This window comes from Medicago sativa, chromosome 1 (assembly GCF_051527215.1).
Source record: "Medicago sativa cultivar Bolivia chromosome 1, Bolivia_mono, whole genome shotgun sequence".
In the NCBI taxonomy this organism is placed as follows: domain Eukaryota; kingdom Viridiplantae; phylum Streptophyta; class Magnoliopsida; order Fabales; family Fabaceae; genus Medicago; species Medicago sativa.
The window spans coordinates 79,515,202-79,587,290 of record NC_140749.1 but is presented as its reverse complement, the minus strand read 5'-3'; the positions used below and the strand labels follow the sequence as shown (position 1 = coordinate 79,587,290).

At 32.8% G+C, this 72,089-nt stretch overlaps 5 protein-coding genes, 2 long non-coding RNA genes, 1 other non-coding gene and 1 pseudogene across 9 annotated transcripts; 4 read left to right on the top strand and 5 right to left on the bottom strand.

The window, feature by feature from the left end:
* The first annotated feature begins 8,227 nt into the window (after window positions 1–8,227).
* Window positions 8,228–13,231, top strand: LOC146957887 (transcriptional regulator ATRX). Its single transcript, XM_085739557.1, has 5 exons — window positions 8,228–8,452; window positions 9,057–9,177; window positions 9,275–9,705; window positions 10,706–11,024; window positions 11,910–13,231. The coding sequence occupies exons 1-5, from the start codon at window positions 8,412–8,414 to the stop codon at window positions 12,975–12,977; spliced, it is 1,980 nt and encodes a 659-aa protein (XP_085595683.1). The 5' UTR covers window positions 8,228–8,411; the 3' UTR covers window positions 12,978–13,231.
* Window positions 13,232–16,369: 3,138 nt separating this feature from the next.
* On the top strand, window positions 16,370–19,216 carry LOC146957886 (RING-H2 finger protein ATL66-like). The gene is made up of 3 exons (XM_085739556.1): window positions 16,370–16,728; window positions 16,845–16,942; window positions 18,417–19,216. The coding sequence occupies exons 1-3, from the start codon at window positions 16,567–16,569 to the stop codon at window positions 18,829–18,831; spliced, it is 675 nt and encodes a 224-aa protein (XP_085595682.1). The 5' UTR covers window positions 16,370–16,566; the 3' UTR covers window positions 18,832–19,216.
* Window positions 19,217–21,613: 2,397 nt separating this feature from the next.
* LOC146957885 (cytochrome P450 77A3-like) lies at window positions 21,614–23,445 on the bottom strand. Its single transcript, XM_085739555.1, has one exon. The coding sequence runs from the start codon at window positions 23,380–23,382 to the stop codon at window positions 21,820–21,822; it is 1,563 nt and encodes a 520-aa protein (XP_085595681.1). The 5' UTR covers window positions 23,383–23,445; the 3' UTR covers window positions 21,614–21,819.
* An 8,842-nt stretch (window positions 23,446–32,287) lies between these two features.
* On the bottom strand, window positions 32,288–32,361 carry TRNAR-UCG (transfer RNA arginine (anticodon UCG)). Its single transcript has one exon. It is a non-coding gene; the product is annotated as a tRNA-Arg (tRNA).
* An 8,322-nt stretch (window positions 32,362–40,683) lies between these two features.
* On the top strand, window positions 40,684–43,608 carry LOC146957883 (trihelix transcription factor PTL-like; annotated as a pseudogene). Its single transcript, XR_015024482.1, has 2 exons — window positions 40,684–41,282; window positions 42,276–43,608. The product of XR_015024482.1 is annotated as a trihelix transcription factor PTL-like (transcript).
* Window positions 43,609–46,169: 2,561 nt separating this feature from the next.
* Window positions 46,170–48,932, bottom strand: LOC146957882 (uncharacterized). The gene is made up of 4 exons (XM_085751274.1): window positions 48,200–48,932; window positions 47,918–48,049; window positions 47,668–47,827; window positions 46,170–46,710 (listed from the first exon to the last, which is right to left on the bottom strand). Exons 1-4 carry the CDS (start codon window positions 48,930–48,932, stop codon window positions 46,170–46,172), a joined length of 1,566 nt encoding a protein of 521 aa, XP_085607400.1.
* A 2,885-nt stretch (window positions 48,933–51,817) lies between these two features.
* Window positions 51,818–60,426, top strand: LOC146957881 (uncharacterized). Its single transcript, XR_015024481.1, has 5 exons — window positions 51,818–52,089; window positions 54,092–54,475; window positions 55,075–57,508; window positions 59,768–59,830; window positions 59,930–60,426. It is a non-coding gene; the product is annotated as an uncharacterized LOC146957881 (long non-coding RNA).
* On the bottom strand, window positions 52,081–64,035 carry LOC146957880 (transcriptional activator DEMETER-like). The gene is made up of 21 exons (XM_085739554.1): window positions 63,571–64,035; window positions 63,251–63,478; window positions 61,384–62,060; window positions 58,781–60,196; window positions 58,347–58,703; window positions 57,400–57,490; window positions 55,829–57,266; window positions 55,659–55,738; window positions 55,422–55,506; window positions 55,240–55,331; window positions 55,099–55,167; window positions 54,966–55,002; window positions 54,764–54,846; window positions 54,043–54,462; window positions 53,481–53,517; window positions 53,336–53,393; window positions 53,028–53,161; window positions 52,876–52,941; window positions 52,645–52,759; window positions 52,498–52,536; window positions 52,081–52,407 (listed from the first exon to the last, which is right to left on the bottom strand). Exons 2-21 carry the CDS (start codon window positions 63,271–63,273, stop codon window positions 52,304–52,306), a joined length of 5,421 nt encoding a protein of 1,806 aa, XP_085595680.1. The 5' UTR covers window positions 63,274–63,478; window positions 63,571–64,035; the 3' UTR covers window positions 52,081–52,303.
* A 4,055-nt stretch (window positions 64,036–68,090) lies between these two features.
* On the bottom strand, window positions 68,091–69,646 carry LOC146957879 (uncharacterized). Its single transcript, XR_015020141.1, has 3 exons — window positions 69,495–69,646; window positions 68,871–68,968; window positions 68,091–68,155 (listed from the first exon to the last, which is right to left on the bottom strand). It is a non-coding gene; the product is annotated as an uncharacterized LOC146957879 (long non-coding RNA).
* Between the last annotated feature and the right edge of the window lie 2,443 nt (window positions 69,647–72,089).

The following is a 72,089-nucleotide window of genomic DNA, read 5'->3' as shown; positions in this document are numbered from 1 at the left end:
TTCCTTCCAAATTTTGATTCCCTTTTATAGGTTTAGCTGTCGGCTCTGTTAATTTTAGGGTTTTCATCCCCATATATATTTACACCTTTTGAAAAAGTTTGCTTCACGTTTTAATGAATTTCATTATTTTTCTATTAATTTGAAGCGACGTAATCGAAAGACGTTTTGAATCAGATTTCTTCATTCCAAAACTATTTTTTTTGCCACTATTAATAATGAGAGATATGTGAAAGGCATGTCAATGTTTTGTTCTTTCAACGTTGAAGTTGTGCATATAAAAGAGAATTCTTCCTTAAAAAAAACAGAGAATTCTCAAGTATTTTTGGGTAACATATTAGTTGATAGTTCTCAAGATATTATATTTTTATCTTACATTTTTGTGGTGCAAACTATTCATGTATGTTGTAGAACAAGACCGACCCCTGCGAACATGTAGAAAATTTATTTTAGTTCTTTTTTTTTCAATGAATTTTATCTAAACCTCACTATTTTCTTTATTATTTTCATTTGCTCCTATTCAAAAGAACTGATTTAATTTATTAAGTTTTTTCGTTTCTATTGTCAATCACTCATTTTCACTAAATATGGCGTTGATATATATTATTTCTCATAAATTATTTTAACATCAAATCTCATCCATTCATTTCATTTCATAAATTAGTTCACATGCATCAAATACTCTTTATCACCTAATCAAGCATTCCATTTTTATCTCCCCATATTTATTTATTTCTGTCATCAACACATACTCAAACTTCTTTGTTAATTTTTTTACAAATTGCATGATAAAACACATACTTATGGTTGTTTGAGTCACTCATCAACATCGATAATATTTATTTGCCTTTATTTCATACCCATATTTTTTTATTTATTTTAAAATTATATTAAAAAAAAAGACAACAATCTCGGCTAAACAATCAATATCTCTATCTGTATCCTTATCTATATCTACAATCTACATCTACATCTACAATATAAACAAGTGAAACCATTTTCATTCAAAAGTACATGTGGCATGTTATAGTCTCATTCTAATTAATGTCAGGCTAATTAATGCTAGAAAAATTCAAATTTCCATTACATGGTATATGCTTAGCACCTGGTATTTCAGTCTCAACACATACTTCCATATACTGCCTCTATTTTAAGAAATCATTCGATTTATTATTATGATCAAAATGATATCTAGAAATTTAATTGCCTGATATCAAATCAAACAAGAAACTGCCCATAAAAAAATCAAACAAGAAACTATCAACTGCCAATTAATGAAATTAAATTCAAATTATTCAACACTTATAACAGTCCTAAAAAAGAATGTTGACAATTGGTCTAATTCAAGGCTATCGTTGAATTGTTTCTCACCTATTAAAATCAAATTAAAACCAAAATAAAATAGTGAAAGGTAATGATTCTTTTTGTCACAAAAAGGAAATAAAATAGCTCAGATCTTTATCTCCCATCCTATTCTCATCACTATTACTATTTTTCAAAAATAGTTTTGAGAACAGTAAGAAGATCAAGAACACCTTTTGTTCCTACAATTTCATCAAATTTCATTGTTGATTGCATCAGACCGTTCCCCTTCATCATGGTTTGTGACCATGGTTTAGGATTTTATTGCTAATAGTTGGATTTTTAGCTGTACATGAGAAAATAAGAGGGAGAATGTTAGTTATCAAATAATTTGTTGAGAAATTGATTTTGAAGCTGAAGAAAGGCATAAACGAAAGGGATCTTGAATCTTCTCTCATGATTTATATTTTGTTCCAAATAATTGTCTACTATATATCATTTTTGAAAATGCTTCATTTGAGACATTATTTTCATCATATAACGATATGATCTTATTCATTAAATTTCTTTTGCTATTAATGTAACATATTTATTTTCCCATATATTTGTTTGCGGATGACCATATTGCTACTCAATGTTCCTCAAATTTACAAAGAACTTATCGGATTTATAACTAAAGTATATCTCAGTTTAATCGACTTTAATTCCTTCCAGTTTGGTTGTGTTTCTTCTAATTGGGAGGAAACTCAACATTATTGAAATTTCTTTTATCGGTTTTGTTTACAATGTGTTCATTATTTTGCAGAGACCTTTATAATATTGAGAACAAAGTAGTTTCCTATCTATATATTCAGTTCAAGGTCGCGCATCCTATATTAACTCTCAGGGCCAAACTTTAGTTTTTTTGGTAATTTGTCATTTACTCATTTTATACCACGAATCATATGTAATAAGTGTGTATTTTAGTCTTTTTAAGGCTTTTGTTTATTTTTCTTCTTTGTGTTGTTTGGATTAGTGTTACATTATAAGAATTTTGAATTAGGGTTTCATTTTTCTTTGTTGCAGCTTCTCTTATGGATTCTTAAGTTTCTTTTTTGACATATTCTAGATTCTTACGTTGCAAAAATTTTTCTGAATTTTATTACTATGATTATTTCTGAATTTTGCTAAAAAAAAATCTAAATTTTTATTGCAACTTTATTTCTAAATTATGTGTTCTCACGGAATTTCATATATTTTATTTTCAGTATTAAATAAATACAAACATTTGAAGAAAAAAAAATTCCTCTTTTATTTTTTTTGAGGGAATTCCTCTTTTATTTAAATGCAGTTTTGGTCGAACCAAACCGTACACCATCGATTCAGTTTGGTTCGTTTTCACTTTTTAAAAATGATAAAACCCAAACCTCATTTGACTTTGAAGAGCATGTAAATGGTAATTTAAAAAAATCATTATAACAATCAATATTTTGAATAAAACACGTTTACTCAATAATATAAGTATTGTATTACCTCTCATACAAACAAAGTTGTAAAGAGTGTATATACACATTAATCAAAATATATCTATTTTAAAAGGGGCACTAGCCAACAAATGTGTATTTTTTTTTTATGTTAATTTTAAACCGAACCTCCACTAGATAGAACTAGAAAATTAGGTGTAGAACATATACAGTGGCTAGACCTATGGGTTTTTAGATGCAATATTGCACATGTTAAAGCAACTGAAAGTAATAACTTCTTATTGAAAACAACTATTATTTATTAAAAAACTACACATTTAATATAAAATGCACAACAATTATTTATTACTAAGACCCATTTAATATTTTTTGAAGTGTTGAGTTTGAGAGATTTTTTATTTTTTTAGTTAAATGGGGTTCAATTATGAACCAGCTGCATCACTTTATAAATGCATAAATAAAAGGAAACAAGAACAAAAGGAGTTGGGGGATGGACCAAAACCTTCTCAATAAAGCTAAGCAAAAAGCTGAGGGGCAAACACCAAACCAAGAAAAAAGTAAATAACAAGAAAATAAAAAGTAAAGAAAACCAAAAGAAAAATAAAAGGAACGAACTAAGAGAAAGTCCTTGAGTTATTCTGGTAACATATATACTCCTAGAGTTTGAAAGATTAAATCTTATTAAGTATTAATTATAAGAGCAAGTAACATGTACATAGAGACTCATTTAAGCAACCAAAAGGAGAGGTCCATTGTGGATACTCTAACAATCGATTAACTTATTGATGAAAATTTTTGGTCGAAAATAATACAAAATAAATGCTTGCTGAAATTATCAATTTTTAAATATTATTATTATATTATTATTAATAATAATAAATATTGATTTTTAATGTTTATTAGATATACTAATTAAATGTATCAATTAAGTTTGGTAACTAATTTTATATTTGATATTTTTTCGAGTTATCATGAAATTGGTATAAAGCTTACATCACCGCTTAGCAGTGACTAATCTTAGTTGGAAAACCTGTGGGATACATAAGACGAGTTTTCTCATCTCAGCCGAATATTTTCCATACACATGAGGCAAAAATTGAACTGCTATCCACATACTTATGAGGCTCTAATCTATTATCAATTTGACCATTTTTTCCTAGGGTCATAGCTAATTACATGTTAATTCCAGGTGTTCGTACAACCAGTTCATACTTCAATATTCCATTGAAAATCAATGAAGCATTGATACATGGATTTGAAAAGAAAATACGAGACCTTAAAATTGATATGAAGGCAGCAGAGAGAATCAAACACGAGACCTTAAAAGTAGTCCTAGGCCAAAACAAGTGGGTTAGATCAAACTTATTCATTGTGTTCCCTTATTGACTTTGTTTATCCAAATAATTTGGAAAATATATAGATCTCCAAAAAAATCAAGAGCGAGGGATACTTGCTCAAACTTTGGACCCATTTGAGCACTTTAACAATATTATTCTATCGTTGTTTCCAGAAAACGAGAAGGAAAATATTAGCTTTGATTTGGTTTGTCAATCTGACCAAAATAAAAAGCTACAAAGCAAATGGTATTCAATTGAGTTCTTGAATGATATTAACAGTTGAATATTTCAAACCACAAATTAAGATTTAAAGTAGAATGTCCAATAATATTGATGAGGAACATATACCAAGGTATTGTGTTTCAAAATGAGAAACCCCACATCTTCGTACAAAACCTTAAGACAATATGTATATTACTCATCTCATTTATATTTTCATAAATATCAAATCTTGCTGGCAATATAGAATTTTTACTCACACATGACAAATTAGCATTTCTCCCTTAAACGTGAGACTCTCTATGTCTATGATATGATGAAATAGTCAAATAAGGTCAGAGGCACAACATGGTAAAAAAGGTGGCTTGGTGGTGGTTTCATAGAGATGTGTTTTTTTTTTCTCATTTATTTTATGAGAAGAGAGAAATTAAATTAGAAAAATTATTCGAACTAGAAAGAAATGACAAGGAAAACAAGTGAGTTGTGGGTAGTTTTATGAGTTTGTTGAAGGAGTTGGATATTACTGAGTAATTATTCTACCAAAAATATTAGACTCATTAAAAATGTCACATCAATTTAAAATGTACAATAAACATGTATTTTTCAACTCAGCATAACACATAAACGTTTTTCCTTTGTCATATCCCACTAAAGACTAAAAGTGAAGGAACTTAAAATAATAGAGGTTAAATAAAAAAAAGTTATCGCATTGACAAATAAAAATTGCATGAAAGCGAACGACTTCCAAAATATAATATTTAACATAAAAAAATTAAACAAATGACATTCAAAAGCTAACAAAACAAATCATCATAATTTCGGGACTGCAAGTGTAACCTACATTGGGTTGTATCTTTGCATTAGGCTAAAAGAAACTAGACAAATGATATCAACACCACAATTTCTCCCAAATTATTTAGGCACACGTTTGTGAGTCATCTCACTTATATCTTATTCAATATCTACTATTCCTTTCATTGTAGAACTTTAACTCTTATTTTACACGATAACATATCTCCCTCAAGTGTGACATTCTCTGTGTCCGTAATTACGTGACATAGCCAAATAAGGTCAAACCGATGTACAACATGATCAAAAAGGTAGATTAATGGTAATTTACTGAAAGTGTGTTTTTGTTCCTTTATTTAATGAGAAGAGATCAAAGAAATTAGAAGATTAAAAATAAATTTGAGATTGAGAGAACTGATACCGGTTAAAAAAAATAAGAATTGTGTATTTTGTCCATGAGCTTATAAAGAACGAAGTAAGTTGCAAGTGATTTTATGAAATTGTTGAAGGAGTTGAAGATTTTTGTGTAATTAATTTACCAAAAAGTTAGATTGCGTTAAAAAAACTAATTTACCAAAAAGTTAGATTCGGGTAAAAAAACGCAACAACATATAAAGAATTTACTAAGCACATATTTTGTTAACTCAGCATAACACTTAAGTGTTTATCTATGGTTAAATTCCACCAAAGATCAAAGGATAAGGAATTTAATATCTTAGAGATTGATTAAAAAATATTGTATGAAAGTGAACAACACCCAAAAATATAAATTTGATATAAAAATTAAATAAGTGGCATCTCAAAACTAACGAAACCATTTATCGTAATGTTGAGTGTTCTAAGGGTGTCTACAGTAGGTTGGACTATCACATTAGGCTAAGTGAAACCACACAATTGTGATTGACATCACATCATTATCCAAAACCTTAAGGCATTAGGTGTATTGGTCATCTTACTTATATGTTTCTCAACGTCTACTTTGGCATCCATTAATGTGGAACTTTAAGTCACAATTTACACATGAACATATATCTCTAAAGTGTGAGACTCAATGCGTCTGTAATTTGTTGATAGTCAAATAAGGTTAGGCGAAGGCACAACATGGTTTAAAAAAATGGATTAATGGTGTTTTTGCGGAGGGAAATTTGTGTTCCCATCTTTCATGAAACGAGAGAAATAAATTTAGCAACAATAAAATTAAATTAGAATATGAAAAGAAATTTGAACATGAAAGAAATGATAAGGGAAAAAAATAGTGTGTGTTTTGTCCATGGAAGTATCGGAAATATAGCGAGTTACTGACAATTTTATGTGTCAGTTAAAAAGTGTTGGAAATTTAAGATTAAATATTTCACCAAAAAATAGACTCGGTTAAAAAAAACGCCACATCTTTATAAAATGTTTAATAATCATGTACTTTTTCAATTCAACATAACACATTTGTATTTTTCCATTCGCATGTTCGTTCACCCAAAGACCAAATATGGAGGTATTTGATATAATATTGATTGGATAAAAAAATTGTATGAAAGCAAATGACATCCAAAAACTTATACTTGATATAAAAAGTTAAACAAATGAAATTCAAAAACTAAAAAAAAAAATAAAAAATTAATGTTTAGAGTTCTGAGGGAGTCTACAATGGGTTGGACCATCACATTTGACTATGAGAAACTCCACAAGTGATATTGACAGCACATCTTCGCGTAAAATCTTACGACATTAGGTATATTGTTCTTCTCACTTATACATTGCTCAATGTATATTATTGCACACAAGTTTAACTCACTATAATGTTTAGAGTTCTGAGGGAGTCTACAATGGGTTGGACCATCACATTTGACTATGAGAAACTCCACAAGTGAGATTGACATCACATCTTTGCGTAAAATCTTAAGACATTAGGTATATTGTTTTTCTTGCTTATATGTTACTCAATGTATATTATTGCACACAAGTTTAGCTCACATATGAAACATAAACATCTCTCCCTTAAGTGTGAGACTATTATGTATGTGATCTGGTGAGATATCACATAAGGTCAGAGACACGACATGGTAAAAAAAAGTGGGTTGGCGGCAGTTTCATAGAGGGGTGTTTGTTTCTTTCTTTCATGAGAAGAGATAAAGTAAATTATAAAAGAAAAGAAGATTAAAAATGAATTTGAACTTGATAGAAATGAAAAGAGAAAAAAAAATAAGGAGTGTGCGTTTTATTCGTGAGAGCATAGGAAACATAATGAATTGCTGGTGATTTTATGGATTTGTTGAAGAAGTTGAATATTACTGGGCAATTATGCTACCAAAATATTAGATTTATTGAAAATATGTACATCTATTTAAAATGTCTAACGAATATGTATTTTGTCAACTCATCATACATATACATTTTTCCATTGCAAGATCCCATGAAATACAATAAGTGAAGGAATTTGAAATGACAAAGGTTATTTTTTTTTTGTGCATGAAAGCTAATCACATTCAAAAACTAAAATTTAAGATGAAAAATTAAACAAATGACACTCAAAAAATAACGAAACAAATCATCACATTAGGCTAGGATCCTACAATGGATTGTATTATCAAATTAAGCTAAGATCAATCACAGAAGTGAGATTCACATCCTATCTTCTTTCAAAGTCTTAAGGCATTATGTATATGAGTCATTTCACTTATATGTTTCTCACATCTACTCTTGCATGCAATACGGAATTTTAACTCACACTTGAGACATTAACATCTCTCCATTAAGTGTTAGGATCTTTGTGTCTGTAGTCCACCACCAAGAACAACTCTCGATCCCCCACAACGTCGAACCCGGATGTGATACCACCGTTGGGCTTTCTGTGGGAGCCTACGTTGATGTAGATCGACAATTTGGATAAAGAGAAACCACACAAGTGATAATGATACAACCAAAACTCCATCTAAAATTTTAAGTAACACCTGATACATCACAATATTCCCTCCATCAAATATAACGACATTCTAGCCCGTGCTTGGCACGGGTGTCCATGCTAGTTAAAATAAAATGACTTAATTGAGAGGAGAAATGAATGAGAATGTAAGAAGGTGGGGTCGGTTGGGTAAATGATGTCAGTCTGAATCGAAAGAAAGAGAGAAGTTTCACTTCACAGATGACCCAACAACAACAACAACCAAACCCGTCTTCTCTCTTTCTTCTTCTTCTTCTTCTTCCCACTCAAATCACACTCATAGTTGAATTCCTTCATATTCACCATCACCAATTTCTCAATTCGGCTTCTGCTGAATTCTTCTAACTAGCTGGACTTGGAAATTCCTTGATGATCATGCAAAACCCCGTGCTCGATCCACCAGATCACAGGTTATTCAATCATTTCACTTCACACTTTCTTTAATTTCTCACTTTTACCTGCTACTTATCATGGTTACTCATACTTTACTTCTGCTCATATAGTTAAAATCTTACAATTTCTTTGAAACGATTCTACGATTATAGTCGTGGTGGTGGATTTACAGAAGGCAACTTTAGTTGCTGTTTGATTTAACGTTTAAATTACCTAAGTATTTCAAGTGTTTATGCTGCTGTTATACGAGTGTTAGTGATTTGATTACATAAGTATTTCCAAGTTATAATTCTATTATGCGAGCTACGCTTATGATTTAAATTTTACACAAGTATTTCAATTGTAATTTAAGGTTTTTTTTTTGTCTCATGCCATTTTTATATGCATGTTTATGAATTTATAGAATTATGAATTTTGTATAATCTTACAATTAGTGTTACGACGACTTAATGTCTCCTTAACGATTTTACCTACCTTGAAATTGATAATTGAATGGTAATTATTTAGGTTTTTTTTCTTTCTTTTTCTGTTAATAGGCTTGTATTGGTATTAGATTTTTTTTTTTCCTTCTGTGATAGATCTTCAATTGAGCTACATTAATTAAACATGTGTGTCCTTTAGGGTTACTTCGGGCATGGAGGACTCCACTGCAATGACTATTGAGTTCCTACGGGCAAGGTTGCTTTCCGAAAGGTCAATCTCAAGAAGTGCTAGACAAAGAACTGATGAACTGGAAAAAAGGGTATGTTAAAGTTTACGTTTTCTAGTTAGTGGAATCAAAATTTTGTGATCTTTCTTAATATTTTTCTTTAACTTCAATTTCCCGACAAATTTATCAGGTTGTGGAATTGGAAGAACAGCTTAGGACGGTGACTCTTCAGAGGAAGATGGCTGAGAAGGCCACAGCAGAAGTTCTAGCCATTTTGGAGGATCAAGGGATAAGTGATCTATCTGAAGAATTGGATTCAGGTTCAGACCTTGACAATCCATGTGAATCTGGTAATAGTAACGAGTCTTCAAAAGAGGGTGACAGGTATATGAGCTCGAACGGGAGACAGCATGGGTCAGATGAACTGTATGATTCTCGTATGGATTCTACACAAGTATCCAATAGAAGTTTGTCTTGGAAAGGACGTCATCATTCTCCCCGTTCTCTTGAAAAATACAAGACTTCTAATATGAAAAGGCAAAACAGTTTTTCATCTGCCAGTTCTTCTCCAAAGCATCACCAAGGAAAGTCATGTCGCAAGATAAGGCATAGACAAAACAGGTAAGAGTATAACATTTTCCCTCTAATTTATTATGCGCATTTGGTGTGTCAGTTCAGTAATGTTAACATGTTCTAACTCTACTTTGAATATTTGCTTAAGTTTATTTACGACGCTTATTAGCTTTGTTTGACTTGCTATGGACAGTAAGTAGTCGATATTTAATTAAATATATACAATCCAATTTTAAAATATGTTTCATTGAAATTCTTTTATTTTATCATGTAAATTATCCTGAAAGTACAAGTTAAACAAAATGATTAAATAACTCTTATTCACGAGTAACACAGGCACGGAGAATACAATCAATCAGGGCATTTTTATTAGAGAGACCACTAATGATGATGTTCTAATAGATTTCAATTTTATCTTTAATTATGTATATAAGAGACCAATGACACTCTTGAGAGTAAACAATATTTTGATTTGTGCAACAAATGAAGCGTACACCGGTATCCTTCAGTAATCAGTGTACCACACACATAAGGGCTATTGATTTTTTTTTCTTTTTCCAGTTGAAATGCTACGATAATTTCTGTTTTTAAGGGGAGTAAGTTTAGGGCCTCTTGAGTGTCAAGGTTATGCCCCTTTTTGTTGCTATACAATAAAATCTGAATGAAAAGAAGGTTTGCTGAAACCTCTCATACACGTAGCAACCTCCATATTGTTTGAACACGTTTATTTTGATATAATATGGTTGACCTTCCTCTTGGTATATATGTTGATGACTCTGTTTCATTTTATACCTTTAAGGAAGTGTCTTTCAGAATATCATTGGTTCAATTAAAAATATGAAGCTGGATCAATATTAATAAAAATTAAGCTTGTAATGAAAAGCATTAAATTTTTATAATCTTGTAAAGGAAAGCGTGAAATTTTTATAATCTGGTAAGATATGCATAACCCCCCAAATGTAATTTACATTTATTTATTGTTCTCTTTGCTCACTTATCTTCCTGATTGCTTATGAACTTAATAAATATATGGTTTGAGTTTTCTCAGGTCAATGGTGGAGGAACCCAAAGGCAAGTCTGTCAAGGATAACTGCCATGAAAATGAATTTGTTTTCTCTTCTGAAGGATATCCGAATAGTTCAGTTGGTGGGTCTAACATTCCGAGAATAGAATCTAAGGTTCCAGAGGAGGATCAATCAGAGCCGAACCTAGGTCACAAAAATCGCCATGTAGATGGATATGGAAGAGAGGGGGACATGGAAAAGGCACTTGAACACCAAGCCCAACTTATTGACCGGTTTGAAGCAATGGAGAAGGCTCAAAGACAATGGGAAGAAAAATTTAGAGAGAATAACAGCACAACACCGGTATGCTTCTCCTGGACTTATCATATTCACAGTGTTTTTTCTTAAAACCCGTTGTTGTTTAATTGTTGCATGTATGGCATTGGTAGGAACGTTCAAATGTGATTTTAGGCTTCATATGATTTGATGTTAAATTTCAAGAAGTTGCTCCTTTCATTAGGAAAAGCAGACAAGAGTTTTCGTATGATCTTAAATTTTACTGTTTTAATTTAGTAGCAGATATGCAACAGTATCTTCATATATGATTTTTGCATCAATTGATTTTAGGCAAAACTGTACCAGGGTCCTTTAACTTACCTAATTTAAAGTTTCAAGCAAGTTTTTTTTTCTTTTTTCCGTGTCAAATTATTCTTTTATCTTTCTAAATGTTTACACCATTGAACCATCTTTTATTCTTAGTCTACTTCTGTTGTAAATTTGTGTACTTGATCATTAATTGATATACTATAAAGAATGTTTCACCACTCAGCACCACAATTAGACCCTCGTCGACAACCATGACGTCACACACTTAGATAAAAACTAAACAATATAGTGTTCATTTTGATCAATTAGATATTGAACAATCATTATGATGTAATTTATATATTATCTCAATGAATTGAAGATGTAATTTACATTGCAAAATTGTCAAGCAAGACTTTTGGTGACATATGCAGATGAAAAACGAAATTTGGTCCAACATTGTTGATGATTTTAAACATACGTGTCTAACTTGACACGGAAAAAGAAGAAGATTAAGGACACGTTTGAAACCTGATATTAAGTTAAAGGACATTTGGTGCAGTTTTGCCTTATTTTATTATTCAAATAGATTCTCTACTGCTCTTCTGTCCCATTTAGAATTACTTGAAGTCTCAACTTTGATTTGTGTCATAAACTATCCAGGATTCATGTGATCCGGGGAATCACTCAGATATGACTGAGGATAAAGAGGAAAGCAAGGATCAGATTCCATACTCTTCTAAGGTGGTCACATCAGAGGCTCAAGAGCATAGATCAGAGCCCGGAGGTGTCTACTCACCTGAAGAAATATTGAAATCTGAGGCCAGTGATGTTATGTCAAAATCATATGACGACACAAGAGGTTACAACAACCAGAACAGCACAACTTTCCACACTTCCAATTTACTTGGACAAGAAAAGTCACATTCACTGCTTAATGGAAACCAAAATGAGAACCCAGTAAACCGTCAGTATCAGTCTTCTGAGATGAAACATCATAGTCCACGTGGCCGTCGTTACCCTGATTCTGAGCCTTCTTATTTCTTTCCAACTGATGGTCAAGGTGGTCTGCACCAAAATGATGCTTCAAAAAATAAAAATGACCTCTATGCATTAGTTTTTCGGGAACAATCCCATGAGTTCAATGGGGTACTTGAATCCCTGAAACAAGCTAGGATATCCTTGCAACAGGAGCTTACTAAGTTGCCACTGGTAGAAAGCAGTAAAGCTATTAAACCGTCTGCTTTTGTCAGTAAAAATGAGGGTAGATTTGACATTCCTGTTGGACTTTCTGGTCTCTTCAGACTACCAACAGATTTCGCTGCTGAAGAAGCAACTTCTAGATTTGGTGTTCATTCAACTGGTGGATTTGGTTCGAACTTTTATCATAATAATACTAGAGGCATATCTAGAAGTTCTGATGGTCAATTTGTTACGAACCCTTATTACGGCACAACAATGAGCTTATTTGCAGAAGATCAATCTCATGCGACCCGATACTTGGAAAACAGTCCGATATTTGATTCTAAAAAGTCCCCTTCTGATCCTTTTTTGAACAGAGGAGGCCCACCCTATTCTGGTAAACCCGTGTATCCCTCGTTTCCCATCAATCCTTCCTATCAAGTTACATCACCGCAGACGCCGTTTGGTGGTGAACTTTCAAGACCCTATTCAAGTAGAACAGTTGAGGTTCCGCTTGCTGATCGCTTCTCATTTCATGGTGACCATTGAAGATGAACCGTGTATATAGTTCCATTAGTTTGATAGCAGCTTCGCCTATAGTGTTGAAGTGATGGTGTTGTTGTCATGTATCATATATGTACCTTGCAAGTGATTCTATGTATTCTCGCTAGTTTTGTTGTGATGATATTTATTTACATGACAATAAATATCCTATATTTGTATTGACCGTGCATATTGCATGCCACACTCTCTGGCAGTGAAAACTTTCTCTGTCATATATCTAGTTCTGTGTATATTTCCTATATTTGTTATTGGGCAAATGTTAACTTGTGCCCTCAAGGGCACATGTTAAAGAATTTATTATAGAATTATACGTATCAAAAGTCGTGTATTCAACTTTTTAAAAGTCAAAATATTATGATTTCCAATGCAAAGTTGCTCTTTTTAGGTTCCTTAACATGTGCCCTTAGGGCACAAGTTTACATGACCCATGTTATTGATAGTGTTGTTAAGTTTATACTCACCATCACCGCCATCATCAATTTCATACATATTTTCTTTTGAAAATTACTATGAGGTAGTGCCAGATGATGTCATGGCAATAAATAAGGTTTAATTTGCATTGCCAACTTTTTCTCAATGAGAAATGATACTTGGACAACCATTTTGATACAACTTTTGTACAACTTTCTCTCTCATACTCATATTATGATTTTATTCTCTCTATTCCTTTTTCTCTCTCTATTGTTTTTGACCAATGAGAAGTGAGAACAACAAAGTTGTCTCAAAGGTTGTACCAAATGGTTGTTAAAATATCACTACTCTTTCTCAAAATATGCAAGTGATCCATTTCTTGAAATAACTGATTCATTTATTATAATGCATTTTCTCCTTACAAAATCACTTCAGTGTTATCAACATCGCATTTTCACTATCTAGTTGTGTGGGTTTGGCTGTTATAATACTTACAAAATGCAGAAGTTAAAAAATGTATAATAATTAGCATTTTCCAAATATTATAAAAAATGTATAATAATTAGCATTTTCCAAATATTATAATACGCAAATCCACAAACTTATATATATATATATATATATATATATATATATATATATATATATATATATATATATTTTTTTTTTTAAGGGTCTTATTAACATGTAATTTCAGGGCACTTGTTAAGGAATAAAATGAAAAGTTTGTATTAAAAAGTTATTTTAAAATTTTAAAAATAATAAACATACGATTTTGAGTACAATGTTTTCAGATTCAGTACAATGCAATCTCAGGGAACATGTTATAGCATGTTTTTAAATGTATTTTTTTACAACCCCGATAAACATGATAACATAGTGAGAATTTCATGAGTGTTGTTCTCTAAGAGTAAAAATAAAATGTAGGCATAATAAACCTTTTGTAAAAAAAAACTTATCTTTTTATTTTTTTATTTTATGTTTATAGATATATGATAAGCTTTTATTCGTAAGCAAACATACAAGAACATATTTAATATTGGTATTATATTTTACATATTTAATGGTATCTTTCCCTCAAAAAAAATATATTTAATGGTATCTTATTATAGTTTACGTCGTCATCAGACCTATGCAACTACTCACCAATCACCATCTCTTATGTGAGTGTTCTTTTGCTTTTTAAGTGGTGGTATTCATTTTCCTCAACCTTTGATCGTTCTCTGGACCTTTCTTGGTTGTCATGTAACTTTGTTTGTTATCTATCTTTGATAGAAATTGGAGTTCACAAGTCAAATTTTGGCTTAATTGGGGATGTCATAATAATTTGAAATTTGAAAAACAGGTGCCTAATCACATTCAACCACAAAATTTACTTACTAGTGTCATCCAACGTGTCTGCATCAAACTCCAAAGCCATATAAAATTTTCTATATAAGGTTTTAAAATTCTATTCTTTTTTGAGGCGGTGTATCATCCTCCATCTAGTCTAAAATTGGATTCCTCATGATAACATATTGTTTTAAGTGTAATTTTGATAGAGGCTCAAAAGGTGGTGTTGGTTGTAATTTAGGCATTTCTGCCTTTCTATTTACCATTCTATTACTATTTTTTTTTTTTACTAAACCACTATTTTACTTGTTTATGACTATTTATACTTACACATCTTTTTAAACAACACGTTAAAATTATTTCTACTACTCCCTCCATTTCTTTCCATAAGATTCTTACAAATGTTACATATATTAAGAAAGATGGTTATAACTATAAGTTTCTAAAAAAATATATTACTTTTACACTTTTTTTAAAAGTTACTTTTACATAATTACCTTTGTATTTAATGATATAATTGAAGATAAAAAGTCATTTACTTTTTTTGTTATCATAATGTTGATACAAAATTTCTATAGAGAGATGTTATTTGAACAATATTTTGTGTGATAACTTATATGACAACCAAAAATATATACAAAGAAAAGTAGGTAGTGGTGCGAAATCCAAAACAATAAAGAGAGAAATTAAAAATACAATATAAATAGGAGAGAGAGAGAAAAATTGTCACCAAAATTGTAAGAAAATAATTATACAAATATCATTTCTCATTTCTATAATACCAATTTACATTAAAAATTCTATAGGTTCATAAGGGAAACTCTCTGCTCCAACCAAAATTTCTTCATATGCAAGATTCTAAGATCAAATCATGGACCACTTAATTAAGAGGTCAAAATTCCTTTTTTTAATAGAGATATTTTCATAAAGAAATTATTAATGCATGTAAGAATATAAAGATAATTTTATTTATACAAGAGTTTACAAATATAGAAATGAGTGTTACTCCCTCCGTCTCACAATAATTGTCTCTTTACCATTTTTTCTTTTTCTCAAAATAATTGTCACTTTAGAATATCAATGCAGCATTTAATTAAGTTTTTAGTCCCTATAAATATTCACAGTTTTGTTTTTAGTCCCTACAAAATAAAATCACACTTTTTAGTCCCTGTGACATTTTCCTTAAGCATTTTAGGAACTAAAAATGCTGATGAAAAATTTTATAGGGACTAAAAATACTGTTGGAAAATTTTATAGGGACTAAAAATGTTGATGGAAAATTTTATAGGGACTAAAAAGTGTGATTTTATTTTGTAGGGACTAAAAACAAAATTCTGAATATTTATAGGGACCATTTACTTAATTAACCCTTATTATTTTTCCATTATTATACCCTTATTTATTGAATTTCACCCGATTTAACTACTCCACTAACTATAATTAATAAGAGTGTTTTACTAAATAAAACAAATTTTACCATCAAAATCAACACAATCAATTATTTTCTTAATAATCGTGTATAAACCTTAAACGAAGCTAGTATAATCTAGAGAGAGTGAATCTTTCACTTCAAAGTAATAACACATCATGATATCATATATAGCACCTAGATTTCGTAGATCTCAAAAATCTTTATCATCAACACACCCTCAAATCAAGTAAACGCAATCCTTCTCCAACCATGTCCATACCTTCTTCTAGGGTTTCAAATTCAATCCTCACTCTCATAATATCACAACACTCCCAATTCACCAACCCTCTTTCATAATTCACTTTCTCAATCTTTCTATTCTTGCATCTTCAAATTTTGGGAAAGTTTCAATTTTTCACAATGATTTCGACTGGGATTAATTTGGTGATGACTGTGATTGGTTTTGCTGTTAGCACAATGTTCATTGTTTTCGTATGCACAAGACTCATTTGTGCAAGAATTCACATGAATGCCAATAGAAGAAGATCCTTTCTCATTGCTTCTAGATCCAATCTCAGCTTGGTAGGTAAAAACAACCATTTTTTTTTCGTTTTTGTATAGTTTTTCACATTAAAAATGTAATTTTTATTTATTTATTTATTTATGATTTGGGTATTCGGTATTTTTCTTTTGTGCAGATGGAACGTGGTTGTCAAGGTCTTGAACGCATTGATGTAGCTAAATTTCCAGTTAAGAAGTACAGTGACAAGTTTTTTGCAGCTGAAGAAAATTCTCAGTATGTTCATTTATTTATTTCCTTAATTTTTGCATGATCAATGAGTTGAAACAGTTAGGAGCAAGTAGAAAAAATCACTGTTAATCAGTTAATTAATCGCGATATAACACTTCCTTAGCAAAATGTTATAATGTAGTTTGTTCCGGATTCGGTGGTTAAGCTAAACAAAAAAAACTGTAGGGATAGGTGTTTGTAATGAAGATGTTAACATGATTTTTTTGATAATGAAATACAGTTGAGGCTTATAAGGGTTATGTAATATGGCCATTTATTCTTGTGGGTTTTGATGGCATGCCTGTTCTCATGTTCTTTAATTTTAAAATGCGTCTATCTTGCTAGAGAATTTGTAATGTGATATACTTTAGGTGCATATTGGTGAAGTTAAACAACTTAATTAAGTGTTTGTCTGTAGTCTATTCCTATAATCGAATAATCATTGGTAATAAAGTAAGGTTAAATTATTTTCATATAAGTTGTAACTTGTAAGATGTTATAATAAGAGTTTATTGAGATAAGCTGGAAACTACTTATGGACGTGCCATAAGTTGTTTTTGCAAGTGCTTATGTTATAAGACAAGGCTAGATAAGCTATTCCAAAAATGAACCCTTGATATATGATGACTCATTGGCTTAGGACTAATATTTGCCGGTGTCGTGGTTAGGCTGTGCTATCATCTCCTGTGAACCTGTGTATGTATACTATAGGTTGTTTTGGCCATTTTACCATAGCTAATAACCCTCAACCCTTAAATGGTTTTCCAATCCCTACATAGTCAAAATCCATTTTATTTTCTTTCTAAATATGCATACTCCATTTGTAATAACCTGCCGTACATTATGACACAAGTAGTAGGGTGATATTACAACTTATGCATACTCCATTCGTAATAACCTGCCGTACATTATGACACAAGCAGTTGGGTGATATAACAACTTATGCAAACCTCATGAGATCTCAAGGAAATTTGTGCTTGTTATAAGTACCTTTGCCTATCATTCTCCTAAATTAATAAAAGAAGAATTATTCCAACCTTGATTGTTATACTGGTAATTTGGTATAGCTGGAGAAGTGGTCAAGCCCCATTATTTTGTGTAATTCTTCATCCCAGTTGCAAGGATCGAACTTTGCAGAATTTGGAGGGTCTGCACGTGCCTAAAGGCCCCTTTTCTCCGAAGACAAGCTGGCTTTCCTCTAATCCCCTATCTTTGTTTGTATAATTACCATCTAATTCACTTCTAACAATAGTGATTACTTGTATAATTATCATCTAATTCACATCTAACAATAGTGATAACTTATCAATACCTGTCAAATATGAAGTGTTTTTTATATGTAGTTTAAAATTTCAGTAACGTAATTGTGGGTCGTGCTTTAGCATTTAGGTATTGGAGTATTCTCAAATAATTTTTGGCATATACTTCTCATTCAGATATTTCTTCACGGTACGAACATTCAATTTTGTTGTATTTGCAGATGCACAGTCTGTCTCTCAGAGTACCAAGATGAAGATACACTGCGTATCCTCCCCCATTGCGGACACTCCTTCCATATGGCCTGCATAGACTTATGGCTGCAGCAGAATGCCACTTGTCCTGTTTGCCGAGTATCATTGCGTGAATTTTCTGAGACAACGCGATCAATGCAACCTGTATATAGCTCCCATTATGGGATGGAGTCTTTTGACACTCATCATTATCACTGTATAATGGCCGATAATGGATTATTGACAAGAACCCCTGATAACCGTGGGGCGAACCCTATTCAAGAGGATCAGTTTCCATCTGAGGGTGGTGGAGCAGTTGATATGGACAGCATCACCTCCTTAAGTCAGGGTGATTTCATTAAAGATGAAGAGAAGAAGCATGTAGAGAGCCCATCAAATTTATAGGTTTGATCGGTTCCTTTCAAATCACTAATTGAGTAAAGTTCATGTTCCAAAATTGGAGTGAAATGTATTAGCATGTTGAAAGATGCTCATTTTCTTTTCTTTTTTTTACTGTATATATAGCAAAGAAATTTTGCCCCTCGCACGGGGCTGCCCTTTGCTGTCTCCGCCTTTGTTCTTTTCTTGATCTTCAGCAATAGCTAGGACTGGAAACTCTCTATCTCTCATTTTCCTAGCTGTAATTGCTGTTAAAGACTAGAATTAGTTGTGGTAGCCGGAGCTACAGCTGTCTTCCCCCTGCAGACCATTGTATTAATGCAATTCAGATTCACACATTGCCATTAATGTATCATGTCTTTCTCTCCAACAATTTATCCATTTTTTGTGATACACTGTTGTCCTAGCAAGGTTCTTAGTGATTGCTACCCTTCTTTTGTTCATTTGTTTTTATTTATAATTTATTCTTGTTTTTGAAAGAAAAGGCAATGATTGTAGTCCTTGGTTTGTTGCCAAAATATTATATGTGCACCCTAGAGTCCACTTGTTTGTTTGTCATTAGGGAACGGCAGAGTACTAGCAGAAGAAGGATTAAAAAGGTGATCCAACTCATGTAAAGTGAGCAAATACATGGTTTTATCAAATACAAAAAAGTAAGCAAATGCATGGGGTAAAGCAAAGTAATGGTTGAGATATCTCACTTTACTTGGTAATAGAAGAGTCAAAACCATTAAACGCCTCCATTTCTCCATTGATTGTGATAAAATTTTCACGTTTATGCTTTTCTTTTGTCTTTGCTATGTAATGTCTTCTTTACTTTCATTTCCCTCCCTGATTTCCCGTTCTGCAAAGTCTTGTGTGTTCATTCAATATTTTAAAAACTGAACTGGACATCAAAGTGAAGAGACTTTTGGTTCGTGATTCAATTGTTTTAAATGGTTTAAACCGAGACAAAACTGCGATTGTACTGTTCAAATATTCGAACCGTAGGCAGTGTTGATTCATGGTTCAACTGATTCATCGATTCGGTTTTTAAAACGCCGGTTTCATTGTTTGTTTGTGTACACGTACATTAAAGTGTATGCCAATTTCTCTGTATTATGTAGATTTTCACTCTCGGTTTTGTAGATTTTCACTTGCCTTTAATTCTGCTATGGTCCCAAAGCCTCCTAGTTTTGGTGATTTTAACTCTCTAATCTATCTATCTATCTATCTATTATGTTGTTGATGCTGCGTAGTTACTCTTTTTGTGATTTATATGATGTGGGATGCTTGAGTTTGAGCACAATAGATAGGGATGACTCAAAGTTCATCTCGTGTCTCCAATGTCTATCATCTGACCATATTCACCCTTGGAATATATTTTTACTTCTTTGCAATATGAATATTGCTGATGCTGGCAATGTCTAACATGCATAAGCAAATTACTCTTGCACCATATGCAAGTCTATTTTCGATCATTGGATCAATGAATCTCATCATATTTTATTTAATTTAATAGTGAAATTTATTGATCTAATGGTGGAAAGAACCTTGTGCATGGTGCAAGACTTATCTCTCCTGTGCACCTTAGACTTGGCATGTGCAATGAGGCTGATGATAGTTAGAAGAAATAAAAAACCTGCCACCATTACTCAACCTAATTTAATTGATACAAACAAGAAGCTGTGTCTTCTCAACTAATGTACGGTTTCTTTTATGTTTTTAACTATATTTCTTTTATGACAGTGTTTGGAAAAGGAAGAATTAGCTCAAATAGGGAAATACTTGATTTAATATCTACCTCAAATTAACATTGAATTTTTCTCCTTTGGAAACTAAGCCCTTTATTTTTTTTGGTAGAGTAAAAGTTTAAGAGAGTTGGATTCCGGGATCACCAAGGTGAAGGCAGATCTCCAGTTTCATAGAGCGTTGACAACTGTATTTACAAATCACTCACTAAAGAGGTGCTCACATTAACAACGGGAGTTGAAATCACGATCTTGTAGGTGAGTCAACTTCTTATCAATTGAGTCAACCTTCACTGATATCTAGACCCTTGTTAAAAAGTGAGAGTGTGTTTGACATTAAAAATGATAGGAGTGCTTAATGGCGGGTATTTAACCGCCGTAGAAAACTCAATAGTTTTCCACTATAGTTGATCCATAATAACAGTGTACATGAGCAAGGGACTTTATACTTACAAGCAGGGTCGTGTTACATTTTTCTCGGAATGGATCCTCTCATGTGATATGGGGTCCATTGAAATCTTCACAATTAATTTGAAAGAGATAAAAAGAATTTAAATAAAAGTGAGTTTTAATAGTGTAGATCATGAAACATGAGGAAACATGCAAGAAAAAAAATTATGAGAATTCATACCCCTTTTATCTGTTCATTTATTTATTTATTTTTTTGAAAGGGTTTATTAAATTCTTAAAAACTACTACTCCTTTAGTACTATGTACATATGTACGTACGCATCACATACCATTTCTGCAAAATATTTAACCTGTCAGTAATACTTGTGATCCTGTCATATGATTCATGATGAATCAATTGAACTACTGCTACCTGCCTGTCCTAATAGCTTCCTTGGGTCCTCACTGACTGGAACTTGTTCATCCATATTCACATTTCACCTGACCAAATTCCTATGAATCTTATATCAATTAGAAAGTAGATTCTTCTAAAGATCACATAATTAGAAATTGAGTGTTCTTATATATTTTTGATAATATTGACAGATTTCCTTCCATTATTGCATTTCATACTTTCACATAATTAAGGGAAAAAATAAGTCCAGATATGAATTCCTTAATTAATTCGTTTATTTATAATAAGATACAATTATGACAGCTCTAAAACAATTGTATCCAACAAACAAGAGTACTAGTTAAGATCACACAACAAAATACAGAAGTAATTATTACATGATGATGTATATGTAAAAAAGATATAAAATCTTTGTAGAAGAAACAAACCAACCAGAACCAACAAAGAAAAATTATACAACTACTTCAGATTTTCTCCTCTTGGCTTGATTTTTGCTCTTAAAGACTCCTTCATCACAACAGTAAACTCCATCTTTCCAGTGAAATCTATCTTCTTCCCTGGTGGATAAGCACTCCATTCAAACTCCTGAACCATCCTAGCCAACATCAAATGAATATGCACAGTACCAATAGCCAAACCAGGACAAATCCTTCTCCCAACACCAAATGGCATCATTTTTACTCCTGTAACACCAGTTATATCAGCTTCCTCACCTTTAGAAAGGAACCTTTCAGGATCAAACTTTTCAGGGTTGGACCATAATTTAGGGTCCTCGCCTATGCCAGCTGTATATACCTCAACATTTGCATCAATTGGTATATCATAACCTCCTAATGTGGTAGGTTCAGTAACAGCATGTGTTAGTACAAAATGTGTTGGAGGATGCTTCCTTAATAACTCTTTCACCACAGCTTGTAAATAAGGCATTTTCTCAACATCTTTCTCTTCTACTTTCTTATCTCCAACTATACTATTAATTTCTTGATAAAGTTTTGTTTGAATCTCAGGATTCTCAATGAGTTGTGCAATTCCCCATTCAACAGCAGTAGCTGTTGTATCTGTTCCTCCATTCAGAAACTCTGAGATAAGTGAAACCAATTCTTCATTCGAAGGTGTTGATTTTTTACCTTCATGAACTTTGATATCAAAAAGTGTGTCTAAGTATGAAAATGTTGTAGCTGTTTGATCTGAACCAGGGTTTTGAAATGCTCTCCTTCTTTGTTCAATGAAAGGAACTAGGAATTCGACTTGTTCTTTGCGAACTTCCAAAGCTCTCTTCCTTTGTTTAGAGAAAAACACGCTTAAGATTGGTAAAAAGTCATCAATTCTTGGATCTAAAGTGATTAGGACATTCTTCATAACTTGATCTATTCTCTCAAGTTTTTCTTCGTCCATTTCTAAACCAAAACACATAACAACAAGTATGCAAAAAACAGCAAACCTTGCATCTCTGACAACAATAACAACACCATTGTTATTCTCAGCATTAACTTTAAGCCTATTGATGAGTTTATCCATTGCTTTGTCTCTAACACTTTTAAACTCCTTGAGTCTAGTTGAACTCAGCATGTTCTGAACCATGTTTCTTCTCAGTGATTTCCAAACTGGACCATAAATTGCAGCATTCACAGTGAACTTGTTGGCACTGAATATGTTCCTTGTTGGATTCTCAGGTGGTCTAGATGCATAGAGAGCACCCTTTTGAATGAAAGCTTCATGCACAAGTTTTGCATCTGTGATGATGATCATTGTCCTTGTTCCCATCTTGAGTGTGAAGATTGAGCCATATTTTGCTTTCATATCTTTCACATAATCTTGGAATTGTTTGCCGGAACGCGCAACTTGGAAAAGGTTGCCAACAACAGGCCATCCTTGTGGACCTGGTGGAAGGTTATGGTGTTTGGATTTGGTTTTCTGTGTGAGGAAGAATATAAGGGCTGATAAGAGGAAGGCTAAGACTGTGAAGATGAGATGGTAGTAAGTAGAAAGAGAGGCAGAGGATGAAAAGAGAGAGGAAGTCATTTTGATTTGGAATGAGAGGGGAAAATTAAAGAAGGAATTGGTGGAGGTGATTATTATAAGAATGGAGGAGACATAGATAGATGGTTATAAGAATGGAGAGTGGTGTGAAATTTTAGGTGGGTTTAATAAAAGCACTTTCAAGTTAGCCAGCATGATTTGGTTGGACTTTCAAGTGAGGCAACAATACGAGGCATGTAGATCCTTTATGGTAATGGACATATAGAGACAATTAGATTCGGAGCAAAAAAAGACCTCTCTCCAAATCTAACGGTCTCTATAACTACAATATTATGTTGCAGCCATAGATGATTAAATTTTCAACGAATGGTTAGATGATTATAGTTCAAATTCGGACTTTTGTGTATGGAGGAAAATGTGGGTGGAAATGGAGAATTCACCATGTGTTTTCAGTAAGATATTTGATGGAGATTAATCACTATTAAATAACAATAGATACTTCGTGTCTAAAATATGATTAATAAAATTTTATCAAATAACTCGGACAATGAGTTAAGAGTTACTAAAAAGTTTAAAAAAAGAGATGGTTTGGACTTTAAAACGTAAAAATCACTTATTACTCTCTCTATCCCACAATATTTATCGCATTTACTTTAAGCCTATTGCGAGTGTATTGTAATCAAGCCAAATTTTTATTCACCTACCCATGTATTGTGCCAACCAATTATCTATTATGTCAAGGACATCTAACGGTGCTAGTGCATTCATGAGTCATTGGTGAACTTGTTTTCGCTACAAATAGCAAAGCTCTAATTGCAAAGAAAAAGAAAGAAAGGTGTTTTTGCCAAATTACCCATGATAACTACCGTACATTTCTCATTTTTTAGGGAGGATACTATTTATTTTACCGCCATAAATGTAAAGTGAAGAATAATACTCTATCTATCTCATTTTAATTGTCCATTAAAATTAACACAATTAATCATTTATTTAAAAACTACGCACATCTCTAGAAACAATTAAAACAAGATGGAGGGACTAACTTAAGAGTGATACATAGTATAACATTAACAAAAGGTACAGTCGTAAAATAAGCGATTAAAGATGAATTGAAGCGAGAATCTTTTTAAGATAAATTTTCGTTGGATTGTGCTAATTTATGCTCCAAAGATACATGTTAAGGAGAGTTGAGATCCTCTCTTTTTTTAAAAAAATAAATAAATATCTTCGTTACTATTTTTTTTTGTATAAATATTCAACTAATATTTACAATATCTTGTAAAAAAAAAATCTACAATATTTTTACTTTAAAAAAAGTTGAATGACAAGAATATACTTTTCACAAGATTTTGGCTAACCCTTAGTATTTGTCATTTTCTTTTACAAATGTGGCACATATTGTGAAGAGAAATGATATTTGTACCTCCACTTTGTGACAATTTCTTGACAACTTTCTCTCTCATATTCACATTATGTTTTTATTCTCTATCTTCCTTTTTCTCTCTCCATTGCTTTTGACCAATAAAAAATGAGAAAAAAGAAGTTGTATAAAAAATTGTCTAAAATGGTTGTTCAAATATCACTACTCTATTGGGAAATGACAAGAATATACTTTTCACAAGATTTTGGCTATTAAAGAAAAGTGAATCTTTAAAAATAAAAAGTGAATCGCCTTGTACTTTTATCGTAAGAAGTTACTGAAAAAATTGGGTTTGAGTCATGAAAAAATCGGGTTTGAGTCAGGGAATGGTAAAGTGTGTGAGAGGGTTGTGATAATGACATTTAATTAATGGACTCAACAACTATGGTTGAACATAGACATGACGTGGTTCAATGGAGGTGATGGCTAATTTATGGCTAACTAGAATAAACACATGGAGCGGCTGACAGTTAAAAGAGGGTAACAGCATTTAATGCAAGAGTTACTTTACTTGTAATAAGAGATTAGTGTGGCTAAGAAGTGTCCTATTAATATTGTTTAAAAAATTCATAAAAAGAAATATTGTTTTTAAAATACTTCTTCCGGTCTTAATAAAAGAGACAATTAATTTTTTAGATACATTAAATAATTTATGTATTTGATTTAGATTCTTGACTAGATACATAAATTATTCAATGTATCTAAAAAATCAATTTTCTCTTGTAAATAGGACGGAAGGGAGTACAACGTGCGACAACTTTTGAACAATTATCTTTTATATTTAGGGAAATGTTAACGAGTGCCCCCGGGACACTCTTTAAGGGTCTAAAGTAGTAACCTTTTTATGAAAAGTTGTGTATTCAATGTCTTGGAAATTGAACTATTTGACTTTTTTAATAAATAATTTCCTAATTTGGAATGCTTAAAGAGTGCCCCGGGGCACTCGTTAACAAGACCCTTATATTTATATCGACATATCCTATCTCTGATATTATATTCCTGTCCTATTTTTTTTCCTCTTTATCACTATTATTTTTACTAATAAGAAGAGATAAATAAAAAATTATTTCAAAAGTTATTAAAAAATGGTTGTACAAATATCATTAGACTATCATATTCCATCCGGTCCTATTTACAAAAAACAATTGATTTTTTAAATACATTGAATAATTTACGTATCTAGTATAGAATCTAAACCAAATACATAATTTATTCAACATATCTAAAAAAATTATTTGTTTCTTGTAAAAAAGACCAGAGATAGTAGTTCATTGTCCCTTTGAAATTTAAAGTCTACGACACATCTTTTATTGTGCGGTACCTCTTGTCAAGAAATCAATGGAGTCACATTAATCACCAAGTAGTCCTAAGAGTTTGATTACCATTATACACATGGTTCATGTCCCACCGTTCAATTATAAGACTGATTTTTCATATTGTCTTAATATAAATTTCTCTTTTCCGTCAAAAATATGAAATTATTTTTAAAGTTTCACATGTATTAATGTCTGTCTACTTTACAAAATTATTCAAATTATAACTAGAAAACACAAGTTGATTTTTTCTCTTATTATATCATCAACTGTAGTAATTATATAAAAATAACACACAAACTTTTTACAAATTTATTTTACAAAAACATTTCTTAATACCAATGAAATATGCAGAGGTCTTATGATAAAGGACATAGGGCAGTCCCTTTGTGATATTGGAAATCGACATATTCATATATTGCCGTTTACAATAATCACTCCTCCTAACCATTCTTGAATGACCCTTAGGGTACACATCTATTATTAATTTATGCGGGGTTCGTTAACTTAGAAAAACAAAAAACATGAAGGTTTAAGTTAGTAAAAATGCACATTTTTATTTTGACAAAAAAACTAATATCTATTTGTGTAAATTAATTTTGAGTGACTGATAGTTTAGTAAATTTCATTTAATTTTATTTTTCAATAAAAAAGCCAACAACCGTATCCTAATTTTACGGAAAAATTACTAAATTATTTTCAAGCTATTTGTTATAAAATAAAAGTGGGTCTAAGTTAGCAAATTAATGAAAGTTAACAAATATGTTTTAATGAAAATTACTAAAGTAATCATCAAGCTATTAATTTTAAATAATAAAGATGAATGACATTTTTGTCCAAATGAAAATGTACACTTTCGCTAACTTGGACATTCATGTTTTTTGTTAGCCTGAGTTAGCAAACATACGTGTGTATGTGAGTTATTTTAATTTTTTTACAAATATATAGTATGAGTTTTTCTAATTGTGCAAATTTACACATGTTAGAAGTTTAAAAAGATAAGTTTGCATTGAAACTTGTGCATTTAATATTAAATATACATATTTTTTTAATAAATATTTGTTGTTTTTAATAAAAAGATTTCACTTTTAATTGCTTGAACGTGTGCAATGTTGCATATGTTAGATAAAACCTTTTATATATAAGTAAATATTACTCGCTTCGCCTCAAATTATAAATCACTTTGGGGGAAAAAATTGTCCAAATTATAAATCGTTTTACAATACCAGTGAAACATTAATGTTACTTTTTCTATTATACTTTTAACTATTTATTACTATCTTTTCTTTCAATTGTTTAATTTATCTTTCGTGTACCATCTATTTAAGGACAATTTTATAAAATAACTCATATTATCTCTATCTCACACAAAATCAATTACATTTCTTAATACATGTGAAATGCCCAAAATGTCATGTAATTTGGGACGGAAGGAGTATGCAAATTCAATCTTATATATAAACGGTGGGATATAACCATGTGTATAATCATAATCAAACCGTTAGGACTTGATGATTAATGTGACTCCATTGATTTCTTGACAAGAGGTACCGCACAATAAAGGATGTGTCGTAAACTTTAAATTTCAAAGGGACAATGAATTATGACCATTTAGTTATATTTGTACAACCATAATTTTGTAATAATTTTTAAGATAATTTTTTTTTTTATCTATCTCTTCTTATTAGTCAAAAATAATAGTGATAGAGAGAAAAAATAGATAGGATCGGAACACAATGTGAATATAAGAGAGAGTTGTTCAAAAGTTGTCACGCGTTGTACAAATATCATTTCTTTTATGAAAAATGTAACAAATGCTCTTAGAGCATTGCTTAACTATCTAAAAATAGTAAATATTACTTTCTATTAGAAGTAGTCTTATTTGAGTTATGTCGGACATTAAGCATGGATACCTCTTTTGGTCTGAACTAAAACCTTTGGTTCCTCGAATCATATGATCTAGCCCCTTTCACTAGACTGAATTCCTAGATTGGTCTGAAAACCATGTTACATCTTCCAACTATATTATGTTTATAGTCACTTGTTGGGTTATCTGGCAGACTCGAAACAACATGATGTTCAATGATGGTAAATAAATGATTTGACAATGTCTTAACATGATTCACTTGGATTCCTCCTCATGAAGACAATACAATTTAATGTGGATGTCATCTCTTTCAATAATCTTGAAAGATCGGGCTTGGGTGGTATCTTGCGCAACATCAATGGCGACTGGTTACTTGGGTTCTCTAGCTTTTTATTGAGATCTCTACTTCCTTGTGTGCCAAACTTCATGCAATTTTAAATGGTTTCAAGATAGCTCAAGTTAAAGGATTCAAAAATATTATCATCGAATCAGATTCCACTCTAAGAGTTTATTTGACTTCTCATAAAACTTCTCAACTCCATACTTGTGCTCCGCTCATCCAAATAATTTATCATTTTTGCATGGGATAATGAAACATCATTTTTCCGCATATTAAATGAATGTATTGTTTGACTTGTGAAGGCTAGAACTTCCTCCAATGATATTTTGAAGATATAGAAGACGGTATATATGGCTGAGGTTAAGATCCTCTCTATTTATTAAAATAAATGGAAGTGGCAATTTGAAGAAAGATAGACACAAAAAATAGGTGGTGGATCCTATCATTAAGTGGGTCCCATCATCATTAATTATTTTTTACTTTTTATGTGTCTTTATCTCTCTAAATGGAGGAAATGGAGAGGAAAATAAACGGAGAGAATCTTGACTCATATGGCTGGTGCTGATGGCGTTTGATCTCCATGGTCTTAGTTTCTTTTCTTGTCTCCTTGTTTTTTGCTTCTTTTCTTTTCCATTTCATAAAAAAAAATGGTGTATACTAATGATTTTAAATGACAAAAACTTATAGACAAATGCTACATTATTTATTTATGGGAAATGTTAACTTGTGCCCTCATGGCACAAGTTAATGATTCAAAATAGAAATATTCTATTGTAATTAATGCATTTAACTTTAACTTTTTTACTTTTCAATAATTGAATGCACAAAATTTAAGAAAATGTTTCCATTTTTGGATTGCTTAACATGTGCCCTAAGGGCACAAGTTAACATGACCCTTTATTTATTTTCGAAATAAGTTCGCTTTGCCACGGCTGGTCTAAGGGCCATACAGCCAAGGATTTATACCCTCAATTATATTTTGAACATGTATGTTTAGGCCTACAAAATAAAAAATTTCAAATCCAAAAAGTACATTGTCTCACAAGTGGAACAATACACAAATTTACGTAATTAATATAAGCAATTACTTCGTCCGTCTAAAAATAATTGTCTCTTTAATATATTATCTCTGTCTTAAAATAATTGTTATTTAGAATACCAATGCAACATGTGTGTAATAGTAATATTTTAATTTATTTTTAAAGTAAAAAGGTTAGATAAATTCTTATACTTTTGTATTCTGAACAACATTGTTTCAGGTCACTATACAAGTAAAATAAATCAATTGTCTTTTCAAATAAAAAAACAATTCTATTTGTTCACCTTATGGATTTCATGCTAAATATCTACAATTAATATCTTTAACTAACGATATACTAGTAATCATCTGTTAAAACGGCATTTAATTAAGTGCTTTGATATATGTCACTCTACATGAGTACTTTATTTACGGGTGAACGTCCCTCTCCATAATTAAAGTCACTAAATTTGGTGCAACATAGTTTAGGCAGAAACACAACTTTGGGACCAAGAAAATATGATAGTAACATGCAACATAACTAGGTACTTAATTTTTTCCCCCTTAAGTACCCTTCTTTAACAGGTTGTCTTTGCCTTTCAACACTACCCAGTTTGTGATTTCTTTAAAGGGTGTGTAAAACACGTAGAATAATCCTCAACCCCCCCTACAAAAAGAGAGCTTCACATTTGGTAAAAATTTATTATGCCTTTAACAAACCATGGTGCATTATGTAGTGACCTATTTTAACATCATTTTTTAGGGGAGGCTGTTCAATGCAAGGAGACAGCTATATGCATACATACTTCTTTGATAACTATACTTGGAAATAAAAGTTGCCTAGCAAATATTCTTTAGCTCAAACTATTAAATAATGGAACAAGAAGAATTGAATATTCTTGAACTGTTGAAAAATAGAATAATCTAAAATGTGTCTATCCTCTATATATACAAGAGGAACTCAAAGAGATAGTAGACTAATCCAACATAATTAGATTGGTTATAATAACAAACTAACCAATTAGGGAAGGCTAACTGAAAATTAAAATACTTCATTCTATAAATAATTTGATCATGTTGCTAACAAATTCCCCCTTCCCTACCGATTTCTAACTACTAACTTTTACATATAACAATATTATAAATATTGAGTTAAGATAGTATACGAAATAAAGAAAAGAGACATAATTTTTTGTTGCAAAAGATGAAAAAGGATACAAATACTTGTAATTTGTATTCATGCAAAAAATATTGATGAAACTATGTACGGCTTGCTTCAAAAAAAAGAAGGAGAAAGAAAACTATGTACGGCTTGCACTTTGCATTGCAAGTCGCATGACCTCCCTTTCCTCTTTGTGTTTGGTTTTGCAGGGATAAAAATTGATTTTGAATGAATTAATTCTGTAAAATTGATTTTTTCTAATAGTAAGTTGATAGTAAAATAATTTATAGGTTTTTTTATGTATCCTCTCTTTGATTCTAAGTTTTGATATGATCAAACTATAAATTAAATATTTTTATTTAAATACAAATATGTTCAAACAAAACAAAGTTATTTATACATCATAGTTCCACAATATAAGTTCTTCTAGCCAAACAAATTTGTTTCATTTTATATGTAATTCATAACATATACGAATATAGGGGTATACTTTCAATTGTTGGGTTTACAACTAAAAGTTCCTCACAGAAGAATTACAATTGGAAATAGAGTGTTCCGCTTTACAGGCCCGTAACAATAGTTAATTGTTAAGAATTGTTAAACATACCCCTATAAAAGATTAGTTTTGATACACTGTCAATGTAAAATATTTACATCTCAACTAATCACAAACTATGATTTGTACAACTTTTAAGGTAGATGTGATTAAATTAAAACATATTTAACAGTTAAACCATTATGATTGAATATTGACAATGATTTTTTTTTTTTTTTTTATATTTGAAGTGCATATCAATTGTATTTTCATTGAATTCCGAAACTTAAATTGATGAATTTTTTCATTTTGAGATTGAGGAAGACTATTCTAAGTATATCAAGTTAGTTAGACGGTTAGTGAGTTAATTAACCTAATTCACTCTATAAATAAGCATCTTTAATGTATCATTATTCATTCTTTTCTCAACCTATATTCATTCAATATAAATCTATATGAATATCATCCTCGTGAATACTCTTGTATTTTATTCCCTTTTTTGTTGATATCTATCATCTTTATCCCTATGATTCCATGGTTCATAATAATATCAATTTTTCAAAGTTTCTAAAAATATTAGTTCTGCTTTCAAAAGTTGTAAAATATATACCTCTAATGTTGATTATTTGGATCCCATGAAACCTTGCCACAACCACAAATCTAAATAAACCTAAACCCAAAACAAAAAAATAAACCTAAACTCAACTCCTCAAATCTCAAAAAAAAAAAAAAAAAAAAAACTCAAATTCATTAGGTTCGTAAAACACATAACGTTTGAGTTATGATTTGTGGATTGTGCAAACATTACCATTTACCAATAGGGTAAGTTTCTTTGGATTAGATATTATTTCTAAAGAAATAGAAATTATTTATTTTATTTATGGACCATTTAAACCCATCCAAAAACCTTGAGGATTGCTGGCCAGAAAAATATGCTTTTTGAGCATCTTTAAACCCATCCATGATAATATAAACCCATTCCCATTTTCCTTTTCATGCTTGAACCATTTTCATTTTCTAGTCCCTAATTCAAAGAAGCATGAACGTTCAGGCTCATTCCTTCATGCGGGTTTGAAGAAATTTATGTTTGACTATGATAATTAAATTGATATTATTTTAACACAAATTATTTTTTTTTGAGGGAAATTTAACACAAATTAATAAAAATAATATTTGGATTTGAAAAATAATTTGGATATCTAAGTAAATGAATATTAATCTGTGCTAGAAATGATTAGTGGGAAATTAAAAAGAAAAAGCGATCGAGTGGTAAATTAAAAAGAAAAATTGATCGACCACAGTGGGAGTCGAACCCACGACCTTTTGATCCGAAGTCAAACGCACTAATCCACTGCGCTATGCGGTCTTTTTGTTGTTGGAGATTCTCCGTTTTAACTATTGAATAAACACTAGCATGAGATTTTCTTTTTTTGCGCTTTGAGGCTATAATAAGAAAATACCACGATATCATTAGCAAAATATAAAAGAGAGTTATTTTTTTTTTTTTTTTTAAGAAAAGAGAGTTATTTTTATTAAATTCTATAAATACAAATATGAAATTCTTTTAAACGAAATGAATATTGATTGGATGAAGTAATTGGAATCCTGCATATATTTCAGACACGAAGTTGTTTTTTGTTTTTACAAGTGTTTCAAGCTAATAGTGATATTTTTTGTTATAGATTGGTGTTTTACGGTAAAATTTACACACTCTTTTTTTTTTTTTTTTAAGGCAGTAGATACATAAACTGGGAGAATACCAATTGTCTATATATTTGATGAGAAGTGCTAACAAGTAATAGCGTCCACAATGGTAGTTCCCTAACAAGGACTCCTTAAATGGACCCCACGTGACACATCACTTATTTATAATTTTTTAATAAAAGTACCTATTAAGGACTCAATGACTCCAATGGCAATACACTAATAAGGACTCCAATGAAAAGTATTTAAATATGTCCCACTATCTTTATATATTAGACAAAAATAATTTAAATATTACTCATTTTTACAAGTGGGACCAAGTAGTACACATTTTATTACTTCTTTATGCAAGTGGGACCAAGTAGTACATATTTTATTACTTCTTTATGCAAGTGGGACCAAGTAGTACACATTTTATTACTTTTTTAAACGTGGGACCCGTTAGTTACCCAGGAGAGAGAGAGTCCTTATATAGTTGCCCGTTCCTTAACGGGGACTCAATTTTTCTTCCTCCAATGGAGGGTCCTTAACGGGGAGTGGTCCTTGTTAAGTAAGGACCCCCCATTGGAGATGCTCTAACAACACACTCTTTGATATACTATTTTTAAATTCTATGAGTCCAGGGGCGGACCTGGCCCCACAATATTAGTGGGGCAAATTTTTTTTTCAAACAATTAAATAATATTAAATTTAATAAGAAGTTATATTGAAAATAGTTGTAACTACCAAAATTACAAAGAAAATAATCTATTTTTCATTTGTTGAAAATGAACTAAAATTATACAATTATATTACTAATTGTTCTAAGAAAATTTTGTTCTATATAGGTTACAAGTGATGAATCAAATCATCTAGCAGGCTACCCGTGCATATGGACGGGTGAGCGTGTTGCGCTCTCTTTTGGAAGCAATTCGCAATTGCGTAGAAATTATCTAAAAAATAGACCTATGTAGTGATATATGAATAAAAATATAGACATATGTATAAATTGTACAAACAATTATTTCTGTATTAAATATGAATAAAAATATAGACACATGTATAAATTTATAAATTGTACAAACAATTATTTCTGTATAAAATATGAATAAAAATATAGACACATGTATAAATTTATAAATTGTACAAACAATTATTTCTGTATTAAATATGAATAAAAATATAGACACATGTATAACTTTAAAAAAAAAGGTTCTCTTATTAATATATGAGTAATAATATAGACACTTGTATAAATTACAAGAAAAATATACCACCGTATTAATATATGAGTATATATATAGACATATGTATAAACATAAAAAAAATTAAATGTTTGTATTAATATATGAGTAAAATTATACAATGAATTGATATAAAAAAAAATAACAAAAAAAACTGGTGTGGCACTTGCCACACCATGCCCTGTTGAGATCCGTCCATGTATGAGTCCCATATAAATTTGGTATGTATTTTAATCAATAAAAAAATGTATTGAAAATTATGTTAAAGAGAAGTATTGTGTTAGTATTATTCCTATGTGATTCCACTAAATGGCAAATGTATTGGACAACTGCTCCAAAGAGATTTTTATTTATACTTTTAAAATTAATTTTTTTTCCTTCTATAAAAAATATTGATGTTGTCCCCCCTAAGATAAATACTTTTTTCAATTAAAAGTTATTTTAAAGGTAAAAGGGAGAATCAATTAATTTTATTCATTTACTCTTGCGGTTGCAATGACTAGTCCTCAAAAAAATACATAACAATAACAACCAAGTCTTATCCCACTAAATGGATCCAGTTAATTATATGAGTTAAATTACGTCATAATGTTTTATCATAAACCATATTTGAATCCAACTCATTAACATCTAAATCTTTCCTAACAATATCTCTTATAGTTTTTCTAGGTCTTTCTCTACTTCTTTTGATATGACAAACCTCTATCTGATGAGTACTACATCATCTACATATATACCTTCTCTCTACATGTCCAAACCGCGTAAGCTTATTTTCTATCATCTTTTTTAATATAGGTGCTACTCCAACACTCTCTCTAACGGTGTCATTCATAATCATATTCTATCTAGTCTTATCACTCATCCAACACAACATTTTCATCACCACTATGTTGACTTGATTCTCGTGTTAGTTCTTAACCGCCAACACTTTTTATCATACAACGTCGCAGGTCTGACTGTTATTTGATAAAAAATTTCCTTTTAACTTAAGCAATACTTACTTATCACATAAAACACCTGGAGTTCTTCTCAATTTCAATCACCCAACTTGAATACGATAATTTACAACTGTTTCTATTTCTCCACCATTTTGTACTATGAACCGAAGATATTTAAACCATTTTTCTACCATGTACACATTTGCAATGAAAATCATACACCATTTTTAATAATATATAAAATGTATAGAGAAAAGATCTAATTTATATCTCTAAAAAAAAATCTAATTTATAAAAATTTATATGTATTATAAAAAATTTATAGGAGTAATATTTTTCATATAAAAATTAAATTATTACATTATAAAATTGGTTGTAAGAATATTTCTGCATGTGCATCTAATCCCAGTTGTCTATCTAAGATTTAATTTGCTATGATGAGATTCGGTCTTATTTGCATTGACATTGGACCCACGAAAAGGGAGAGGAATGAAGAACGGTTGGAAATTAATTCTCAAAACGAGATTATCCAATGATGTGAACCCATAAAGAGGCCTCAAAGGCTCAAACCTTTGATTTATCTTTAAAAAATTATCAATCATCGTGCAAATCCATCATATAGTCTTCCATTTCCCCATCATGGCCCCCACCCACCCTTACCAAATGTCCGTATAATTGTGATAAACAAACCATGTTGTCCAGCTAGCCTTTTGTGTACCTTTCCCATTTAGGCAAGAACAAACACCACTTTCCCATGTAAGACCGCATAAGGAACACTTTCCATTTTCTCTTTTACATTTTCAAGCTGTTGATTATGCATGCCTAACACTTGAGAAAATTTATTATGCAAACAAAAATAGGCGACTTTCCCCTAAAAAAACAATAGGTGAATCTATTGTGAACTACTTATATATGTGGTTCATCATACATATCATATTTTAAAGTCATTAGATTAATTAGTATATGCATATTTAGATTCATTGGTTAAGGGGCTGGTTCGGAGTTTGGTGCAAGGGGGGAGAGGATAAGAAAATAAAAAGAAATATATCACACCTTATTTGAATGAGGGTTCTTTTGTAGAGAATGACAATTAAAAACTTCTGATAGATATATTTTTAATTTAGAGAGCGCTATAACAACATATGATGGATTTAAAAATGTATTTAAGCTCTTCAAATTAAGAGAATTTTGCATTATGCAAAAAAAAAAAAACTCTTCAAAGTTCTTCCCTACCAAATCTCTTCATTCTTCCAACTTCCTCCATCATATTTTTCAAAGTCATCTCTTGTCCTTCCCTCTTAAACTCTAAAACATGCCATAAGATTCTTTCTTAGTTGTCGAGCTCGAGCTTCAAGTCGTAGAACAAATGGCCTATATGTATTGATTTGTGTCAGATGTCAAAATTCACAAATCAATCTTTGTTAAGACCATTTAAACTCCACAAATTAAACATGCTTGAGATAGGTTAATGGTGGTTGTAAGGTACTCCTCTTTGAGGATTTGCCACCATCGGAATACCTAGACAGGTGAAAGGAATAATCCCCACAGTACAATGAAGGAAGCGCTAAGCCATTCCTAAAAAATCACTATTAACATTAACCCCCATGATACTACTCTTGACAAAATTAACTCGAAACCCGAAAGCTAGCTCGAAGCACCGAAGAATCACCTTGAGAGATCGGAGGTTACCCACAATTGCTTCCCCAAGAAAACTCCTATCATCTACATATTGGAGGTGGGATCTTCCAACACTTGGTTACCCACCTTTAACCATGCATACAAATGACGCTCCTCCACACTCCGGATTACCCCACTCAAACTTGCACCAGTAATTAACTGAAACAAAAACTGGGGTTGGGGATCTCCTTGCTTGAGCTCTCTCTAAATACTTACCTCTTGTATTAGGTTCCCATGAACTAAAACCGAGAGATCCTCACCGAACATAAAAGCCCAGATCCAACTATGCCACTTCAAACTAAAACTAAACCTCATCATCATACAATCGAGGAAGCTCCAACTAGCTAAGTAGTAGGCCTTGTCAAAACCCACTTAAAAATTAGACACTCCTTCCTCAACTTCATGACATAATCAATAATCTCGTTGACCGCCACAACTCCATCCTCCATTTGTTTGTCCTTGATAAAGACATATTGATTTGGCGAGAACAACCTATCCATAAAAGATCAATGAAGTCTTATATTTAAAGATAAATCTAATGTAAAAATAAATCAAATTTTTTTTTTAAAAAAAGGGTAACCAAGGCCACATCATAGTAACACAAGGATTCATCCCTATACATATACTGTCTTTATAAAATAGTTTACACATGCATTTAATCAAATCACACTATAATATATCACTCCATTCAAAGAAAAAAACTATATTATATCACTTTGTTATATTTATCTCTAAAACATCTATTTGGCAGCAATTTTTTTATATCATTGAGGAGGAATTTGAGGATGATGGCCGATGAGCAATCTAGTTATCTAGCCACGTGACATAGTCATGAGTCACATGTTGGTGTAGCCAAAACAAGTTGTATTTTGCTTATAATATATTGCTTGGCTACGTCAATGTGCATGGCAGCAATTAAAGGGGCTTGGCCTACAAACACTGCAACAAGACAAGTTGGTCAACAAACGTCTGAACTAAGCAATCAGTTATGACAATGATTCAGGGACTCCCATCTCTTTTCCTTCCTTTCTTTCTTATTTTTATTTTGTATGGGAAAAAAAAGTGAATGAACTTGTTGTATAGAGAGATAGATTTGAGGTGATAGATCCCGAGAACAATCCTCGGATCATCCCAAATAGAATCCTTACATAATCCTCCTTTCTATGCATTGATCTTTCATAATCCCAGTTATACAGTTTACCATAATAGATTGTTTGAGTTATAATCCCAATTATACAGTTTACCATAATATAATATATAGGATATTATATTTCCACGTGTGAATTTGGTAGATATAATTTGAATCTGGCCATGTTGCCTACTTATGTGATACTTTATGTAGAGATTAAAATATCATTCAATATTTGTGTCAAGATTTTGGTTCGTGAGTTGAGGGGTGCCTTTTTGACTTGTGTCGGGAATCTTGTGGGCTGATCGCTTTTGATGGCCGGGAGCAAGTTTGTACTCAGGTCCTTTTAGGCTGTTGTGATGTCTCCTCCGATATACCGGAACTTGAGTGGTGGTCGAAGCTGTACGTTTGAAGCATTATCACTGTCGAGTGCCTAATTGATCACTGTTGGTGGTGTTGGTTATTTGAGGAGCCATTGTTAGGGATTTCCACATTTTGAGGGTGCTGGTGGTTTTTCTTTGGGGGTTTTTGGTGCTTTTTTTTCTTCTTTTCTTGGTGTAATGCTTGGGATTTAATCCCCTTATATATATATATATATATATATATATATATATATATAATATATTTTGCCAATCAAAAAAAAAAAATGTGAATCAAATTTCTCTTAATTTTCATATTGACCGTTTTAGAAATTCTTATTTTTCAATGCAAACAATACAAATATTAATCTTGAATGCTCAACTATAGTTTAAATGTGGTCGAAAAATAAGGTAAATTAATATTGAGTTTCTAAATAAATAATCTTGTCGAGAATTCAAAGGAGTGTGCCAGAAGCAACAATGAGTCAATCTTTGAATATAACAAGATTTGAAGATATCATATCTTCGTATAAAATCTTAAGACATTAGGACTCACCTATCCAACATTTAGTTCATTATAGTCAATGTGAAATTAATCACCAACACCTACAAACCCAAAAAATAAATTCTTTAAAATAGAAACCCTGATCTTTCTACTAGGGTCTTGCAAAACGATCTAAATATGACATATTTGAAAACTGAAAACAAGCTTTTGGGTGGGTCATCTGGTCATTTTGATTATAAGTCGGGGCCTCTTAAAAATAGACCAAGTCTTCCTAATTAATAATTATAGATCCAGATGATAGTTGTTTGCTTTTATTTTAATTTAGGTCATGTTGCTACTATATTTACAAAATTACGCTCTTCATCAAGTTTAACCCCACTAGATTTTTTTTGGTAATATTTGTAATGAAGTAGATTATTCTAACTTTGTTGTCTTCTTGAGTTTTAGTATAGTCCCCCAAAGATATATTTTGTATTTTATTAGATAAATGATATGAGGTAAATTTGATGTGTCAACATAGTTGAGATATCAAATTTGTCTTATGGAAAAACTAGCATGCTATATCTAAAAACAAAAAATGCTCATATATATGTTTACAGTTTACCTAGCTAGCTACCATTTAAAATCAAAGCCAAGTAAAAAGGCCATGTAAGAGCAAAGCTAATAATATCCTCAGCAAAGATGCTACATGCTGTTGAATAATGAATAGTAAGGAAAGCAATAAAAAAGGTTAAGCCACAAATACTGTACATACGTCACTCGACCAATGCAGTAGTATGGTGCAGTATATATGCAGGCATATAAAATTGCATCGTGTGATGCTCTGCCACTTGTCTCTCTTCTATTAGTGGACGTAACATTAAATATGCTTCCATCCTAACTCAATCACTTGATATATCTTAACAAAACTTAACAAGAATTTTCTGTATTTTGCACTAAGATTTTACATATACCAGGCAAGTTCTACAGTGGTACATCTTGCATGTAGTTGCACTTGTATATATTATATCAAAATGAAAATTGGGGTTTGTCTGTTATGCTCCTAAACGGGTCAAAGGGTAAATCAGGGTTTGTCTTTTATGCTCTTAAAAGGGTCAAAAGGTGGACTTTATTTTTTTTTTTTTAAGCAAAAATGTGAATTTTATAATAATAAAAAATGAGAAAATTTAATGTTTTACTAAAATTTAGGTAAGTTTTTTTAGAAACTCATGTTAGATAAATATGTAAAAATTGTTTTGTTCGCCTTCATGATGGAGTATTGGGGAGTTTAAAGGAGTGTGAGGAGCAACAACCCGCTAACGATCTTAAACCATCAAACGAGATACACAATATCACCATCCAAAATTTTAAGTTATTAGGTACTCTCGCCCTTAAACTCAACATGGAGTTAGTGATTTAATTTGTATAGGTTTGACAAAACAATAATTATGATTTGAGTATTGAGGTAAGAGTGCTTTGTTTTATCTTTCTCATGTGAAACAAATAAGGTTACTGACCGAACTTCTAGTAAAGTTGCACAATACAATTTGATAATTGTTCTTCTCCCATTGTTTTTGTTCATTTCCGTCATACGTGAGTTAACTCACGCTAAAATACATCTACGTGAGTTAACTCGTGCTCAGCTATTTTAACGGGAATGAGCAAAACCAGATGGAAAAAGAGCAATTATCATACAATTTGCTAGTTTTTATGATAATTAGAAACTTAATAATAATATAATTAACAGCAAAAATAGCAACAGTATTTCAGGAAATAAAACAGTAGTAATACTAGTGTTTTATATATCTCCTTGCCGAGAAACACTTGTGTGGACCATGACCAAGAAATTTGGTTTGGTCACACACACAAGATTTTCTCATTCTCTCTCTTCTCTTCTCTCTTCTACATGTTCTCTCTCTTCTCTCTTCTCTCTCTTCTCTCTTCTCTCTTTGCGTGTGACCAAACCAAAATTCTTGGTCTTGGTCCACACAAGATTTTCTCCTCCTTTGCCTAGGTTTGAAAGGATGTAATTTATGCTTTTCCCTTACAAAGTACTTGAGTCTTTTCTACTACTTAAAACTCATGTCCTTTCCTCTCTCATAATACACTACCTAGCTATAGCTACATAGATGAGTGAGTCTAACTTTTAAGACTAGCGGTAGACTCGGATCCTGTCTCCTTTCATTTCAGTTTCATACCAAAAAATTAATTAAAATAAATAAAAATCTCATTCTTCACATAACCATATCCAATTCTTCTTCACCCTTCTCTCTCTCTCTCTCTCTCTCTCTCTCTCTCTCTGAGCAGTAGAGAAGATGAGTGACCTATATGGGTTACCGGAGGATCTCCGGCGGTTGATAACATCATCAAGAAACACTACACATCTACCAGCTGAACCACCACCTTGTTTGTATGGTGCTGCTGCTACTTTTCCTCCACCAAATTATTCCTATGACCCTATGATAGTTGGTGATGTTTTCTACCCTCGTAGTAGCTTCACTCACCACTATGACTATTCCTCCACTGTTAACCCTACAAATACCACTATAGCTGCTGCTGCTGCAGCAGCTTCTAATTCAGATCATGCTACTGCTTCTACTGCATTCTGTGTAGGTTTAGAAACTGCTGATAAAGGATGGCTTGGTAACTTTGATTCTTGTAACAACAGATGGCCTAGACAAGAGACTCTTTCTCTTCTTGAAATCAGATCTCGTCTTGATTCTAAGTTCAGAGAGAATAATCAGAAAGCACCCTTGTGGAATGAAATTTCTAGGTATATGTTAGTGTCTTAATTAATTACTGGTTTAGCAAGCTTTTTATTTCACTTTTTTTTTTGGAATTATTTCCTTTTGTGATTGAAAATGACAGGTTTTTTTCCATGATAATTTTCTTTTTTGTCTTGAGTGTTAAAGCTAACTGAAGATCCATGTGTTTTTTTTATTATGATATATTTCTAGTTTTGTCTAAGAATTTTCACTGACTTGTGTAGTGACTATACTTACTTGCACTGGTTTTTTTCCATGATACTAAATCATTCATTGCAGGTGCAAATTAAGGATTTCTCACACTGAAAGCCTGTCTTTGTTTTGTATATACTATAGTCCTATTAACCTAATTCGCTCAGCTACCTAGCTAGGGCTATTGGAGTTTTGTTAATTCAAATGCATATATTTGATGTTTCTGACATCATTAATGAAAAGATCAGAATGTTTTCATTATTTTAATCCTTTCAGTACAAAACACTAACATTAATATTCAGCCTATCACAGTATCACTTGATTTGATTTTTTGTTTGAAAATATCATGTGGTCTTGGTCTTCATTATTAGTACAACTTTTTACCCCAAGGTTTCAATTACAATCACATATAATTTTCTAGTATTTCTTATATATCCCACAAATCTTTGCATTGGAGGAGATCAAAGGGTTTTGTAAGAGATTTGTTGACAATTTTAAATTTAAATTGTAGTTACGGTTGTATATTTTTTTATAATATTGTAGAGAATTATAATAAATTTGTTTCATTTTAAACAGCTAAATTTATTTAAACAACTCAAATATGCACAAAGCTGTAATAAATGTGGTTGATATAATATCGATGATTGCATTAGTGTTCTGATATTAATGACATAAAAAATCATTATGTTCAAAAATATTTTTAAAAAAATTGCAATTAAATTTGTTGATGTGTTTTTTTGCTACAAATTTTGTTGATGTTTTAATGTGTATAACATATAATATAATAGCTTTGTGATCTTCTTGTTTAGGATAATGGCTGAGGAATTTGGGTACCAAAGAAGTGGAAAGAAATGCAAGGAAAAGTTTGAGAATTTGTACAAGTATTACAAGAAGACCAAGGAAGGTAAAGCTAGTAGACAAGATGGTAAGCACTATAGATTTTTCAGACAGCTTGAAGCAATATGTGGAGAACCAAACACAAACTCTCATGCCTCAACTTTAGACAAAATTACCCCTAATGCTTCCTTTGTTGCTACTCAAACTCAAACCTTCACAATTAACCAAGAAAATACTAATGGTGTTGATCACAATTTGATCAATAACCACAAGTATTCACAAAGTCTAAGTTTCTCGAACTCGTCTGAATTTGAGACATCCTCATCTGAAAACAACGATGAGGATCTCTCAACTATTGCACACACTATGAAGTCGTCGAAGGAGAAAGGGCAAAGTGGTCATAGAAGGGCAAGGAAAAGTTGGAGAGGTAAAGTTGAGGAGATTGTAGATTCTCACATGAAAAATATTATTGAGACTCAAGATGCTTGGATGGAGAGAATGTTGAGTGTTGTTGAACAAAGAGAACAAGAGATGGCATCAAAGGAAGAAGAAAGGAAGAGAAAAGAGTCAATGAGGTTTGATCAAGAAATACATGAACTTTGGGCTAAAGAAAAAGCATGGGTTGAAGCAAGAGATTCTGCATTGTTAGAAGTTGTAAGAAAACATATTGGGATACAACTTGAAGCACCAAATAAGAGTAAGAGCCAAGAAGCAAATGATACAACAAATTATGAATACCCTTTTGAAAGTGTGGATAATATTCATAGATGGACAGAAATGGAAATTTCAAACTTGATACAACTAAGGAGTGGTTTTGAACATCAAGTAAGAGAAAAAGGATATTTGGATGATGGAGGTTGGGATGAAATAGGTGAAAGGATGGTTTATATGGGATTTAATAGGAATGGAGCTGAGTGCAAGAAAATATGGGATGATATTAGTATGTCTCTTAGGAAGGACAGTGGACTGTGGAGTCAAAAACACAAGGCCTTGGTGTTTGGGACTTAAGCTGACAGATGATGACGACCTTTGACACAATTAATGTAAAACACATGCACATGAATCAGAGTTTTTTGGTTCTGAGCATGAAAAAGGGTCATTGACTTGCAAGTTTGGTTCATTGAAAATCACAAGGTGTGTAAGACTCTAGCTAGGCCATGTGTTTTTTTAAGTTTAAATAGGTTTTATGTGTACGTAGGACTAATGCTTGAGTGTAAGCTCATTGACATTTGTTGTTTAATTTTATTGACATCAAATGCATATGCTTGAGTTCTATAATGAATCATATTTATGAACTTTGTAGGTTTTGATGTTTTATTTGTTTATTATTTATGTATGTGTGACTTTGTAAAATACTATAAGTATATTATTTATATGTTTGGATTAAGGATGAGTTTAGTAAAATTATGAGCCATTATAATTTTAATAAAAATTACACTTTATACCTTCAGTAAAATTACACGGTTTCATCGTAATTTCATAAAACTCTTTGTGATTTTAACCATGCACATCTTATGTGATCATGTGTTTTATGTGTTTTAAATGACATAACTTACAATGTAATGATGTGAAATGATCAACACTCATAAATTTGCAAGAAAATCCCCTAAAACTTAATTTCGACTTCATAAATTAATTAATAACATGTAAATAATTAATCCATCTTGATGATTTTACATCATAAGATTGTATTTCACGTCATTTAAAACACATTACATCACCATTTTTAGTCAAAAAATATAAAAAGATATATCATAATTGAGTTATTTTAAAACTGGGCAAGCATTTTTGTGAACGCATGAAAATAACGGGCTAAAACCAACTCTAAAAAATATAAAGGAGGACCAAAACTAAGTCTAAAACATAATCTCTAAATAGCATATCATTTATAATTTGCCTTAGGATTACTATTCGTAAATATTGGGCTCGTTTGTTACTATTTGTAAAAAAGGATTGCTTGATTTTCAAGGTTTAGAAAGCTTATGTCTCCTTAAGTTGGAGGTTCTTGGGGTACATGCTCAGGAGTTTTGAGTTTTGTGCTCGATGGAGGGATTGGAGGAGAGCATGTTGTTATGAAATGTGTAAAATGAATATTCTCATTTCTCATAAATGTGAAAGAGTTTACAAGAGGTATTTATAGGAAGAAAGTAAAGTACAATCATCCTATGAACAAGCTAATCCAAGTACAAACTCAATTGTAAAACTAGTTAACTTCAGACTCTAGTGATCAGAAGCTGTAACTTCAGACTCTAGTGATCAGAAGCTGTAACTTCTGACTCTAGTGATCAGAAGCTGAAACTTCAGACTCTGGTGATCATAAGCTATGTAACTGCATTATTGTCTTCCTCCTTATTCTCTAATAGTCCCCCACAAGCTGGGACATGGTAAATGTCAAGCATTTCCAGCTTGGACAATAAAATGTGAAATGGTTGAGGAAGAAGTGGTTTAGTGAAGAAATCTGCCAATTGATCTTTGGAAGAAACTGGTAGCAACTTCATGATTCCTGCTTGCAATTTTTCCCTAACCAAGTGACAGTCTATCTCAAGGTGCTTTGTCCTTTCATGAAAACCTGGACTAGCAGCTATATGTAAAGCACTCTGATTATCACAATAGAGCATATGAGGTTTAATGAGTGAAACATGATGATCTTTGAGAAGATACAAAAGCCACTGCAGTTCACATGCTGCTGCTGCACCCAAAGCTCTATACTCAGCTTCTGATGAGGATCTTGAAACAGTCAATTGCTTCTTAGTCCTTCATGAAATGAGAGAGCTGCCAAGAAAGAAGCATTGACCAGAGATTGATCTTCTGGAATCTATGCACCCTGCCCAGTCAGCATCTGAAAACCCTGAGAGACATAGAGAAGAAGCTCTAGGGAAGAAGAGGCCTTGACCTGGGCATTTCTTGAGATATCTGAGAACTCTAGTAGCTGCAGCAAAATGTTTCTCTGTTGGAGAAGAAAGAAATTGGCTGAGCTGTTGAGTAGCAAAGGTGATATCTGGCCTGGTATTGGTGAGATATATCAGCCTACCAATCAGTCTTCTGTAGGAGGGGACATCATTGTAAAGTGCACTATTGTCTTGATGAAGCTTACATGCAGGTTCAGAAGGTGTAGATACAGGTTTGCAAGCTAAGTGACCTGTATCAGTGAGAAGGTCAAGACAATATTTCCTTTGACACAATGAGATGCCTGTGGAAGAATGTGCCACCTCCAAACTAAGAAAGTATTTTAGTTGCCCAAGATCTTTAATCTTGAATGCAGAATGCAAGATGGATTTGATGTGTTGAAACTCAAGCAATGAATCACCAGCAATTATCACATCATCAACATACACTAACATAACTGTGAAAGTAGTGGCAGTTTTCTTGATAAACAATGAATGATCAGAGGTTGATTGTGTATATTGATGGGCAAGAAGTAATGAAGTGAGTTTTTCATACCACTTTCTGCTTGCCTGCTTGAGAACATAGAGAGACTTCTGTAATTTGCAAACTTGATTTGGTTTAGAAGTAATGACACCTTGAGGAACAGTCATATATACATCTTCCTGCAAGTCCCCATGGAGAAATGCATTATTCACATCAAGTTGATGTATGTGCTAGTTGTTGATAGCTGATAAAGCAATAACAATTCTGACTGTGGTGAGCTTGGCAACTGGTGAATAAGTATCAAAATAGTCCAGTCCCTCAACTTGATTGTATCCTTTGGCAACCAATCTTGCTTTGTATCTCTCAATAGTACCATATACATGATGTTTGATCTTGTATATCCACCTACATCCTATTGGTTTGATGTGTGGTGGTAAATCCACCAGTTTCCAAGTGCTAGTATTCTCAAGAGCTGCAAGTTCAGCCTGCATAGCCTGCTACCAACAAGTGTGTTTGCTTGCCTCATCATATGTGGTTGGCTCAATGTGTGAATCAATGGATTGAGAATAATCACAATGAGAAGGAGACACATTAGTATAAGAAAGGGAAGCATAAATGGGATATTTAACATTGGCAGACAAAGCATGAAATGAACCAGAAGTATTATTGCAGATATAGTCTTGTAAATGAGATGGAGGGTGACTGGTTCTGGTAGATTTTCTGAGAATAGGTGGTGAGATAGGAGTGGTAGGTGGTGTAGAGTCATCATGTGGTGGGTCAGGGTCAATAATAGATGGTGGTGGAGATGAGGAAGTAGGAGGTATAGGGTTGCTTGCAGTGCAAGTATCAGAGGAAAAATAGGTCCAGTTAGTGGTTATGGACAAAGGGTTGGATCGATAGGGTAAAATGTGTTCATGAAATTGAACATGTCTAGATATATGAATCTCCCTTGAGTGAATATCTAAAAGAACTGAACCTTTGAAACCAATAGAGTAACCCAGAAAAACACATTTTCTGGCTCTAGCAGATAGTTTGGATCTGTCTGTTTGAAAAGTAGAGGAGTATCATAAAGAACCAAAAACTTTGAATGACTCAATGTCAGGGAGTTTACTATGAAGAATGTGGTATGGTGATTTGTTGTGAAGATTAGGGGAAGTGACTCTGTTGATGATAAAGGTAGCATGCAAAAGGGCATATGACCAATATGGAGCAGGTAGTTTGGATTGATACAAAAGAGCTCTACCTACATTGAGGATGTGTTGATGCTTCCTCTCAACCCTACCATTCTGTTGGGGGGTCTCAACACATGACCTATGATGTATGATACCCTTAGAGGCATAGAAAGAATGAAGTAAAAATTCAGGTCCATTGTCTGACCTGATGGCTTTAGGGGTTATATGAAACTGGTTTTCAACAAGAGAAATGAAGTTTTTAACATGTTGAGAAACTTCAGACTTAGATTTTAAAAGCACAATCCAAACGTATCTACTGAAATCATCAAGAATAGTAAGAAAATATCTATGATTATGAACAGAAAGAGTGGAAATGGGACCCCAAATATCAAAATGCAGAAGCTCAAACTTTCTGGAAGCTACAGATACACTAGAAGGAAAAGACAATTTCTTTTGTTTGGCAAAATGACATATATCACATGTGGCATTATGATCAAAAGTGGGAGTGGGATACAATTGAGACATATGAATGAGTCTTTAGGGTGAAACATGTCCTAATCTAAAGTGCCACAATGCAGATGAAGGTATGGTTAAATTGGTATGGGTGGAAATGTGATTAACAGACAAACTATTGCACAAAGGCTTATTAAAAGAATCTAAATCTAATCTATATAGACCTTCAATCTGTTCACCCAAACCAATCATCTTCTGGGAGTGAAGATCCTGTAACAAACACTTTTTGTCATGAAAGTTGGCATAACAATTCAAAGACTCACATATTTTAGAGATAGAGATCAAGTTCATAGTGAATGATGATGAATACAAGACATTTTCAAGGTAAAATTGAGGTGAAAAATGGATGGTGCCAGCATATTGAACTAAAACTGAGGTTTCATTGGGCAAATTAACAGGTTTAGGATCAATTTTGTGATAAGATGTGAACCAGTGCGCAGAGGAAGTGATATGTTCATTGGCTCCTGAATCTAAAATCCATATATCAGACTTAGCAGAAATAGAACAAGAGAATATAGATGATATACCTGACAAGGGAGAAGAGCTGATTTAATTGGCACTGGCAGAAGGTGTGGATGATGAAGGCAACAAATTCACTTGCTGAAGCAAACTTCCAAGCTGATCATACTTCTCTTGTGAGATATTGGCACTGGATGAAGATGCTTCATTGCAACTTCCAGATGGTGCTTCATCTGTTTCAAAACTACTTGAAGCATTAATAGAAGGAGTTTGTCGCTGGAAATTATTTGGATATCCATGCTTGGCATATCAATAATCCACAGTATGATTGCTTCTTCCACAAAAGGTGCACTGGCGTGGAGGTCTTGAACTAGATGAATGACCTCTCCCTCCGCTTCTGCCAGAAGAATAATATGATTTGTTACGAGATTCAGATGCATTGATCAAAGAAATGGATTCATCAATGCTTGGAGATGCTGAATTATTGTTGCTTTCTTCCTGAATCACCAAAGCATAAACTCTATTGATAGTAGGAAGAGGATCCATCATGAGGATCTGAGTTTTAATAACTCCAAATTTATCATTCAATCCAGTGAGAAACTGGATGATTTGATCTTCTTGTCTGTAATTATGTGCTTCTCTCATAGCAGCACAACGACAAGGATAAGGACAAGTACAACGAGGCATAGGCCTATGAGAATTCAGCTCCTCCCATAGAGTACGCATCTCTGTGAAGTACTCTAAAACGAAGTGTAGCAGTTCGAATCCTATCAGCTTTGCAAAACGATCCTTAAGATCTAACCACGCATCAATGGCAGTTTCATGAAAAACCAAAGTCTGAGCAATTGGCGGAGAAACAGAGTTGATGATCCATGACTGTATGAGATGATTGCACCATTCCCAGGCACTACGATTCAAATCCTCTTCATCAGAAACTTCCATGGAACCGTCAACAAACTTCAATTTGTTTTTCGCGCCTAAAGCTCGAATCATGGAGCGACTCCATGAGAGATAATTGGATCCATCCAATAGAGGAGTAATCTGAACAGAATTCGGACCTTCGCTTGGATGCACATAGAACACAGATTCAGTATCAACTTGATTTTGGCGAGGCATGATTGAAACGAGACGAGACGAAATCAAAGCAAGAAAATTCAAAGAAATAGCAAGGATTCACGAAGGAATCAAAGCAAATCCAAAAAAAAAGTTGCAGAAAATCAATGGCGAAAGGTTGAAGATGAAGAAGAAAAGTTGTTGTAACTAACTTTGTAACAAACTTTCTTTATGAGGATGAGAGAGAGAAAGGCTCTAGATACCATGTTATGAAATGTGTAAAATGAATATTCTCATTTCTCATAAATGTGAAAGAGTTTACAAGAGGTATTTATAGGAAGAAAGTAAAGTACAATCATCCTATGAACAAGCTAATCCAAGTACAAACTCAATTGTAAAACTAGTTAACTTCAGACTCTAGTGATCAGAAGCTGTAACTTCAGACTCTAGTGATCAGAAGCTGTAACTTCAGACTCTAGTGATCAGAAGCTGAAACTTCAGACTCTGGTGATCAGAAGCTATGTAACTGCATTATTGTCTTCCTCCTTATTCTCTAATACATGTGTTTTACAAAATATATTAATTCTAAAAAGACATGATTCTTAGAATTTGCTTTAGCCTCAATATTAGTTGAGACGGGCCCGATGGTTAATAAAACTTTCTCTAAATACTTGGTTAAGCTCGATTCATGCGAACACAAATACGTTTATGGATCAATTTGAAGGAACAAATTACAACGAAAATCACTAATGTTGATTCGTTAGTTTATTAAATTGAGTACACCATATGTCACACTATTCTTCCAGCCATGGCCAATTTCCATCTTGGGTTAGCCCAAAAGACTAACGGATGTTACACTATTCAATTTTGATGTTGTAGTTTATGCAGACCGTACCAGAAATTTCACAAGGGTAATGGATGTTGCGAATGCAGCACCTAACTCTAGTGTGAAGTGATATGTCATATTCATCAAAAGAGGTTTTTACAACGAAAACGCTGAAGTCAATAAGCAAAACCTTGATATGATCGGAGAGGGCATGGATGCAACGATTATCACAAGTAACCTTAGAAACAGTACAAATAATTTAAGTACATTCAACACAACAACTTTGGTAAGGACATACAAATCCCTCAAAATTTGCTTATATTTCGCCTTCTCTTTTAAATATATTCATGTATATATTTTCTTATGACATTTTTGTTGAAATTTTCGTATAGGTTTTGGAGACTGACAATAGTGGTTTCGGGACTATCTCAACCATTAGGTCAGTAAAGTCCTTGCTTTACGCCCATTTTTCTTTAACTTGTTTTTGTGTGTGTGTGCTCGCGCGCGCACGCGCGTGCGTGTGCATGTGCGAGAAGAGGAGGAGGAGCAACATTACTAGTAATGAGATAACAACGACTTTTTTTTAACTTTGTGATCTTCACAAAAGTATTAGTTTTTTTAATCACAATTAAAATTAATAAGATTTTATCTAAGAACGAAAATTTCTCAACAAATATTATATAAGTTGACTTTATTATCCATTGAAAAAGAGTTGTTAAATAAAATTGATTATGATAACTTAATAAACAATTTTGTATCAAAAAAAGATCGAAAAATAAAATTTACATAAATTATTTTTTAAAAAATATATTAATTTTAAAAAGACATGATTCTTAGAAATTGATTTAAATCTCAAAATTGCTTGAGACGGGTTTGAAGACTTATAAAATTTTCTTTCGGTAATATAATATCTAATTGATACGTGGATCACTACTATGTATGTAATATTCATTAACAATTATAGAGAACTTTGTGGAGGCAGTAAGACACACACAACCTTATGTGGCTCCGTCCTTGGGAGTAGTATCCTTACTAAAGGTAGTTGAGTCGTTGAGTCATATGTACATGCGTTCGACTTATTCCCATGACACCCTATGTTTTCGATGATGATAGTAGCTTGAATTTCCTCTTCAATCATATGTACTAAAAGTCTTAACTTGATCAATGAAAACTTTTGTGGAGATTCGAAATTAATGAAGTGATTCCCCTCTTTCTAGCGCTAATGATATGATGTATACTGGATCGAGGTATATTCAATCAACGTAAAGCACACAAGAGATTTTCTGATGCGACATAGCTATTCTAGTTCACGACAGAGGTAGTTCTATGGTGAAATTATAGCGACACTACAAAGATATTATAGAGTTCTCGATAGAAGAGTCGATGAAAGTGGTGAAAAATGTGTAACATGTCTCTGTTGGACGCATAGCCACCTTTATATAGGGGAGCTCATATGTAACTATTTTCGTGAAACTCAGCGATGAATGTGGGAATTCGTTGGAGATCACATCAACAATCTTGATCGATGAATACTTGCTTATGTGTGGCACGATAGGTCGTATGTAGTCCTCATGCAAGCGAGGATTATGCATTATTGGACCGTTGCATGTTGGGTCAGCGACATGGCTGATGCTTAGTCCGTAACATTTATCTTCAATGATGCTTAAAATTCATAAAGTCATTTGAAGTCTTATAAATCTATAAAATCATTCCAAATCCTTTAAAATCTCATGATATAAATCCTTCGAAATCCAAATTGTAAATCTCGATAGTCTTTTAAAATCTTAAAAGTCATTAAATCTTGCAAAGTCTTTTATAATTCACAAGAATTTTTTATTTTTTTTAAAAAGTTATCTTTTAAAATCATAATCCAATACACCCCTTAAGATTGAATTGAGAAACAATAAAAAAAAAAAAGTATATAAATAAATTATGTTTTGTGTCATAAACATTTTTTGGGACCTTTCACCTCATTGTTTTTAGCCGTCTCTCCCATCAGAGTTGGAGACAATGTTAAGGTTTGATGCCCAGTCCAAAACCGTCTTTTGTGTCATGTAAGCGCTTTTAAAAAAAAGTTGAATGAAAAAAGGATTAGTTTGTTACAAAAAATTTAAAAAAATTGACTTAGTTCACTTTTACCACACAAAGAACCAATTTAAAAATAAATAAAAAAACTAAAATGACTAATCTGAATTCCACGATGCATTTGTGAACCCAGAATCTGAATTCCTCAATCAAAACCTGTTATCCCGCTCAAACAACAACAACAGTGGTGTACAGCGGTTACGGTAAACCAAGTGAACCCAAACCAAACTAAACCGTTCATTCAAACTCAACCACAATGGGCTCAACTCAAGTAACAGGTTCAAACTCAATCACTTTTAATTGGTTCAGGTAACGAGTTTAATCTTTCTCTATTGATGATAATAATAATAATAATAATGCAATAGTCACAATTGCTGAACAGAAATAGAAATGATATACAGGTCAAATCCAATCCAATGCCACTAGTTGCAACGATCCTAAACAGAAAAACTTTGTACTTTTTTTTTGCATGTAAGATAAAAAGAATAGTTGAAACATACAAAAAGTATGCTTATTCTTGTTTTCACTTTTTTGACTTTGCCAATTTATTTTCTGTAAAATGCAATCTGGCAAAAAGTGGACGAGGTGCGCGTTTCTGTTGATCAAATCCTCGAACACAAACAAATCCTGAAATCAACCAAGTATCAAAATGTTATTAAAATTTTGCAGTGTGATAAGAGAACAAATTAAACAAACATTTTTAAATAGTCGGCATACCTCTCCAAAAGCATTGCTGAATTTCTTGGGTTGAAAGACCTAGTAGACACAAGAGTTGTTTTTTTTAGTCAGTACTTTTAATTTCTCGCTCAAACTTGTTTAGAATAGGTATTAGTAGATGAGTATGTGGAGTTTTTATTTTCGTACCTTTGAAAATTGACGATACAGAGGTTCCAAAGTATACCGTCCTCCTTGGCAAATTCCATATCCATTCCCTAGGGATATCTATGGGTTTAACGCTGGATGCGTGGTCCGCAAATAGCTTCATGACAAAAAAATAAAAGCTTTTATTGACAATTGGTGGTGAGTATTGAAATTTAAAATAAGGTAATTTTGTTAAGGTGACTGGAATAGTAAGAAAACCTAGATTGCACTTACTTCATTAACTTGAAAGTAAGTTCCATTCAGTGGAAAACTTCCCCTCATTGCTGTTCGACACGGTATCTGTATATCAGATAACATTTGTGAAAGTTATTAAAAAATTACAGGGCTAATGCTGTTAATTTAACATTTGTAAAATTAATCATTACCAGAAGTGTTCCTCTAACAATCTGTGAATTAGCTTCTCTAATGCTGTTGCATGAAAAGCATGTCTTGTCATTGCACAGGTTGGTTGAGTCTCCACACTTCCTTTGTGGTGGTTCAATGGAATTTGCAGTCTCACCTAGTGTTCAAATGTCATAATTCATAAATACTGCTGTGAATATACCTAGCATATACGTAGTAATGATCTTGCCTATGCCTAATATTATTTTTTGATAACAGCCTATGCTTTTCAATCTGTCTGTTTGCATATGTTATTTATTATTTGAGATTATTACAAGAATCATCTGCTAACCTGGTGACCATATTGCAAGAAGATATGGGCTTGGGTCATCAGGCTCCCGCTTATCCATCTGTAAATTTTAGCAAACAAACAAATATAAAAAAGTCTCCAAAACTGATAACTGTGCGTTTCAGTACAAAGAAAAGAATAACCCAACCTTTTCCAGCAGAGGGTGTGAATCCGGAAGTTCATATCTGCATCAATCAGTGGATGTTAGAAAGCATCATTTAGATTTTCATTTGAAAAACAGATCAGTCATATAGTCAGAGAGTTAAGGCATTTACAATGAGTTTACTTATGACGATAGTGATGTCTTTTAAGAAAGTCTTCTAGAAATAAAATTTCTAGGTCTAGAAATTAGAGAGGTCCGACAAAACCTTATTATTTGAACTTAAATTTTGAGCAAGAATATCCAAATGCTTTGCATCTCCAAAAATACTTAATCTAAACAATTTAGAAAATCATCCTTGTAAAGGTAAAGATATAGTTATATTCAGGACCTGCAAGCCCGTGGATGCTGATTCAGTTACTGCATTTAGGTTGCTTAACTTGAAATTCAATAGTCCAAATGGTAATCACAGAGTTAATATTTCTAGGTCACTTATAGGTTGGTTAATTTGAACAAAAAAAAAAACAAGAAGAAAACTATTCAAATTTTTCGTTAGATCTGTGTTTTAATAGCAAGGTTGTTTGCTGCTGTTGGCAATGCTAGTACTTACACTAGGTGCTCTGTCCTTAGCCGGCTCACGTTCTTCAGTTTTGGTGTAGGGATAGAAGCAGACTGTGGATTCCAGGCAACAAGGGCCTTAGACTGGTCACCTTCATGTTCTTGCATATGGTTCTGTAAACTCTTTGCGAACACTTCGAGATTGACATTGATAGTAGGAATTTCATCAGGATCCTCCCAAAAGAAGTCCTCAATGTCACTTTCCAATGCCTCTGTACTATGTTCTGGTGTTGCTGGTTCTTCAATGATTGGCTCACACTTCCTACTTTGGAGACTTGCTTCTATGCTTGTGTTGTTCCCAGGGAGAGGTAGGATCAGCGGGTTCAAATTTGGAGGGCTTCTCTCATCTGCAATGGGAACTGGCATGCTCACAATTTGCTTCTCTTCTGGTCCTGGCAAGGCAAGCCGTGCACTGAACTGAAAGGGTTAGTCTTATGAAAATATAGTATGCCCCTCATGCACTTCATACTATAATAATGTAATTGAAAGAAACAACTCATTAAACTGACATGGTTATTTTATTCTATTTTTACACGTTGACCTTTGTTCTTTTGAACTGGCTATGCCTTTAAATTTTAGATGTAATTTTAAAGACTTTGGTGACTTGATTATTTTGTTTGAAGAATATGAAACGGGTTAATATTGAACTTCACATGCATTTTGCATTGAGTTCATGGCAGTATGTAATGCAACTGATATACTGAGTAGCTAACCTTGCAAAAGCACTGGCAAAATGTCTGCACTCTGCTCGCATTGGGCATGCGTTGCAATTTGGTTTTTTCTTTGTGCAGAAAACCTGCATGTTTGGAACATAAATTACTTTTAACTTCTTATCTCAAGATTGTGAAGCAAAGCTAGTTCCAAAACTATGTTTTCGTGAATACCAAATTGAACATAGAAGGAAACTATCCATACCTTTCCAAATGTAATCATCTGGTAGTGTAGCTCATACCTGCATTTCAGTTATACATATCTTAGTTACAGATTCGGCTAGCATAATAAAGCAGTAAAATATTTTCTGCAGATTTCAAGGAAGTTATGATATTACAAGGTTCTTTGATCAAGCTTGCACAATCTTGGCCAAAGATACTTTTGAATAGACTCCAGCACTGGATACCTGCACGGCACAGTAGTTAGATGTTTCTATCTGATATGTTTATCTTCTTACTGGGTAGCATAAGATACTTACAATTCAAGGAGGTGTATTTGTAGTTTTTCAGGAAGTGGTTGGAGAGGGACCCATCCAAGTCTAACGGCTATCCTTCCAACATTGGTGTCAACCTTCAAGGCATGAGTATAGCAACATGTTATTGCAAGAGTTTTTAGTGATTTGCATGCGTAAGAAGGAAATAGATTTCAAATTAGCCTTACTGGGAAAGCAAGATGATGAAGTGTCAGAAGCCGTACACATTCCACACTTTTTAACCCTAACCCTCTCATGCTTAGAAGATAGTCCCTGCATTTGATGTTGTATAAGAAAACAAGTAGAAAGGACATGGTTAATTTGCGTTATATTCTGTTATTGGCGGGAAGTGTCTGCTAAATAGAAACTTTCTTAGGATAGGGTTTAAGGACATTGGTTAATGGTGATAAAAGATTTTGACTTACTTTACTTTATCAGGGGGGGCATGTCTTAACCATTCAAGGTCAATGCTTCCATGTTCTCTAACCAGTCTGTTCAGGAATTCCTGAAATACAATAAAAGTCCTATATCTCAACTTATTTTATTTTAGTTAAAATTCAGTGTTCTACAAACTTGAGTGGGAGGGAGAACATACCTTGATTCGTTCTGCTAGCATGTTGTTCATCCCTCGTTCTTTGATAGCATCAGATATCTCTTTAACAGAAGCACATCTTACTGCTTCATAGTCCAGCGAATCCATTGTATCTACACTTCTTTCTATCTTTACGCCATTTTCCTGTACGTCCTTCCTTAGTTTGTCCCAGTCTTCTGCAGGCTTTTTGTTGGTCTCAGGTTTCGTTTTTCTTGCTTTTCGAACCTTGAGTTTTCCATCTTTGTCTTTTTTGCCTGGAGAATAAACTTGCTTCCCTGCCTTTGGTTTAGCTTGAATATTATCAGAGCATACTTGCTCCGTGGATATAATTTTTTCACTGTCAAAAACTTCTTCTGCATGCGTAAGTGTATTGCTGTGATCGTTCTCTGCATGATCTTTGCCCAATATGTGAGAAGTATTTGATGATTCTGCATATGTCCCCCCCTCTGACTGGAAGGTTTTCTGACTCACAAAGTGATGGTTAGGTGAAGGTTGATTATAATTTGTGTGAGATAAGGATTGAGAAGTATCTCCTATAGAGACTGAATGCTTGCTTAATGGTCCATAAGGGTTCATAGTTGGTAACTCTGGAGACCCTAATGTTCCATTTCCATGCTGCATCTCAGCGGGTTTATCCACACTATCTCCTACTCCGTTGATGCCAAATCTCAAATAATTGTTGTCTTGAAATTCACTTTGTATGGAAACAGTTTCAGGCCAAGAAAACTCCTCACCATTCATTTGAAAAGTGTTCAGACCCTGTATGTATGAGTAATATGACTCATAGTCTTTTGGAGGAGCTACAGGTAGTTGTTGCTTTTGTGGATAACCAAAGCTGCAGGGATGACCAGATGCTGAGTGGAAACTGTGAATATCATTACTGTCTACTCTTGAGCTTTGTTTCACATGTTGTTGTTGCAGTTTCACATGTTGTTGTTGCAGCTCTCCATTGGTTCTCTCGTCAAACAGTGATACTCCGTTCACACTATGGTAAAATTCCTGAAACTTAGTGGCCTTTCCTACCTGTAAAGAATTTGTTGAAGTTAAGAACTGATCCCTGCTGGGTTCACACCCACTGTTACGTACTTCTGATTTTGAATTGGATTTAATTCTGGTATCTTGAGTAACTGAGGAATCAAGAGAATCTTGTGATGAATAGAGTTCTTCCTCTGAGCTATGATTATTTGGCTGTATTAGGCTCTCATTTATCCTTGAAGTTTCCCTGTCTCTCCAATACTCTCCTGTATGTGGCATCTCAAAGTCGATATAATAGGTTGGTGGATTTAATGTTCCTCTTTCATATGATGCTATTTTGTCAACTGGGTTTACTATGCAGTGTTGTGGCTCTTCAACCGATGGGTCTGTGACAACAATATCGTATGTCCTCTGGCTGCTTTTTGATTTAAGAGGAAACCTTGCTGCTAAAGACATAAAGGCAGAGCTGCAAAGAGAAGAATAAAACATAATGTTTTTGTGGAGTTTGCAAAACATCTTGTACTAGCATTGGCAATTTTGGCAAAACATCCCAAGTGATGAAAAGTGGAAAAACCTAATATGCTAATATATGAATTTACCTTGAAAGATGGTCTGAGACATTCTGAGTGAGAAAAACACCGATCACTGAGTCAACCACAGATCCTTTCCACTTTGAAAAGCGTCTATCTCCTGCATAGTAGAGTAGAGGTATATTTGCTTTACAAATATATTCTGACAAATGAACAATTTAGCAATCAAGTGAATAATTTCAATAAATCGCTGGCTTCTGCTTTTGCTGTTTATCCTATTTGATTGTCGAAGCCCGCGGTCGAAGGGGTGCTAATTAAATATAAAGAGTTTTATTGTCAATTTTTAACCCTGTGCCTTTGCCTATTTTCACACTTTTAAGTAAACCATTCAATAAGCTTTGTTTGATGGTTAGGAGGGAAAGAAATGGTAGGTCTTTGGGAGAGGGGAGTGAAGAGAAAGGGAGGATAATCCCTCACCTTGTTTGAGAAAGTGTTTTTAGAGGGGAGAGGAGAGAATAACTTATGACTAACTTTTGTTGAGAGTATTATAAAAACTAGCAAAGGATTTGGGAAATTTTTCAAAGCTCTCCAAAAGCCTCCAAATTCTTCCCTCCATACATATTTTGAGTTCTCTAATTTTAGTCTTACATGGAAAAGTAAACCCCCATGAAATGTGAGGGACTATCCTCCCTTTTCTATCAATTCCTCCCCTCCCAACTTCTAAATAAACCGTTAGAATTCATGTTGTTATAATATTAAGGTTATTAGTCTTATTGTATATGTGGACTTGATTCTGCTAGAAGTGCTAATACCTGACCTATTATTAGATAAAGAATTAAGGTGTTCTATCATATATTCAGTACAGTATCCTACCAAAACCTATAATTCCAACACATTCAAATTTATATATATGAATGACATTGTAAAGACAATTTTAGTGTCAAACATCATAAATTCAAGAGAACCAGAGGCATAATATCAGCAAGTTTTGGGCCTTTAATTTGATATTTTTTTACCTTGAACAAGATGCATCCGTGCAATGAAGGAATCAGCTCGTCCACGGAATACATTTCTTTCCTCTTCCCACCACTTCTCCTTTTTCTTGTCAGTTCCTTCAAGGTCTTCACTTCCTTCGATCCCCATCAACAGCTTCCAGGTTCTCTCTGTTTCTGGATCAAGGTCCACTTTAGGCCTTGGTTTATGTTTCTTTTCAAGTTCAAATTCCTGGTAGGGTACAATAGAACCATCTCCCTTATATGGGACAAGTGCCTTTTGTTCTTCCTTCTCTGATGTGTTGCCCTCATTGAGATTGAGACTATTCAATTGGCAAATTATCTTGTCTACGAGGGTGGAATGTATCTGGTGTGGTTCCCCTGAAAATCAAGAAACAGATAATTACCATTATTTGTTTTTACTAAAAAAGTTTTTTCCTTCATCAAACATGCATTACCTGAGATAGCAAAGGAATCACTGGTGCTGGCTCCACTGTTTTGCTTCTCTACAAGTCTACTGCTTTCAATACAGCTGTTTGGCATTACTTCATTATGTGATTGAACCCCCTTTTTTTCATTTTTTCTTACTTTCTGTGAATCATCTTTAGGCTTTCTTTGGCTGGAAGATCCTCTGCGAACTTTTGATTGGAGTTTATTTTGAGTTCTTTTCCTTTTATTTTTTAACAAACCTGTGGCAAGAGTTGCACCTTTGAAGTTTCCATCCACTTGTGAAATCTCTTGGCACAAGGAAGTACCAAATGGATGTTTGGCCGAGTTATGTTGGTTCTTGGTGCTTTTGGAATACTTTCTCTTGGAACCCTTTGCTTCAGTGGAATTGGATAGAATGGTAGGCAACTGGAACATATTTTCAAAAATCAATTCCCCTGTTTCCTGAGTATTTTCGAAACATGTTTCTGATTGAAGGAGGTTGTTGTCAGTTTCATTTGCATTAATGTATTGCTGCATGCATCCACTATTCCTTTCCTCCCTTAAACCAGAATTTCCTTGTGCTGGACCTTTCTCAGTGACTGAAAATTGTGCTTTCTGCTGTTCTGTAGTTTCTGACAAGGTTATGGTTGATTCCCTTTCCGAGAAGAAACAATTTGTTACCTTTCCTTCCAATAGAAATGTGATATCATTTGTGTTCCTGGCTTGCGAGTTTTCTACTGCAAGTTCATCCTGCTGGCTGATTGTCAAAGCTGAGTTTGTATTGTACTTCTTACTTGCTCCACTATGCATCTCTTCCTGAAAAACCTTGCTGCTCTGGCTTTCATTTGAACTATTTTCTAAGTCAAAATTTAGAGCTTTCCTGCAGGATTTTGTAGTTGCGGCGGTAGAATCACAAATGTCTTTTATGACATCTTCCTTCGGTGTTGCTGCAGTTTCTGAGACATTCTTTCTTTTTCTGCGCGGGGTTTCCTTAATCTCTGTCTTTTGACTTGCAGGATTTGTATTTTTTTTGGGCTTGGCCTCTCTAATTACCTTTGGCCTATGCTTTCTGCGCCTAGGTAATTTCTGCTCAGGTGTCTTGTTCAGGTCAAAAATCTCATTACTTCCATTGTCACAGATGTTGCTGACAGAAGCTTTTTGATCCCCCTGTGTTGTAGAGGTTATTGCTGATGAAGAATCTACAATTTGCTGTAGAAGCCCATCACTATATTCTTGGATTTCATTCTCTGTGCATGGAACGAAATCTTTCTCATGACTTGTGCTTTCAGCTACCGTGTAATCTGGAACAGGACAAATCTGGTTTTCCACAAACTTGAGCTGATCCACTGTTTCTGGTATTGATTGGAGGTAGTTGGTGAAACTAGTGGTAGCATGAGCTTCTGCATTTGGCACATAGTTCATATAATGCTCAGGGAAAGTATGACCTGTAGAAGCAGTTTTTGTCATTCACCAATTTGATGCATAAAGTTTGTAACTGATGCAGGAAGGTATTGTTTAAACAACAAAGAAATGGGATCATTGTATTGTAACATCACAATCTTTATCATAGTTTCTCATTTTTGCTTACCTGTAACTCAAAGGTTATCATTTCCATGACTTTGTTAAGAAACGACTAAAATAAATGAATAAAACTATTGTCTGCATTCATGATCAATGTTTACAAGTCCATGGCTTTATTTATTAATAATTGTAAAAATAATTACTCTCATCATAATGATGAATGTTGAAATTTATTTTGGGTTACTGTGAATGCCAAACTGTATTGAAACTGTTTTTTATTTTATTTTTGCTCCCTCTTTTATTGCATTGCTGCACAAGTTCGATTATTGGAATAACAGTAGAAATGTTTTTTCCTTGAACTACTGATATAATAGTGTTGGAAATTCCGCCTCACCTTCATTGTGTTGGGTGTGAAGGGGTGAATTTAGTCCCACATTGCCTGGAGATATGACCTGTTTATAAAGCTTGGGCGACCCTCATCTTACAAGCCGGTTTCGTAAGGTTGAGTTAGGCCAACCCAAATTCTAAGATGGTATCAGAGCCTATCCTAGATATGTTATGGGCTTACTGTATCGTCCATACTTCAGGCTAATTGGGCCCGAGCGGGAAGGGGTGTGTTGAAAATTCCGCCTTCATTGCGGTCCGCACCTAGCCGCCTAATTGCGGAATTGGGTTTCCTTCATTGCAGCCTCCAACACCTTCATTGTGTCGGGTGCGATGGGGTGGGTTTAGTTCCACATTTCCTAGAAATATGGTCTGTGTTGTGTTATAAAGCTTGGTCAACCCTCATCTTACAAGCTGGTTTTGTAAGCTTGAGTTTGGCCCAACCTAAATTCTAAGAAATAGGCATATAAAAAATTACTTCTTTACGCAAATTAACTGTTATAGGTCGTAAAAAATTCTTAGAGATTTAACTTATTATCATTTTTTGCATTAATTTGGTGATAATAATACCTATAAGTTTGTTTGGCTAGATATGACATGCAATTGAACAGTTTAGCATGTTTCTAATTCGGTTTCAATGTGTTTCAATTAAAATAAAATAGGAAAAAAGACATTGTTACCACTCTAATTTATATCTGAATTTGAATTACTGAAGAAAAGAAGTTACCATAGGATGCTTCAGAGAAAATGCCGTTCAGTTGGTTTGAGACTGAGCAGTGAATATTATTGTTGAGCAAATTTTCTGTGTTGCTGCCACTAAATTCAAAATTCCTATTTGGAGTGATAAGTCCATTTGCTTCTGTATACACATTGTTTGAAGCTGCGTAGGAATAACTCGCACCACTGCTAGACTGAGGATAAAATTTTGGTAGCAGTGGATTTCTTGCTGCCAAGCTGATACTTGTATCCAAATTCATGTTAGCAGTAGCTATATCAGTTGCATTCTTCTTGAGTAGTAGTTCCAATGTATTATTATTAAATCCGTTGCTCTCATACTGCTGTGCCTGACTGTAGGAGCCTGAAATGTGATTGCTAACGTTGTTTCTATTGACTGAGATGCCGCCAAAATTGTTGTACTCTCCAATTTGACATGTTTGCGCTATCTGATGGGGATTCTGATATGCTCCATGGTAATGCATCAGCGTCTCGTTCATGTAGTCTCTTCCAGGTGCAGGAAATTCTTGATAATTCGCTCTTCTCATTTGGTCTGCTTGCCAGTCTGATGCTGTGTTTGATCTTATTTGAATGGGCTTCTCAGGGGTGATAGGTACCCATGCACCGTTCGTTTGAAATTGGTTCCCATCTTGACCCAAAAGCTGTTGTCCGAAGTTCATTATTGAAATCCTGCAAGTTAGAAACAATATTACAACCTTTTTTTTACAGGTCCCATATTACAATCTTGCTTTCACTTGTGTCTCTGGATATTATAGGGAAACTATTAACATATGATAGGTGTTTTATAAAACATTAGCCTAATACCTATATGCTAATATTGTAGCTCAAGTACTGGTGTTCAACTAGTACAAACCTAATTCTATACGATGACTCATTATATGGAGACAACAGACAAACACATTCAAATGGAATGTCCAAGAATTTATAGTATGACAGGAAAATATCAATCAAGCTAATAAAAACCATAAAATTCACTTTGCCAGTTTTCCCCCCTAGCAAAATAATTTTCCCCCCTAGCAAAATAATACATGTAGTCTAAAGGAATTTTTTTTGAATAAATGTAGTCTAAAGGAATAACTTTGAATCCCCACTTAAAAACATTATTACTAAACTTGGTTAACCTATGTATGTATGTGCAACTAAGCAACTTTTCTATAGTTGGTGTATAGCAAGAAAGAAGGAAGAGCTATGCTTATGCTTAAAGAGTTAGCTTAAAATAATCTGTTTGATTTTCAGTCTCTAATGAAAAAACTATGTAACTTGTTTACAAGTGCATACCTCTCATCCTCAATACCGTATTATTATGGCCTTGTTCTATGTCTGAGGCAACACTAATTAACTACGCCAACAAATGGGTTCAGCAGTAAAAACAACACTGTATTTTCTAGTGTTACTACTAACTACCAAACTCTCTGTAATTAGCTTCAACCTATATAGATTTTAACATTCAAATGAAATGACAATTAAGAGCAAAATGCAACTTCATGCGACATTAACAATAATGCCTATAGATGATATTACTAGAAATAAAACATGGCATGTAAAAGAATCAATTAGAATTGAGAAATGCCAAGAATGATAGACATAAGGGAAAATGGTAATTTGGGATGATAAGATGGGATTATGCATCTTCTGATGTGTGGCAGTCCTCAAACACTAAACCAACCTCCTACCTACTCAACGCCATTTATCTATACATGCCAAACTATCTACATTTCATGCCTAAGCAGATATTAATCATCTATTAATATCATTTTACCAGTTCATATACAATATTCAACTGTAAACAATGTTATTGTTATTCCTAATCACAATGGATTTCATCAAAGAGAAAGGAGAAAGCCAATAGAGGATCATACCTGTTGTTTTGTTGTTCATTCATGTGAAGAAATATCTTTGCTTGATTATTGAATTGAGCTAAATTCTACGGTTTAGGAGTATTGTAGACTCTATCTTACTTATGCTGGATTTTGCATGAAATCATCAAAATCCAAAAGCAATCATAGACATTTCTGTATTACCCCATTGTTTAACTCTAAACAATTCCAATATGCTATAATCCCTTCAACACATTCCTCACCTTAGCACTGCAACATTATTATTATTATATAAAGTTACAACTTATGATATAAAAGAATAAAAATAGTAACACGCTTCAAGCATGAAAGATTGGATGGACCTGCTTTAAATGATGAAATGAATGACTTGAACATGGAAACTGTTGAATAACTAATGGACAGTAATATTGAAAACACAAGCATCCAGCACACAATTCCTTAAGAAGATTTTTTGTTGTTGTTATGAATCTCACTATAGTTACAAAAATTAAAATTTCATATAATATATCAGATTTTGTCACTATAAAGTATTTATAAACAGAATCTTCAGAATCTCTAAAATGAAGACTACACGTAAAAACTTTGTATGAATTATGTTCTTACATTCATTTTATTATATGATAATTATGTAAAACATGAATATGAAATGACAAAAATGGCATTAAAACACACGCAGAATGCCTCACAAGACACAAAGTATAGTCAATGCTGGAATCAACAGAGTAAGTTGGAGAGGGAAAGAGGAGTGAGAAAATAAAAAAAAAATGTTAAATATAAATAAATTAATAAATAATAATAATAATAATAATATTTTGGATTGGAACACCCCTTCTTTGTATAAAAGAATATAATTTAATTGAGTACTCTAACTTTTAATTAATGTTTTCATCTTTTCATCCTCTAATACCTTTTGCTTCTGTTATTTACTCATTATTATTAATAACTTTACGAAACAGAGAATCAACTTGTCTCTACCCTTTCAGGCTTTATTTTATAACATTTACTGTACCGATTTCATCTTCTATGAATTATACTTATTGCTGTATTAATTTTTGGTCACTAGTTAAAAAAATCTAAGCTATGTGTGGATGTTACACACTGATATATTTGGTGAACATTCATGAATATAATTTGAAGTTTTAGTGCATGATTGTTTTACCTTTCTATATGATATTATATGCTGGCAACACATTATACACTAAATCTTACATCTAATTTTCAAGTGTTGTTTAAAGTAATAATATTTTTTTTGATAGGATAAAGTATACGATATGTTTTGAGCAATTAATATTTTCATTTTTATTAAAAATATGCTTGATATGCCTTTGTTTTTTGATATTATGTTCTTAATATAACCCTTGTATTATCCAAATAAATTTTTTTTTTTGAGAGAATTATCCAAATAAAAATAAAATAATATTAGTTATTTTTTGGGTACAATGTCAATTATTTTTTAAGATGAATGCATAAACTTTTTTTTTTTTATTAATATAGTATCAATATTCAACCTTTTAAATTGTTTTCTCCATTTACTTGATCCGAGTTTTTATTTCTGGTCACACACTTCAGATTTTGATTAGGATTTTTTATACCACTATCTTTCACTCTTCAATTTTAAAATACTGTCTTTAATGTTCCATAAACAAATATTTTTACAAAAAATAATAATTATGTATTCGATAGAAACTATTTATCACTATTTATCTGATAAATAATAAGTATGTAAATTTAGTTTTTATCAACAATTTCCGTAATAAATATCAATGATAGTTAAGTAAATTTAAATATTTTGCATTTGACCCCAAAATTTTCTTGTACCAAACTTATCTTTTCATAATATAGGATAGTTTCGTGCAATGCACTAAAGGTAAAAGGACTTTGTACCCTATTTTGTCTGGCATAAATAAGGCAAATTTTGAAAATATTTTATCGACAGTTAATTAAGGTTATATCAATAGAAAGAAAAGAATCCCATGAATTTGATAGACACTTGTAATCAACACTGCCAACACATTTGACCAGAAAAAATAAAACAAAACACTTCCAGTACGGTTGTTAACTAAAACAAATAACTTGTGTAAAATGTATGATTCACGCAAACAAGAAAAGCATGCAAGAAATATTCCAAAAACAAACTAAAAAATTTCTTGGGGGTCTAGAATATAAACATATGAAATTATGTAGAAACTAACCCGTCTTTATATTTTGTAATGACATTGCAGTTCTGCCTAAACTAAATTTAATGAAAATTAGTTTGAGATGGTTAGTATAATTTTATTTTTTTCACTTTCATTGTTGTTAAAGAGTTAGTACATTTTTGTAACGTGGAATGTTCTATGTTTTCTAAGATTTACATGTATGTACCGACTGGAATTGAACCAATCGAAAGATAGTTGAGAGATATGTACATATTTAGTGTTTGACAGGACTCAAACATGATTAAGAAGGAACCAATGAGAAAAAAAAAAAAAGACTGACATATTTTTTTTCATAAACTATTTGACATTTACATTAGGCTACTTGCAATGTGCATTACGTTAATGTGGTCCCCATGACTAAAGTTTTACCAATAGACTTTTATGTAGTCGAGCCGTGTTAAGGGGGGATAGAATAAAAGAATGGGCAGCCACATTATGATTTGGACAAAAGCTTTTGAATACAATGAGAAACTAATGACCACTTTCAATTGGACCCATACTACCCCAAATATGAGTCTACATAATAAATCTTTTTGAAGTCTACGCTTCCAATAGGATGTTAACAAGGAATAATTTTTCTCATATTGTTGTGAATTTTTTTTTTTAATATAATTCCCCTTATTAAAGTTTATGAGAAAGGGGTGGTTAAGTAGTGAAAGTTGCCTTGAAGTTTGACATTAATAAAATCTATGATAAAGTTGATTGGGGCAATCTCTCGGGAGAATTTTGGAAAACTTGGGACTAAACTATGATGAAATTTAGTAGCCAAGTTTATGAGAATGTCCCAAGTTCATCATAGATTTAACCTTAATCAAATCTATGATGAAGTTTATGAGAATGTCCCAAATTCATGTTTAACACATTATCAAAGCTAAATACTTTTCAAGGGGTCATTCTTGGAGTGTCGTGTGGGCCGAAATCTAAGCTATTGTTAGAGGAGCATTTAGAGTTCACAAACATTGTTGAGAGAAGGCTGTAGGTAGAATATATGATATGATTACTAACACTCATACTCGAGGTGATCCAGTGTTAAGATATACTAATAAGTGTAATTATCCTATCCAAAACATTGTAGCACACATAAATTACTTAGCGTGGACTCCTACAAAATTTGAAGGTTTGCGATACTGACTTGGTGTGATCCCAATTCACTCATAATGATCCAGATACAATTTCAACAACTCGTCTCTTCCAATTGATCTATGAGGACAAAATGATTTCTAGGTTGAATAAAAAACATGCATACAATTTGAATATGGAGATTCTCACTCATGTAACCCCTTTGCGGGGTATAAGAAAAGAGAATCTAATATGGAAAATTCAAGTTCCATCTGGACTGAACAATTTCATTTAGAGACTTGGTAGAAATTGTATTCCTGTTTTGGAAAATTTACAAGGTGAAAGTATGAAATGTCCTACTATGTGTGTGTTCTACGATAAAGAGATTATAACTATCCAACATACCTTTTTCAAGTCCCCAAATAGTGAAAAATGTTTGAAGGAAAGATGTGTTTGGAGTTTTGTTGATCATCAATTAGTCCATTCTGACTATCTTTTGGAATTTCTCGTTGCAGTTATGGAATCCCTCAACTGCTCCCAATTTTTTTTTTAGCTTTTGGTCAATGCAAAACAAACTTTTTGGGAAGGGTAAAGTTGATTCCTCGATCCACATGTTATGGATAGATAAAATGGTTCTTGACGAGTGGATTCTAGATCGCAATTCTCGTCTCCAGTCATTCCATCTGCACCCACTAGTATCGGTCTCGTCGTGGTAGCCATCTTCGAAATGGAACTTAAATTTGAATGTGAATGACTCATTTTTCTCGTAAGCATGAGCTACGATTTTGGCATATATATATATATATATATATATATATATATATATATATATAAGAAATTTAAAGGGAAACCCTGTTTAGGCGAAATCTAAGTGAATACAACCTCACCTATCAGTAGTAGAAGAGAGGCTTGTGGTCGTCTCGTATCTATGAAGAAGATTGATTCTTTGGGTTTGAAAAATATTATTTTTGAATTGGACGCTAACAAATCGGTAGGTAACCTAAATCGGTAGATTACAATAGGATGTTAACAAGGATAATTTTTCTCGTATTGTTGTGAATTTTTTTTTTAATATAATTCACCTCATTAAAGTTTATGAAAAAGAGGGGTGGTTAAGCCGTGAAAATTTCCTTGAAGTTTGACATTAATCAAATCTATGACAAAGTTGATTGAGGCCAACGGTTACTAGCTTGACCAGTTAGTTACAGGGCACACTATAAAGAGTGTCACTTATGGTATGTGTCATGATATCTCTAGTAAAGGGTGTGAATTGTCTCACTTGAGAAGATATGAGAGTCTTTGATTAGGGGGAATCCAATTGTAATATAAAAACATAAACAAAATATAAAAAACTATAGTAAATGCAATTAAAGTGTTTCTATCATATTTATGATAGGATTTAGGAATGAAAAAATTATCTAAAGATAAAGCCCTTGAAAGCAAATTAGATCCTTAATATCTTCTTCAAATACAAAGAAAACACCTAAAAATAAATGAAATCTTGCATAAATATTATGAAACGATAAAAGTTTGTTTTTGCTACAGAAATAATTACAGGAAAAGTGAATCAATGAACTAAATAGGATTTTGGAATGAAAAATATACCTGAAGATAAAGCACCTGAAATAAAATTGGACCTTTAATATCTTCTTCAATTAGAAAGGAACGCCTGAAAAATAAATCAATTTTTGAATAAATTATCACTCAATGATAAAAGTTTATTCTTTCTTACAAAATGAAGGGCAAAGGAAACATGAATTAAATAATTGAATTGAGGAAATATTAATTCTAATAGTTTTTTTTTTTTTTTTTTATCTCTAGTCGAACTCTTTAGTCTTGATTTATTATGTGCCAATAGTTTAGAGTGATAAAAATTAGTCAAATAATGCTAAAATAAAAAGAAAGATTTTTCTTATACAAAACAACAATGTGATATTGCGCTGATCATGTAAGTTTTGCTATTTCAAATAAATTTTAAGTGATAAAACAAACATTAGACTCTTAAATATCAACTTATGGACAAATGTATCTATTTTTCATGAATAGGGGCATACATCAAATATTACCTTTTTTTGGAAAAATTCAATATACCCAATTTATAACAAAATATGAAACATTAATTTTCTGCAAAGAAAGTAACAATCAAAACTACAAAATGAGTGTCCCTCAAAAGAAAAAACTACAAAATGAGTGAGAAAATATTTTTTTTAAGCAAGAGAAAAATATATTAAAATAAAAGGAAATACAAAGATTAAGGGGCATACAAATCGACCCAGTAAAGCACAGGAAAGTATACATCAACCCTAACAAGAATAACAGACACTGCCAATAAAGGGTAAAAAAAATAGTGCCAAAAACATAAAAGAACCAAGATAAACACATACCACATGCATAGCCCAGCGAGCCCGCATGCTGACACAATCCAGCAAACCCAGTTCTTGAAGACTGGCGAGTGAACCCGTCTGCCAACACGAAAGCAGATCTGCACCAACAACTAAGTGTGATGAACAACAAGCATCAACGACCATAAAATAACTTGAAAACAGAAAAACAACAATATCATAAAGCCAATGCCCTTTTGAGCAAATCTAATCTAAAACAGAGCCTTTGGATCTTACGAAACCATGTCGAACCAATAAACCCAAAAATAAGCACATCAGAATGGCATAACACGACCATGGCTATGAACAACACCCAAACAGTGAGAAAATGGCCATGGCAATGAAAAACCACCGATCTGAATAGATCTGAATAGCGGACAATCAAAACTTTAAGCAAAGCTTTGATAACAATAAACACACAACCTTAGGGTGCGAGACCCATCCAGGTTTGTGGGTGGTGTCCCGAAACCAACGAATTCAATTGCACCAAATGAGCAAGATAAAATAATTTATATGAAATTAAATACAGAAAATCCGAATCTACAAATTCTAGGAATCAGATCCACAAAGGAAGCTTAGAAAAATTAATCACGAGTCAAAAACGAAGAAATGAGGAAATAAACAAACCTAAATGGAAATGATGACGAGCTCTGCAAAATTCGAAGATGCGATCGCTATTAAGGAGACACCCTGAGTTTATGGGAATTGAATCAATGACGGCGCAGGTACCAAAACTCTGAAGATTATGTTGGGCTAGGGTTTCTGATTGAATCAATGCGGCGCAGGTACCAAAACTCTGAAGATTATGTCGGGCTAAGGTTTCTGAGATCTGACTTTATATATATTGAATAAGAAGGACAAAATTGCCAATTCCTTTTGGTAGGTGTAATTTTAAAATTCCATAATTTTGTTTAATTTTGGTAGTATTTTTTTTAAAGACGAAGTATTTTAATTTTCTTTAGAGTGTGTTTGGATGGTAAAATTTTACTAGGTAAATATAACTGAGTGCACTGGATATGAAAAGTCGGTGTAAAATGAGTTTTACACTGAAAACCAATTAAAGCCTACTATTTTTCAACATCATATCATATTTTTCAAAATAATTAAGTTTATCAAAAATCAAAAGAAGCCCCTCTATAACTGTTTTTTCTTCTTTTCTTGTAATCAATTCTTGGTGCGACAGTTCTTTGTGGCACCTATTGTGTTCTTCATTTAAAGTCAAAACTCCATTATATCATGAATTGTGCGACGAGGTATATGAAAATAATGGCATGTTGAGCATCGACTTCAAATTAGGGGTGGGGGTATATGAAAATAGTGGCACCGACTAGAAATCAATGGAACCCTCTTAGCTTTTCAATAAAAAATGAAAGTTGCTTATGTGTTTCATTTCCCATGAAGGAACATGAAAAGTAGAATAAGGGTTGAGAGGGAGGGAGGGAGATAGATAGATAGATAGATATAGAGAGATGTTACATTTTGTTAGTAATAACATAAAATGTGGGGGGAAGCGGTTAGTGGGCAACATCTGATTGGTTGATAGTGTAAACAAACTTTACACTGTCACACATATTCTTTAGTCTTAATATAATTTTATAGGGCAACTCAAAATCTTCATCTTCAATATAATAAACTTGGAGAACTTTTAAAAAGAATGGATTTTATGAATTACTTTACTAAAAGCTAAATTTATGAAATATCAAATACACCATAGAAACTTAAAATTGAAATCCCATTCGTACTCTATAAATAATATATCTCTCAAAATATTTAAAATAGTATACATTAAAGCCTATTCATTTTCAAAATTAGATTATCGGTCCCAATTTTTTTAAAAAAATTTGCAATTTGGTCCATTAAATTTTAAAATTTGTAGATTTGTCATTTTAAATTTTCAAAATTTGTACATTGGAGGACATACCAGTAGTTTGGCTATTGGAGGAAAATCGGAGGAGGAGGGAAGAGGAGGGCGGGAAGAAGAAAACAATGCCCCTGAGGCAGGTGGGGGGTGCTCAAACTTACGCCTAGACAGGCGAAGCTAAGAACCACACTGACCCACATGACCCTCAGATGAACCTCGCTTAGTTGCAGCGCGGTTCCATCCTCATTGACCGTTCATGCAAACCCTGAAAGTTTTCTACGAGGCCCTTATCTATGAAAGGCCAACGATGGAAACCATGGTTGTAGAAGGAAGAAGAGGATGAGAGGGTGGGAGAGGATGGTGTGAGAAATTGTGGGGATTGGAAAGCTATTTATAGGGAGGGGTGGGTCAAAAACGGTTGGGAGGCCATAAATGCAGTCAAAAAACGTGGTAAAACACGTTTTTTTTACCTGACTACCAACAAAAACGTGTGATGCAGACCACCGGCCATGACTGATGCATTCCGGAATATAGAATCCGGAACACACAACTGTTTTCTGGTATATACTTTTCGGATTAATGCGATAATGGTGAACGAGGGAAAAGTTGGCACTTCATGTAGGGCTAAGGACATTCCGGAATGTAAAATCCGGAAACATTTAGCATTGGATTCTTTTGAAAGAGAGCCATTAATATGGGTTTGGACGGTTACAACCACTAACACGTTTTCATTGACTGTATTAATGACCCAGGACTTGTTTAAGGCTATAAATAGGCTTCCATCTTCAACAAATACCTTCATTCTTCACTTCACCTCTTTTCTTCAATTTTCTTCAAATGTTTTTAGTTTTTTAGGGGTGTCGGTTGTGTCATGGTCATTGTTGACCGTTCATATGAACCCTGCAATAGCATTTCAGCTTGTGTGGGGTTCATATAACGGTCAACAGAGACCCTTAACATCAAAGAAAGACACAAAAAAGCGCATAACATCTGGTCAGGATTTAATTTTCCGGAAATCACTAACAATATGGTCCGGATTGTATAATCCGGACTAGGGGTGTTTTTAGAAATTTTGCAGGACGCGCGAGAAGGCAGCAGGGTGAGAAAAGTAAATCTCATGTCTTTTGAATTTGGTATCTGAGTCCTTCATTTTTGTTGCACAAATTGCATCTCTCAATTTTTATTTTTATTTTTATTTTGATAAAGGATCTCTCAATTTCTTTTGTATTACAATTAAGTCTCTCCGTTAATTCACATTTAATTGCAAATGAAATGAAAGATGTATAATTGTAGCTTGTTAATTTATATTTTAGCGTTTTTAGGTGAGTGTAAATTAGCAGGCTATTATATATAACATTTCA

Excerpts from the sequence above, each read along its gene's own strand:
- LOC146957887 (XM_085739557.1), top strand. The coding sequence starts at position 8,412 with ATGATCATGCAAAACCCCGTGCTCGATCCACCAGATCACAG. Across the intron at positions 8,453-9,056 it reads CTCGATCCACCAGATCACAG|GGTTACTTCGGGCATGGAGG; the intron begins GTTATTCAATCA and ends TGTGTCCTTTAG. Across the intron at positions 9,178-9,274 it reads CTGATGAACTGGAAAAAAGG|GTTGTGGAATTGGAAGAACA; the intron begins GTATGTTAAAGT and ends CAAATTTATCAG.
- LOC146957885 (XM_085739555.1), bottom strand. The coding sequence starts at position 23,382 with ATGACTTCCTCTCTCTTTTCATCCTCTGCCTCTCTTTCTACTTACTAC.
- LOC146957880 (XM_085739554.1), bottom strand. The coding sequence starts at position 63,273 with ATGAATGAACAACAAAACAACAG. Across the intron at positions 58,704-58,780 it reads TGATTCCTTTGCTATCTCAG|GGGAACCACACCAGATACAT; the intron begins GTAATGCATGTT and ends CTTGATTTTCAG. Across the intron at positions 52,408-52,497 it reads TCAGCAATGCTTTTGGAGAG|GATTTGTTTGTGTTCGAGGA; the intron begins GTATGCCGACTA and ends GGTTGATTTCAG.
- LOC146957882 (XM_085751274.1), bottom strand. The coding sequence starts at position 48,932 with ATGCCTCGCCAAAATCAAGTTGATACTGAATCTGTGTTCTATGTGCAT. Across the intron at positions 48,050-48,199 it reads TGGCAGAAGCGGAGGGAGAG|ATGAAGCACCATCTGGAAGT; the intron begins GTCATTCATCTA and ends GTTTTGAAACAG. Across the intron at positions 47,828-47,917 it reads ATCATCCACACCTTCTGCCA|ATTCAGGAGCCAATGAACAT; the intron begins GTGCCAATTAAA and ends TATGGATTTTAG.
- LOC146957886 (XM_085739556.1), top strand. The coding sequence starts at position 16,567 with ATGATTTCGACTGGGATTAATTTGGTGATGACTGTGATTGGTTTTGCT. Across the intron at positions 16,729-16,844 it reads CTAGATCCAATCTCAGCTTG|ATGGAACGTGGTTGTCAAGG; the intron begins GTAGGTAAAAAC and ends TCTTTTGTGCAG. Across the intron at positions 16,943-18,416 it reads GCAGCTGAAGAAAATTCTCA|ATGCACAGTCTGTCTCTCAG; the intron begins GTATGTTCATTT and ends TTGTATTTGCAG.